Raw genomic sequence first — 60,948 nt, 5'->3', positions numbered from 1 at the left:
TCTGTTCGTCCTTGAGTGAACTATTATTTAACTGGGGATAGTAGAATAGTGAATTTTCTTGGATAGTGCTGGGGATTGAACCCAGGGCCTCACACATGCTAGGCAAGTGCTCTATTGCGGAGCTACATGCCCACCCTGTGACTTTTCTAATTATCAATCTTCTACATTTAACAATCTACACTTGTCTGTAAAAATCAAAAGTCAAAAAACTTTTTCTTGGGCTGGGGATATAGCTCAATTAGTAGAGTGCTTGCCTCCCATGCACTAAGGCCCTAGGTTCAGTTCCCTAGCACCACACACAAAAAACCAAAAACAAACCCAAAAAAAACTTTTCCTCATGAATTGTGAATGAACTACAATCCCTAAAAGGCAGGATAAATACTTTATCAATTTTAATAGTAATAAGTAGTGCAACAGTTACCTTAATGATGGCAAATTAACTTCTCTCTCTCTTTGAACCACTGTAGATTTATGAATTTTTATTTATTCAGTATTTTATAATTAATTGCAGTCAATATTCCTTTTGATATTTAGATTGTCCCAAATTTGACTTCTATGTCCCTTTGAATTCTCAGGTACATTTGAATATCAATCAAAACAAACTATATGCTGGGATTTTAGGCAATAAGTGGAAGAGATGTGGAGATAAAAAAGGGGTTTGTATAGGTAGACTATGATTACCAAGAAGATTGTCTAGGTCCCTGTTGACTGAGGAGTCTTCTTTTCCTTTACATTTGAGCCTCAGATGCACCAAAACTCTCATTGTTCTTCAGAATGTATTGGCAGTGGACCAAAATTACTAAATATTTTACTTGTTTGTGATTAAGAACTGTCTATGTATCTCTGTAAAAAGAGTGAGGGTAACTATGACCCAAATATAATTAATGAAAGGGAAAGAGTCACTAGTAGTAACATGGGATATTAAATGAGCAAAATGTGTGTGTGGGGGAGGGGTGTATATACACATACACACACACACAAACATAGAGATAGACAATAATGACATGAGACTTCTGACTGAGATGCAGGAGGGAACATACCCCCCACCACACAAGAAAAGTTGTCCTATTTTTGTTCACTCAAGTTCTTCTGATTTCCCATTGACAAATGCATCCCAGAACTGTAGGTTATCTAAGCACAGGGACATCTGCCTAAGGAAAATTTATTGTGACAATAACACGTTAACTCAAAGCAAACAGTTTAAAATGGTAGGAATTTGGGTCAAGACAAGTCAGTGGAGTAATTTGATTTTGGACAGAAGTTTTCAACAAATCACCCCATCATAGCTACTTCCTATTCTGCTATAGACAGATCTCTGGCCCTGCTGCAAACTAACAGCTCTATAGCTGTGAATGATTAGAAGGTAGAAATTAAGTTACACTGAGTGGCAGTTATGAAATCCCCTTTCAGGTAGAAGCAAGGACAAATGCTTTCATATTGCTGTGACTATTGTATGGTAATATTCAAAATGTGTTTGTTTAAATAGCACATTGTGAAGGTTTAAAGAATGAAAAAGATATTTAAGATTGCCAGTCTTTTCAATAACTTTCCAATCCCTTTTCATTCTATTTACTTAGATCCCTACTTAGATTTCACAATATTTTTTCTTTATTTCCTAATCTTAATTTTTTTTAATATATTTTCCTTTCTGCTGATTCATCTGGTCCTATTGCTATCATTGCCTTAGTTAATTTCCTGGATATGGTATTACTTTACCTCCCATCAATAACTTTCTTTTTAGTACTTAATTTTCCCTAAACAAGGAGGTTTGGGGTTTCTTTTTTTTTTAATTCAGCCTTTCCTGTAGACAAAAGTATGAAGGGACACAGCTAACCCTAGGCTCTATATAATGTTATATACAATATGAGAAGACAAATACCTTGTAAACGAATCAAGGATTTAGGCTTAACAGGTTTATATGTGGCTCAGGTCTTCCGTTGGATACATGGAGTCTTTCCCCATTTGAGGTTTCTTTTTATTTCAGAGCCCTGTTCACGTAACAGCGCCAGGCTGGTGTTGTAGTCCAATTGTATAGCACTTGCCTAGTACGCAGGAGGCATAGGTTCAGTTCCTGGCAAACCAACAAACAAAAAACAGTTCTCACTATAAAAACACTTTTAATATGAGCTACAAAAACCTTACTTCTTGCCCTCACATCATTAAATATAGATGGAAGATGCCATGTACCCAATAAAGTGGTTTTGTTTTTAATTATTCAGTTGAACAAACAAAATATGCTGGTTTCTATTGCAACATATATTAGAAACATCTTCTAATCTTCAAAAGCTTATATAAGAATTAGAAAATAACTTTTCTGCACAGCCGTGGAGAATGATAGGTGTCCTTTTGCCATGGTGGCTGGGTGGTGGTAGGGCTTGTGGGCCCATTGCTGGGTTCTTTTTTTAATTTTTTAAAACATTTTTATTTATTTATTTTTTAATATTTATTTTTTAGTTCTCAGCGGACACAACATCTTTGTTTGTATGTGATGCGAGGATCGAACCTGGGCCGCACGCATGCCAGGTGAGCGCGCTACCGCTTGAGCCACATCCCCAGCCCCCATTGCTGGGTTCTTCAAGGTGCAACATCCAGTGGGTTTTGACGATGAATGAAGGTCGTTGGAATAAATGCTTTTCAAAAACTTGTCATAGAAGATGACTGAAGAAAATTGCTAAGAACACATTTGACATGTAACATAGTACCATGGTAGCTGTCAATGAGTGCTCCAGTTCTTTGGCTGTGGTATTTAAAAATACATCCTTGCCTCAACCATGTGGCATGCAACATTGTGGGAGGAAAAAATGAAGAATTTATCAAGAAAACAAATAGAAACAAATTATGAAAATTTTATTTGATATTGATAAACAAATTATGTGGTAAAATACATGCTTGACTATTTTTAATTGCTCTGTGAAATAAATTGTTTTCTTATAACAAAAGAAATTACAAAATAACATAAAAATAAATAGGTATAGATTATTAAAAGGCTGTAGGGTAAGCATTATTCCCTCTATTCTACTATTAGACTTTTTTTCTGTCATTTAAAAATTATTTTGTGAAAAAATATAATATATAAAACAGTATATAATTTTAAGCATTTCTAAATGTACAGTTCAATGTCATTAGTTACATTCATAATGAAGTGGCACCCCCTTTCTCCACAGAAAAGCCCTCTTCACCATGGCTGATTTTAGGACTGTCAGCAAAAGAGTCCATTGTAGATAAACTTCCTATTTTCGTGTCACCCTGTTTACTTGGCCATTGGCTGAGAAGATACCAGCACTCCAGATGCTGGACACCCCCTTACTAATTTTTCACAAACGTATCCAGTATAGTACTTTGAAGAAATGTACAAACAAGGCCTCTGGCCTTGAGCTGGGCTTCACAGAGATGTTTACATTTTTAAGATAAGTTACAAATGGGCTCCATAGTAACAGCTGGTAGTGGGAGGATACTAAGAAGAGAAGAGGCTCTCCCCTTCTCAGGTGTTGTCCTTGAAGAGTTAACATGCCCAGAACAGTTAAAGAAAAAGCTGCTTTTATGTGAATTTCTGCAGACTGTGAACTTCTGAGCCCTTCCCTTACATGCTGGGTATAAAACTCTGAAACACCCTGAACTCAGGGTTCAGGGGGATTGATTGATTACAGCAAAGGCTGTACCCTCTGAACCTGGCTGCAGCCAAATAAAACTGTTTCCTGATATCTTCAGTGCCTTGCCTTGTTTGTCCCTACAACAATAATATTATGTAATAATCACTGCTATCTGTTACTAAAATTTTTTTCTATCAGCACGAACAAAACCTCTGTACCCACTAAACAGTATTGCCCCATCTCTCTTCCTCCCAGCGCTGGTAGTCTCTAATCTCCTTTTTTTTTTTTAAAAAAAAAGTCACGTTTTTGATATATTTTTTTAAAAAGTCATGTTTTTGATATATTTTTGAGTTGTAGGTGGACACAATACCTTTATTTTATCTTTATGTGGTTCTGAGGATCGAACTCAGTGCCTCATTCATGCTAAGCAAGTGCTCTACCACTGAGCCGCCAACCCAGCCCCTCTAATCTACTTTTTTTTGTGTGTATATGTGTGTGGTGCTGGGAATTGAACCCAGGGCCTTGTGCATTCAAGGCAAGCACTCTACCAACTGAGCCTTTGTCCCTAGCCCTTTAATCTACTTTTGATTTTTATGAATTTGTCATTTTAAAAAGATGAACTTAGGTGGCTAAATGAATGGGAAATAGCTTAAGGGATGCAAAGGAATGAGACCCAGCTCTTATCCTTCAGATGGCTGTAAAGAAGTGGGGCTGGGGACGTGGCTCAAGCGGTAGCGCGCTCGCCTGGCATGTATGCGGCCCAGGTTCAATCCTCAGCACCACATATAAAGATGTTGTGTCTGTTGATAACTTAAAAAATAAAATATTAAAATTCTCTCTCTCTCTTAAAAAAAAAGTAAGGTTTGAAAACATTTATGTGACATTCTCCTTTGCTTTTCACAGAACACAATCTACTCTCATTGATAGAGGTGTTGATATGTTAGCAAAAGTGGGAAATTTGGTTTTTAGATTGAAAGTATAAAAGAAAAAAGGCTATGTGCTATCAGCTTCTGAGATCATAGTCGTATTATGCATGAGTATCCTTGTAAGCAGAGTTTTTAACCTAAGGAAGAATTTTTCCAAATTCATTTTCTATTTTATCATGGGCCCAATTAGGAGGGGCCATAAGGTCCTCTGGTATAAAGAGGAGGCTCTTCTTTCTATGTTAGAAAAGCCACAAATCCTGCTGGTCAATAGACGAAAGGCGGGAGTAGTTAGGGTCAGTATGGCTACCAGTAACACAATTATTCCAGATAATAGAGCTTTAACAAGGTAGAAGTTTGTTTCCCTCTCATACTCCAGAAATCTTTTTGGTGCATGAAGTTGTCAGTACAACTCTAGGAATGACATGCCATTCCTATTTCTATCTTGCTGTCTGCTGTGCTTCATACCAGAGATTAAATCTACATTCCAGCCAGCAGAAGGGAGAATGTGGGAGAAGAGTATATCACCTCCTTTAAGAACACTTCTGTGGACTGATGAAATGGATCAGGTAGAACTGGTGGACTTTGATCCAAATCAGGAAAGACGGCGCCATTATAATGGAGAAGCATATGAGGATGATGAACATCATCCCAGAGGTGGTGTTCAGTGTCAAACCTCTTAATGGGGCCAGTGAATAACACTCACTGCAGGCATTTTATATGCAGTAGTGAATGAGTGAAGGACTATAATCATAATATGCTCACTACTTGCTATTGTTTTTGTTTTAATATTCAATTATAGTAGTGTTTTAAAAGTTAAATGAAGAATAAACGCAAATATAAAAGCTCTGACTTTGCCCTGTATGTATGATGACTTCAGTGTGCAAGAAGTTGTTTAATACCTATAAAGACTACTTTTAAAAAAGTTCCCCTAGCATCTGTTAGGCCATACCTTGTAATTGATTTCAGCTGTGTATGTGGACAAACTTAGACTGAAATACTAGGTATATATGTTGATTTCAGTGTATGACCCTTTATTGTTAAGCTATAAAATTAAAACTCTGTATTTAACTTGCAAAAAAAAAAAAAAAGAACACTTCTGTGAACTGGGCAAGCAATGTAGTAAATAAATAAATACATGTAGTAAATAAATAAACAAATGTAGTAAATAAAGCAAATAGTAAGGGGGAAAGATTTCTTTATGGGCTGGGGATGTGGCTCAAGCAGTAGCGCGCTCGCCTGGCATGCGTGTGGCCCCGGTTTGATCCTCAGCACCACATACAAACAAAGATGTTGTATCAGCCGAAAAGTAAAAAAATAAATAAATATTAAAATTCTAAAAAAAAAAAAAAGATTTCTTTATTCACCCATGGCTAGATTCATGGCCAATGCACCTAAGACAAAAGATAGATTAAAGAGAAAAGCATAAAAACTTAAGTTTTACATAATACATAAGACCTCATAAGGAAATAAACATCCAAAGAAACAAGTATACTCATGTATTTTATGTTTGATGAAAAATTATATATTCCTGGAGAAGTGTGATTGGACAAGAGGAACATGAGCTAATGGTAATAAAGTGTGGGGAATTTAGCAAGGCCCATTTGTTCAGATTCTTCAGAGATTCTGATGTTTCCTTCCTCCAAGTATAGGAAGGGTACTTCTCACATGAGGAGGACCTTATGACCTGCTTTAGAAGAGAAGGTGAGAGTATTGTCATTTCTGCAGTTTTCTCAAATACCAAAGGAATGACATCACTTGGGATAGTGTGTCCTGAACTCCATCAGTGTGTTTATATGCCATTGGGAAAAACTTGATCACATGCCCATAACTAACTTCAGGGAGACAGCAAATGGGACCTCTATCGTTATGGAAGAAGGGACTATACAGATATTGAAGAATAACTAGCACTTTTTGCCACAGGAAAAAAAATAGGTAGTTTAGAGAATGAGACTTTAAGAGGAAGAGCAAAATGACTTATTCCTTCATAAGATGAGTCCTAAGAGGGAAGGAACCTGATGGTTATCTCTTGTCATCATGTGACCTGAAAGTGTTAGATGTAGGGTTAAGGGGAGTCAAGAAAGGCTTTTTTTGTTTTGTTTTGTTTTTTGTTTTGTTTTTTTTTAAGAGAGAGGAGAGAGAGACAGAGAGAATTTTTAATATTTATTTTTTAGTTCTCGGCGGACACAACATCTTTGTTGGTATGTAGTGCTGAGGATTGAACCCTGGTCGCACACATGCCAGGCCAGCGCTCTACCGCTTGAGCCACATCCCCAGCCCAAGAAAGGCTTTAACAACACCTTCTAATATGGGCCTTGGACCTGTGTCCTGCTGAGGGATCTGCCTCTAGTGAGGAGCAGCAAGTTGAAGGGGGTGTACTTTGGGATGTACAAACTCTATCTTGTTTAAGCTCTATTACCAATACTGTGTCCTCAGTTTTAGAGAGGACTGCTTTGCTCTGGCCTTCAATTTATATTACACAGGTACAGGCACTACATAATAATATAATGAATGGTTAACAGTAAGGATTTAGCATCTAGACAGTGCACTTTGAACCTGTACTACCCCTTGCTAATAATTGAGAGAAGATAATAATATTAGTTTCTTTCTTGTGCCATTGGACTAAATTTATAAGCAAGACCAGACATTGTAAAGCTCAACATGGCTTGTCCTACCAAATGGACATTGTTAGCCTGGGCCTTACATCAATGACATATCTATGTATGTGTGTGTGTGTGTATGCATACAATTATATATATAATTCTATTTGCTTTGTCCCTATAGATCTATAACAGGAGTTCACTTGATGCTTTGACTATATTCCTTGTGGCTTTGAAACTTACATTTTTTTTCTTTTTCTCAATCTTCTTTCCCTAAACTTCTCCCTGAGTTTCTTTTCCCTAAACTTCTTCTTCCTGATCTCTCCTCCCTAATCTCATTTTCTCTGAATCACCTCTATAAAAAAAACCCTATTTCTGCTGATGGGCAGAATCACAGCCTTTGGGACTGTGTTTCTCCTTTTCTAGCAAAGCAATAAACTTTTCTCAAGATCTTGTCTTCGTTATTGGATTGGTGTCAAGGATGAAGACTGAGCTTTTGATTACAGATCTGTATATTGTATCTCTTAATTTGTCAGATTTCAACTGACTAGTTCTATTTTGGGTTATTTATTTATTTGGTACTTTTTTTTTTTTTAAGTTTTTAAAAGATCCTTATAAGGAATAAGTTACTTACAACATGACACAGTAAAATCTCAAAAAAATTTAGGCATGCTTTATTATTATTATTAATTCAGAATGAAATGGAGAAAATGGAACCATGTGGAGTCTACTTAGGCTCAGAAAATAGGAATTTAATGATTCTTTGTCCATGTGGATGTAGCATGATGTAAATGGTGATAACCTATAGTTCTTCCAAAAGATCATGGATGAATAAATATGCCTAGTTTTAGCTGTGTTTTCAGTTCATGCAATGGAATATCCTAAATCTACAGAAATGATGGATGCAAATGGGGAAGAGGCTGAGTGAAGTAATATTATTTTTTCGAATTTGGATTTTAATTATGTATATAAATAGTGACATGGGAACGAGGAGTTCTAAGGCTTTTACAATATCTTTATTTTTATTTATTTTTTTTTTAAAGAGAGAGTGAGAGAGAATTTTTAATATTTATTTTTTAGTTCTCGGCGGACACAACATCTTTGTTGGTATGTGGTGCTGAGGATCGAACCCGGGCCGCACTCATGCCAGGCGAGCGCGCTACCACTTGAGCCACATCCCCAGCCCTTACAATATCTTTAGATGAAAAGATTTTAGCTTAGTCTACTTGTAAAATGATATCACTTAAGATAATGAAAAGGCCTACTAGAGATTTTCCTGAAGAAAAGTCCAGTTTACTATATTCAATACTGACTTCTCTGCCATTTTTCTGTAGAAATTCTGATCTACTGTCTGGAGTTTCCACTGTTTACCTGCAACTGATTAAAATGGGCAGAATATGCAGTTTTCTACTTATTTCCAGGTGAATTCTTCACATTTCCTGGCTTATAAAGCAAAAGTGAGAGCTTCTGAAAGTTCTCCTTCTGCAAATCTTTTATGATTATGTAGCCTCATAAACCCCAGTCATAATTTCTCCCCAGTGACCTGGGCAAATGCAATGGCTTGTTGTGGGTAATAGATAGAGGCAGCTAATCCCATGAAACCAGGTGCATACATAAGCTTCTTTATTTTTGAACCTCTACTGAAAAGGAGTCCAACAAGGCCAGCAAAACCAATAACACCAAGTCTTGGAAAGAATCCAGGGGGTACATTTTGGAGATATTCATAGCTGTCTAGCCCCCATTGAATCAAACTTAACATTTGGGCTTAGTTTGGGAGTATGTTTCCTGACACCAACTTTATATGGCTTACAATGATGTTGAAGTTGTGAGATGCTTTCTTGAGTTGAGTCCTTGGCTCCTCCATATAATGTAAATACATGGACTCTTCAGAGCTGTATAGAATGAAAGCTCATCAACTTTTTTTTTTTTTAAAGAGTGTGAGAGAGATATAATTTTTTTTTTTTTAAAGAGAGAGTGAGAGAGGAGAGAGAGTGAGAGAGAATTTTTAATATTTATTTTTTAGTTCTCGGGGGACACAACGTCTTTGTTGGTATGTGGTGCTGAGGATCGAACCCGGGCCGCACGCACGCCAGGCGAGCGCGCTACCGCTTGAGCCACATCCCCAGCCCGAGAGAGAATTTTTAATATTTATTTTTAGTTCTCCGCGGACACAACATCTTTGTTGGTATGTGGTGCTGAGGATCGAACCTGGGCCGCATGCATGCCAGGCGAGCGCGCTACCGCTTGAGCCACATCCCCAGCCCCAAAGCTCATCAACTTTCATGGCATTTTTGTGAGGTACGTCCTTTTTGGTGCTGCATAGACTCTGAAGGTGAGCAGGCTCAGGCTGGCTGGCCCCAAGGACTTCCGAATTACCTGAGCCTGTGCTTTCAGACTATGTCCAGAGCTGCAGGGCAAAAATTTTTTTTCTTCTTTGCAATCTATTGTTCAACTTTTTGAACAAGTCTCTGCCGGTGACTCCCGCAGGGTGAGTCGAGTAATATTACATCCAAACAATGTTATTCTGTTGATCTGTGTTTTTAGTTAGTCTCTTGTAGCAATTACGACAATCTCAAAACTCACTTGAGGCTTTGGGTTGGATCCCCAGCATGGCAAAACACCAAACCAAACCAAACTAAAACATAAAGTGCAATTCAGATTGTTATTGGAAGTATACATAAGAAAACAAAATAGAATCACTGGTAAGAAATCTGACATAATAAGAGAGACAAAAAAAAAAAAAAAAAAGGATTGTGGCAGCCTTGTGTATGGTGCCCACTGTGATCCCAGCTATTTGGGATGCTGAGGCATGAGGATCTCAAAATCAAGGCCAGCCTGGGAAATTTAGCAAGACCACATATCAAAAGAAAAAGTTTAAAAGGGCTGGGGATGTAGCTCAGTAGTGAAGCACCCTTGGGTTTAGACCCCAGTATCTAAACAGACAGACAAACAGAGCTGGGGATGTGGCTCCAGCAGTAGCGCTCTCACCTGGCATGCGTGTGGCCCGGTTCGATCAGCACATACAAACAAAGATGTTGTGTCACTGAAAACTAAGAAGGAAATAAATACTAAACAAACAAACAAAACCCCAAAGGGGTTTTAGAGACAAAGTAAATAGCACTGTCTTTTTCTCTCTTTTTTTTCCTCGTTTTTTTAAAGATACAGGCAAACAATCTCCACTTGGCAGGATTAACCATGTTGAATTTAGAATGATAATACATTTTTGTCTTGTTTACATCCTGTATCTTATTCAGAGTATGCTAATATATGCTGTTGTTTACTTCAAGCTTATAATGTCAACTATGAATTCTGTTTAATTCAAATTCTACGATAGTATCTTCAACACTGTTTTTAGGTGTACTACGAAACTTAGGAAAATATTTAGAATTTTTCAAAAGGACCAAACACTCATTAAGAATCATATGAGTATTTTAGAGCTTTCTAGGCTATTTACCTCAATTCCATCCTTCTATGAAAGAGTACATAGAACCACAGATAAGGCAAGTAAGTGATAAAGTGATTAAAGTTCTTCCAGTTCACTGGGGATGAAGCTCAACTTCACTTCCTATCACTGGTTTTGTAAATTCACACAGTTCTAAAGAACACCATTTAGCAAATAGCCCACTTTAACAGAAGGGATATATAAAATGCAGTATGGTTATTTAAAGTGTTTTCTTTCTTGATATTTGACAATTTTTACAAATCTTTATTAGATTAACCTGCAACCTTGAGTGTGTTGTTAACTTTCTCTAGGAATCTCAGTTAATTTGAGTTACTATAACTCCTTTTACAATAATGAAGTTTTATGTAAATTCAAACCCATTCAAGAAGAATTATCTTCTTGGATTACTGGAAAGGATTCTATACCATCAATGTTTCAATTAATTCATTGTTGCTATGATGGTGTTTTTTTCCTTTATATATGAAATTGAATTATAGTTGAATTAAGAATATTAGATCTGAAAGAAACCTTAGAAAGTATGTAACTCGGGGCTGGGGATGTGGCTCAAGTGGTAGCGTGCTGGCCTGGCATGCTTGCGGCCCGGGTTCGATCCTCAGCACCACATACCAACAAAGATGTTGTGTCCACCGAGAACTAAAAAATAAATATTAAAAATTCTCTCTCTCTCTCACTCTCTCTTTAAAAAAAAAAAAAGTATGTAACTCAACTCCCTCATTAATTTATTTTAGGGGGCATACAGATGAGTATGGTGGGAACAACAAAGTTAAGAGAATAATTCTATGAATGGGCCCATTGTGCTGATTCCCACATGCTTTCTTTTCCAAGAAGCAATTTACCTGCAGCCCTGCATGGCCTAAGTGAACAGGATAGATCACACTGCTCAGCAAACTACCTGTTAATTGCAGTAGAAATGCAGGCTTGAGATAATGTTGATGGGAGGAACCCGGGAGACTTTTGTGGCTTGATCCTGAAAGTCTGGGAGATAAGGATAGTTCCTGTAACCATAAAATCTGTAAAAATGTATGGTTAAGAATCCAGTTAGGGGCTGGGGATGTGGCTCAAGCGGTAGCGTGCTCGCCTGCCATGCGTACGGCCCGGGTTAAAAATTCTCTCTCTCTCTCACTCTCTCTCCTCTCTCACTCTCTCTTAAAAAAAAGACTTATGGGCTGGGGATGTGGCTCAAGCGGTAGCGCGCTCGCCTGGCAGGCGTGCGGCCCGGGTTCGATCCTCAGCACCACATACCAACAAAGATGTTGTGTCCGCCGAGAACTAAAAAATATTAAAAATTCTCTCTCTCTCTCTCTCACTCTCTCTTAAAAAAAAAAAATATTAAAAAAAAAAAAAGAATCCAGTTAGAGCTGGGAGCCGTGGTGCACACCTGTAATCCCAGTGGCTCTGAAAGCTGAGGCAGAGGATCACGAGTTCAAAGCCAGCTTCATCAATTTAGTGAGGCCCTCAATAATTCAGTGAAACCCTCTCTCTAAAATATATATAATTATTATTTTTTTAAAGAGAGAGAGAGAGAGAGAGAGAGAGAGAGAGAGAGAGAAATTTTAATATTTATTTTTTAGTTCTCGGCGGACACAACATCTTTGTTGGTATGTGGTGCTGAGGATCGAACCCGGGCCGCACGCATGCCAGTCCAGCGCGCTACCGCTTGAGCCACATCCCCAGCCCTAAAATATATATAATTATGGGTGGGAATATAGCTCATTGTTTAAGTGTCCCTGGGTTCAATCCCTAGTACAAAAAAGAAAAAAAATACAATTAGAACTGGTCAGCATGGGCCAATGTGACCTAGAATTGCCATGACAATGAAAGTCTGATGCCATCTTGCTATTAGTCAAAAGTCAAGAGGTGGACCTGGGTTGGACTCTCTGGAAACTTCTCTGAGATTTCAAATAAATCTGGAGTGCAGGAGAGGCACATTGTCCCTCTCTTCACTGAAAGGACCCACTTTCTCCCTCAAGAATGTCCCCTCTCCCCTTTGCTGTCCCTTCAATAAACTCATTCCTGTTACTCTGAGTGACATGTCTGAAATCTTTCTGAGTTGGTTGCAAGAATCTGGATTTGAAGAAGAGTCTTTTTGTTGCCTCAGTTTCTCAGAAGGCCCCAGCTCTGTAACAATTTATACCACATTTTATTCATTGAATTATTGATATAACATAGTACTAAAGTTGCAAAAACAAAAACAAAAACAAAAAAAAGAAAGAGAGAAAAAGAAAGGAAGTAAAAGAAAAATCTGGGACTAACTAAGAAAAGAAATGAAATTCATCTTCATCAATTAATCTTTATTCATTTACACTATAATTATTACCTGATTTTTTTTTTTTTTTTTTTTTTTTTTTTTTTTTTTTGGCACTGGGGATTGAACTCAGGGGCACTTGACCACTGAGCCACATTCCAGCCCTATTTTGTATTTTATTTAGAGACAGGGTCTCACTGAATTGCTTTGTGCCTTGGTTTTGCTGAGGCTGGCTTTGAACCTTCAATTTTGCTGCCTCAGCCTTCCTAGCCACTGGGATTACAGGCATGCGCCACTGTGCCCAGCAATTACCTGAATATTTGTGCAAGAAATATTTTCACTACCTGAATAATAATATTCACAGATATAAAATAAGTAAATGTGACCATGTTTATGGTTTCTGACATAGCAAGCAAAACCATCTTGTAGATGACACTCCTACAGTCATGGTTTAGTAGAGCATCTATATTTATACATAGACATTAAATATATCATTGATGCTGAGATTTTCCTTTCATAGAAAGTCTTAGTTTTGTACTTTCTCTATTTTATTTGATAATTTTTTTTATTTTTATAATATATTCATTAAATAGTTCCAGTGCTCTCTTGAATAAGGAAATATCTCAGTTATTAGGAATATGTATTCTAAAATCCTCAAACTAATGTTTTGTGTCTAACACTTCAGTGTTCATATTTTAGTGACCACACACCTTTGAGAACTGAAAAAAGCTTTTCAGCATAGTGCTGTAAAGGAGAGAAACCATTCTATTTTTAGTTGCCAAGAACATCACATTCTAGCCAATACTTTTTTTACATGTACAAGTAAGACCCATGGTGTCATTAAAGCAGTCCTCTCTCTCTCTCTCTCTCTCTCTCTCTCTCTCTCTCCCTCCTTAGTTGTATATAGACACAATGCCTTTACTTCATTTATTTTTATGTGGTGTTGAGGATTGAACCCAGTGCCTCACAAGTGCTAGGCAAGAGCTCTACCACTGAGTTACAACTCTGGCCTCTAAAGTATTTTTTAATGTGTGGAGCAAAGAGTGTTTCTAAAAAAAGGTGTTTAAACTGGGTGTGGTGGTGCAATCCCAGCAGCTGGCAAGAATGAGAACAGAGGATCATAAGTTAAAAGCCAGCCTCGGGCTGGGGTTGTGGCTCAGAGGTAGAGTGGCTGCCTGGCATTCGTGAAGCACTGGGTTGATCCTCAGCACCACATAAAGTAAAATAAAGACATTGTGTCCAACTACACCTAAAAAGTAAGTATTAAAAAAAAAGCTAGCCTCAGCAAAAACAAGGAAGTAAACAACTCAGTGAGACCCCGTCTCTAAATAAAATACAAAATAGGGCTGGGGATGTGGCTCAGTGATCGAGTGCCCCTGAGTTCATTCCCTGGTACAAAAAAAAAAAAAAAAAAAAAGATAGATATCTAAAACTGAAAACAAAATTTCCTGCTCATTCCCTTGAGAACCTGTTTTGCTGGAGGCAAGTAATTCTCAGGGAAGATTAGAGCAGCCATCATCAGTTCCTGGCTCTCTGTCAATTCCAACATTAGACTCTTGGTTGTTTCCTGTCCTGTGAGTTTGAATTTCTAGGCAAAAAAAGCAACAAGGTAGGAAGGATGTAGCTTCCCATTTCCACTTATATTTAAAAGGTAGACACTTAAATTAGGAGCCTACTGGTTGTCATAGTATTTATATACATTATTTCAGTTAATCCTTTTATTTACCATAGATAGGTCTAGTATCTCCACCTAAGAGACCAGGACACCGAGTGAGAGAAGCTAAGTAATTTGCTTATGATAATATGGCTAATAAAAGACAAGAAGAGAACACTAGAAACAGAGATAGTGTGAGATAAAATCTCACTCTGTAAGCAACTTGCCCAGGTCTTTCTTCTCTGCCTTGCCACCCTGAATCGCAATAGCAGCAGCTTAGGGCACCCCTGGGCCTCTGCAGATGAAGGCAACAGTTTTCTGAAATGAAGGCAATAACTAGCCCAGTGCCCTTTGAGTAAAATGCTATAAAAAATTTAAGGTGGGGCTGGGGATGTGGCTCAAGCGGTAGCGCGCTCGCCTGGCATGCGTGAGACCCGGGTTCGATCCTCAGCACCACATACCAACAGGGATGTTGTGTCCGCCGAGAACTAAAAAATAAAATATTAAAAAAATTCCCTCTCTCTCTCTCTCTCTCTCTCTCTCTCTCTCTCTCTCTCTCTCTCTCTCTCTCCTCTCTCACTCTCTCTTAAAAAAATTTAAGGTGTAATATTGAATTCTTTCTTTTATTAGCAGTTTCATAACGAAATTCTCCATATGGGGTTGCTATAGTTTCAGAGGCAGGGCATTGCCGGGCATTTTACAGGGGCCATTTTCTCCTCAGGTGACCTTACAATCCTTACAGGCTTATAGTTGTGCTTCAAACCTTTCCCCATTTGGTTCTTCCTACTATTGGCAATTTGTTTCTTAAAATGCAGGACTGGCTTTCAGCAAATATTTTTTTTTCCTTTCCAAAATAGTGTGAAATTAATTGTGTTTTGCTCATCTAATTAGATGTGTGAGTTGAGGAGTATAAAATATATCACTGGTTACTTTCTCACAAGAGACAATAAATCTCTCAGATTAAAAAGCAACATGGCATAGATTGTAATCAAAATAATATATTTTTTATGCCAGGAGAATGAAATATTTTCAAGAGCTTTCCCTGAGAAATTAAGTTGGGTGATTGGCTAAATTTTCACATCTTCTCTTTCTGACAACCCCCTCCACCACCACCACCAGAAAAACAAAGCAGGTATTTCACAATACATAATTTAAAGTACAACTATAGCTGGGTGTGGTAGCACATGCCTATAATCCCAGTGACTTTGGAGGCTAAGGCAGGAGGACCAGAAGTTTAAGGACAGCTCCAGCAACTTAGGGAGGCCCTAAGCAACTTAGCAAGACCCTTTCCCAAATAAAAAATAAAAAGGACTGGGGATGTGGCTCAGTGGTTAAGTGCCTGCCCCTGGGTTCAATCCTTGGTACTACTGCTACTACTACTGATAATAATAAATAAAGTGAAGCTATAATTATCACCTAGTAATCTAGCAGCATATAATTCTCAACATATTTACCCTATTCCTCTTTGACATTTCTTTGCTCAAAATAAGCTTTGCAATCTAAGCTACTGAATGTCAATAATCAATTCCTTGGCTACATAATAGTATAATAAAACAAAATGCTATACAACAAAGACTTTGATCTCTCATAAGAAATCTATGTAATCATTTACTCCCAAATGCCCATATGTCATCTACAGGTGATAAGCAGTAATAAATAACTCCTAGAAACTCATGAAAGGAACAGAGCTGAGTCCATTGCTCTCAACTACTTACAACAAGATATACAATTTTGTGATTTTCTTAGGACAACTCTTCTTATAGATGGGACTCTGGTTTTCTGTGATCCCTGAATGCTTTGCCCAAATAGCCTGGAAAACACATCAGAGCCTGTCATATCCCTTCTCTATATCTGTCCTCCCTAAGGTGTACCATTCCTGGTAGTATATCCCTTAAGTAAACGGGCTGGAGTGTCCACACAAATATTCCAGAAGCCCCTCTGAGCAGAAGGTGGAAAGAGAAGTTTGGGGGCAGCCTTTAGTCAGGGCCCCAATTCACTTATGCTTTTATGTCTGGCAAATGTTACCTGTTTCCCTGGATGAGATTAGAATTGGCTTATTCCATTCTCAAAGGGACCTACAGTGAAAGTTGTCATTGAACAGAGAAACTGAAATGAATTGTTGTGATGGTTCTTTTAAGGAGATATTTGCCAATATTCCACTTGTGGAAGCTGCACATTTAATCATCGGATAAATGTATGTAATTGCCACAGAATATGTTATTTATTTAAGCCTTAGGTTATTTATATATCATGGATTACATGGGATAGAGAGAAGCTAGTTTTCATTGCTCATCCCTATAAGGCATAGCCAGCCAGAAGGGATTCCTTTTTTTTTTTTTTTTTTTTTTTTTAGGTGCTGGGGATTGAACCCAGGGACTTGTGCATGCCTTGTGCATGCAAGGCAAGCACTCTACCAACTGAGCTATATCCCCATCCTCTTTATCTCAGATATACTATAATGCAATTCCATTTAGGTGAACAAAGATTCTTGTTAAATGATCCTAGAACGAAAGCTGGCGAATAGTGGGGAGGCCTCCTCATTTGATTGCTATAGCAAATATATCATGCTGCCTTTGAGAATTCTGAGAAAGAATCCAGAGACAGTGGGGGATAGATGTTTATCCTGTCTTCTGAACCTTATGGTAGGCACTTATATATAATGGAGATGACTTATATACATCCTCAGATTTCCTCTGCCCTTCAGCCCTGGCTCAGTATGTTGGTTCCTCTTTGCTGCTTCTGTGCCAGTCACCCACTGGAGTTCCTAGCTCCTCTTATCACCTTGGGACTTTGATGAAACACGCTACCAAAGAGCACAGTATCCAGTTTCTCAAATGATTGCCAAAGTATCTGGATGATGCAATGCAAAAGACTGGGGTGTTAACTACACTGGAGCTGTACTTTGACTAGTAGAAATTGGAGTCAGAGGGAATGTGGCAAGTCAATCACCCTCTTTCCTCCTTCCTCATTGACTAGCTGCCCCTATAGCGATTTCTCCTGTAGCTTACCTGTGCATTGCTTCCTATCCTTTCTGCCACTCCTTCTTTTTTTTTTTTTTTCTTCCTCATTCTCCCTGTTCTGGGTTTACACCTACCATATAAAGCAAGAGCACTCAATCTCCCTTGGACTGTGTTTTTTAGTAAACTAGACTAAAAAGCCCATTGAGATGAACAAGAAAATATAAAGTCTGGAGGGTATATCAGGTCTTAGAGGTAACTAATCAAGACCTATTTTTATACCAGTATCTTCAAATGGAATGCATAATAAATAATTGTTTCAATATGGTTTTGAATATAATGCTTGGATATAAGTTTCACCTTGAGCTGTATGTTGTGGTACACACCTGTAATTCCAACAAATCTCGAGGCTTGCGATTTTGAGGCCAGCCTTAGCAGTTTAGCTAGACCTATCTCAAAATAGAATAAAAGGAGCTGGGGGTGTGATTCAGTAGTTGAGGATCTCTAGGTTCAATCCCCAGCACCACACACACACACACACACACACACACACACACAAACACACACAAGTAAACATTTGTGCTGGAAAGAAGACTTCTTGATAATCTAGATGAAAATCTAGGAGTGAATAAATCGACACATATTAAATTGAAAGTCATGCTATAATTTACACAAGAGTAAAAAACTGAGATAATTCACTTTAGAGTAATATTGAATTGAAATATCCTAGGAATAAGTGAATTAAGCACACAGGCAAAAGATAATCTGGGTCCTTATTTAACATTCATATATCTAACCTGTACATTTTTGTTGATCTAGGAATAAAATTAAAGAGTTTAGTTTTATTCAAGTATGGTTTATTGAGAACTCACTATCCAGTATAAAAAGTTCTGCTTGAATTTAAATAATTGAATTCTATAAAATCATGAAATTTAAAAGTAATGTATGAAGGGAAGGAAAATAGAAATTAAGAAAAATTTCTAAAGACTGAAAAAATATTATAAGTTTATATATCCAGATATTATAGGTTGTATATCCAAGTTGTTGGATGTAGGAAAATAAGAAACAGAGGTTTCAAGAGAGAGTTTACAGGAGTCAGCAACTGACTGAATAGAGGTAGAAGTTGAGATTTCTGCAATTGAGTGAATGATGACACCATTAACTCACAAGAGTGCAGAAATAAGAGGGGCAAGGAGGGTGAGGAGCTAGAATGTTTTGAGGCACTGGTTTGAGTTTAAGGCATTGGAAGGATATTCTGCTCATTCTGCCTATGTTTAAATGGTTTATGTTGAGATAAAAGGTCACAATCTTTTTTTTTTAAATTTTGTTTTAGTTGTAGATGTACATAATATCTTTTATTTATTTGTTTGTTTGTTTATTTAATGTGGTGCTGAGGATTGAACCCAGTGCTTCACACATGCTAGGCAAGTGCTCCACCACTGAGCTACAACCCTAGCCCAAAATGTCACAATCTTTTTGATCTGAACCATATGTTGATGTTTTCAGAGGAGGTGTCCTTCCTTTAAATGGGCTTGTCCACACAGTCTCTTGTGGGCAACCTTAGGAAGACTCAGGAGGCCTTGGCTAGCATCACCATGCTGAGAAAGCACTGTCATGTTTTCAGAAGTAAGAAATTTAATGTTTCTAGAGCTGAGAATATAGCTCAGTGATAGAGTACATGCTTAGCACGTTCAAGGCCCAGCACCAAAAAAAGAAGAAAGAAAAAGAAAAGAAATTAAATGTTCCAAGAAGAGGCTAAAGATCTCACCCACTCAACTTGGTTAATATACACTCTTCAGTTTTCTGTTCATAAAAATAATAAAAATTGTCCTTCAAAAAGCAAAAGAAGAAATGTAAACTTTCATTTACATTTAATTATAAAAGCAAAAATAAAACTTCTAAATCGTGACCGTGCTGATATTTAGTGACGCAGTGCTTCATAACTGTTTGTTATCATTTCCTCCCAAAGCAGTCAAAATTAATCTCCTCTTTGTCAGTTGAGTAATTTGACTAAAGTCTAATTGCTAAACATGGGCAAAGTCTAACTTAAAACTCCACATTTACATATCTTATCCCTTTTATCTTTTAAAAATCTTCACAGCAGTTATAAAACAATAAAAGCATTTTCATGAAAGCACTGGCCTTGTAGGGTATTGTTGAATTAGTGATTATCAGTGGAGGTCCTTGAAGGAGACCACTTCTGGCCCTTCCCATCCTACTTGTACTTTGTTTCAATAACAGAATATTTGTTTGTGCTTCTTATTTTCCTTCAGTTCATCAGTCTATCAGCTTACAGGTTAAAGAAAGACATATCAGTAGATTATTGTTATGTATCTATATATGTATCATGACTTCCTCTTCACTCCATTCCCAGACAAATTTCCAGCACTAACCAAGTATCTTTGCAGAGAAAGTTTTTTTTTTTTTTGTGAATATTTGACTTGTTATTACTAAGTAAAATATAACATTTGAGTTTTTAGATTAATTTCCTTTGATAGTTTTTTAAAGTAGTCTTCATTTAAAAAATAATAACAAAAAAAGAAAACAATTGGCAAACAATGGAGATGTAGCCTTTGATATAAAATGAGCATGCTCCCTTCTGTTTTAAGTTTTTATCAGTTTCCCACAAGCTACTTAAAGGGGTCACTCCAAAAATAAAGACAGTTCCCCACCCCCACTTTTGCATTTGTTTAGCTTTAAAAGTCTTCTCCTGAGACTGTTGGTGAAAAAGGTTATTTTAGTCAGCTTTTTTTTTTTTTCTTTCCTCTCTTTTGCCTAAAAGATGGATAAGAACAGTTTTAGAGGAGGAATAGTTTATTTAGGGTCTCAGTTTATTGGAGGTCTCAGTCCGTAGACAGCTGGCTCCATTCCGTGGGGCTTTAGGTGAGGCAGAACATCATGGTGGAGGAATGTGGTGGACAGAAGTGGCTCAGGACATGATCAGGAAGCAGAGAGAGACTCACTATATACAAAATATATACCCCAAGGGCACATCCCCAATCCCCTCTCATTCAGCCACACCCTACACACTTACCACTTAGTTAATCTCCATCAGGGGATTAATTCATTGATTGGGTTAAGGCTCTCATAACCCAATCATTTCACCTCTGAACATTCTTGCATTGTCTCACACATGAGCTTTTGGGGGACACCTAATATCTAAACCATAATAAGGGTTCAATAAAAACTGGGGTTAGATTCTTTGGGTTTGTGGACAATTCTGTTCTCAAACTTACTTTGAGATCTTATCATCTGATTTGCTACATGAAAGACCATAGAGAGAGAGATAGTTGGGAACCTGAATTAGGTTCCTGATTAATCTAGAATGAGCTAGTGCCATGGGAAACTGAAGGAAGATTATGAACTTTAACCAACACAGTGATTCTGCTCAACAGTAAACTTGGCCTAACTTGGGCTCAGAACAATCACTGACATTTATTTCCCTTTGGTGGCTGGGTTGGGTGCAAGCAAAAAGGGAAAGTAGGAGAGAGGCAGAGACCCCAACATTTCTGTACCTAGGGAAACAATATGGTAAGTAAGACAAAGGTAGAAGATTATAGATGACAGTATTGGAAATCAAGTGGAAATGACAAACCTGGATAGGGAGATTCTTGCACATCAGGAGAAGCCCCAGGAAGAGATCTCTGGCACAAGGGAGTGCTGAAGGCAAAAAAAGGGGCAGCAAAGACAAATATTACCTAGAATTTTATCTAGAATAGGTTCTGAAATGCTCATTGTTTGTGGCGTAAATAATAGTACCAATTAAGATCTGCTTTATTCCACTGACTTTTAAGTCACTTGTACACTTTAATTATAAAATATTCAGGAAACAAAATACAGTATGGATCAAATTACATTTTATTCTACTTGATGCATCTTTTTTTTTTTTAAGAGACAGGATACTGGGATGCTTGACTAAAAATTTATATATATATATATATATATATATATTTCTTTATTTATTTTTAGTTGTAGATGGATACAGTATCTTTACTATATTTTTATATGGTGCTGAGGATTGGACCCAGTACCACCCACATGCGAGGTGAGTGCTCTGCAACTGAGCTACAATCGCAGCCCTTGACTATAAACTTTTAAGGGAGCAATGTAAATGATTTGGGGGATAAAAGAACATTTTTGCATATGGGTCAACCAAACAAGTATTTATTGAATTCCTACTCTATGTTAAAAAGGTGGTTATATGGATTAGGCTCCACAGTAATTCTTGCCTCACTAATAACTCTAAGCTAATGTTCAATCTTTTTTTCTTTCTTTTTTTTTTTGTGAGTGCTCACAAATCATCTATATAACTAATTGCAACTGTTGACCTTTGCCCATGATTGGTATTAAAATCATAGATCTTTGGCATTGATCATTTTTAAATTTTGTTCTCTTCACACTCTTCTGATCTGTCTGCTTTTAATTTCTTTTTATTTAAAGATCTGATTTTAAAGCAATTGACAATGTCTTCTTTTCAAAACCACCTTGGAAGTTATCTATTGGTCCATTTTTCCTATTTTAATTTAGGAAAATTAGATTTATTACAAAACCGATATTATTTTGAAAGTGGAATGATATTGTTTGGAAAGTTGAGACTTTAATTTTGGAATTCTCTGATGAATAAAAATGTTCCTAGAAACATCTATGGTACTAACATAATTTTGAAAAAGTTAAGACATAATTTTTAGGCAATAAAATTTTTCATAAAATGAAGATGTGTAAAAGATTTACTAACTCGGTAATGAGGAACTCAGTAAGGTATTAAGATCAGTTCAAGCTGGGTATGGTGGCCCACACTTGTAATCCCAGTGGCTCAGGAGGCTGAGGCAGGAAGATTGCCACCTCAGCAATAGAGAGGCTCTAAGCAACTCAATGAAACCCTGTCTCTAAATAAAATACAAAATAGGGCTGTGGATGTGGCTCAGTGGTTGAGTGCCCCTGAGTTCAATCCCCAGTAACCAGCCCCCCTCCAAAAAAAAAAAAAAAATCAGGATTGTATTGACTAGTGTGTGTGTATATATATACATACACATATAAATACATACACACATACCTGTACAAAGATCAGGAATGCCAAAGTGAGTTTGTGAATAGATACAAAACTATTATCAAATAGATACAAAACTATTACCAATTGGGGCTGGGGATGTGGCTCAAGCGGTAGCGCGCTTGCCTGGCATGCGTGCGGCCCGGGTTCGATCCTCAGCACCACATACAAAACTATTACCAATAGATACAAAAATAGATACAATTCTTTAGGGCAATAAAATACCATGTTTTTCCCTAGGTTGTCTACCATGGTACTTCACTCAGATGCAACATCTCACAAGTAGACTCTCCTATGTGTGTTCCCCATTGCCTCCTCAACACGCCATAGGTGGAGCATATATCAGAAGAGCAGGGGCAAACACAGTTTGAGCAAAACCTCTCCCAAGGCTTCCTTTCTGTAGTCCCCAAACTAAGAGACACTCCACTGGGAGACTAACTTTCTTTTTTTTTTTTTCAAAATGTTAAGATTTTATTTACAAAGCTTTTTTTGTTGTACAGAAAGTAAAAATGCTGTTACAATCTCAGTGTGACTGGTAGCCACGGACAGTTGACTCACCAATCACAGCTATCCATGCTACAGCAAGAGTCTTACACAAAAAACCTAACAATGCTTACAATTTTGTTGGGGTAAAGTCCCCAAGCTTGGTGGTGGATTACCAAGAGGGACTAAAAGGAGGAAGGCGGAATGTCACAGGAACTATTCTTTGGCTCTTTGGTGGGTGGGCGTCCTGGGGTTTGTATCACAGCTACCTTTTTTTTTTTCTTTTTTAAACAGCTATCAAATCCATGAGCAGTCCAACCAATACTGAACAGTTCTGTTTTGCAGTGTATCTGGGGTCTTAATCATCTTCTCCTTCATCATCTGTTTCTCTCTTCCTCTTTTCACCTTTCCCGCTTTCTTCCTCCTCTTCATCCTCATCCTCATCCTCGTCTTCTTCATCTTCATCTACTTCTCCATCATGCCCAAATTCTTCTTCCTCCCCGCTGACCTCATCTTCATCTTCTTCCCCCTCTACATCTTCGTCTTCATCTTCATCTTCTTCTTCATCAAACTCTTCCTCCTCACCATCCTCATCCTCCTCATCTTCTTCATCTTCTCCTTCTTCATCCTCCTCCTCTTCATCCACACCATCCACCTCTGCATCTGAGTCGGGGGCTTCCCCGTCTTCTCGATCATAGCCATCCAGGTAGGTCAGCTGGGGCAGGAGCCTGAACACACTCTCTCGGTAATCATTCAGATTAGTGACTTCACAGTTAAATAGATCCAGGCTCTTCAGACAATCCAACTTTTTCAAAGGTTCCAAGGTGCTGATGTCTTTCAGTTTATTTCCACTTAAATTTAGATGTGTGAGATTTGGAAGTTTTTCTGCTAACATATCCAGACCTCCATAGATTCTATTGTCACTGAGCTCAAGCTTTTTCAATTTAGGTAGCTTGGGGAGATTTGAAACTGAAATCAAGCCTACATTTATTAAACTGAGGAACTCCAAGTTCACAAATTCAGCAGTTAAGCCCTCAATTTTTCCATCATTTGATTTGCAATTGTCCAAGACAAGTTCTCGAACAGCTGCTGGGGTCCTGTTCCTCAGCTCCAGGTGGATCCTCCTCTTCATGTCCATGTTTCCCTCGTCCCCCCTCTTCAAACTTAACTTTCCGCGGCGGGGCGGAGGGGGGAGAGGCGTCCCGGCCTGCGCGGCAAGGGCCGTCGAAGGGGGTCTGCTCGCGGCAGCGGCCAGCAGCGCAGCGCGGTCTCGTGCGGCGGGCGAGCGGGCGGGCGAGCGGAGCCCCCGGAGCCAAGTTACTCGCGGGAGCGGAGAGAAACCGTGGAGGGAAAAGGGGGCTGGAGCGCAGCGTTGGCCTCACTACCGCCGCCCCCGGCCGCAGCCCCGCACTGCGCTTAAACCGGCGACGCGGCGCGGCGGCTGCTCGGCTCCACTCGGCCCCGCGCGGCGCCGCTCCCTAACTTTCTTTATTCTTGACAATCACTAACTTCTATTCTGTCCCCTCAGAAAAATTTGTTTTTCTTTTCCCTTGTCCCATTTTGGCTGCATTTTATAAGAAGGCAGACTTGCTATTTTGATAAAATAAGGTCTCAATTAATATTACATTTCTTAGAAAACATACTGTTGGTTTATCAGGAGCCTTTGTTGCCCTGATCCAAAGAAGTTCAAAGATCAAGTAGAGGAATTTCAGACAAGATAGCATATGGTAAAGGAGCTAGGTTTTGACATTCATTTAACAAATGTTTTCTCAGCATCTGGTAGGTACAAGATCCTGTGTACCAGGTGCTGTGAAAGAAAGTTGCGAAAGACTTTGGTTTTTACTTTCACAATTTGGAAAGTGAAATCAAACATTTACACAGATACCTATAATGCAAAACATGTCCTCTTTTTACATGTTATTAATTTTTTTAAAGAGAGAGTGAGGGGGAGAGAGAGAGAGAGAGAGAGAGAGAGAGAGAGAGAGAGAGAGAAAGAAAGAATTTTAATATTTATTTTTTAGTTATCAGCGGACACAACATCTTTGTTTTGTATGTGGTGCTGAGGATCGAACCCGGGCCTCACGCATGCCAGGCGAGCGCGCTACCGCTTGAGCCACATCCCCAGCCCCATGTTATTAATTTTTTCATAATAAAAATGATGCATGATCAATAAAGAAAATTGTGAACAAGAGAAAAGAAAAAACATTATTAAGAATTTCAGCACCCAAACATAATCATTATTAATATTTTAGAGTAATTTTATTCAGTTCTTTTTTTTTCAGTCTTGGACATAAAATGATCAAACCAAGACTTTGCATGTATAAGCAAGTGTTCTATCACCAAGCTATACCCACACCCCTATTTTTTTTAATGTACACCTTTTACTTTTCTTTTTTAAGCATACTGTCATCCTAGCAAATAAGTAATTTTGCATATTTGAAAATAATGTAGTATTATATTTTAAGTCCTTTGCATTGACTTCGTATATAGCTATTCAGGACAGAGGCTGGGGATATAGCTCAGTGGCAGTACACTTGCTTAGAGTGCACAAGATCCTATGTTGGATCCCCAGCACTGCAACAAAGAAAAATAGAAAGAAAATAAATGTGAAGTGGTTAGGAAAAAAATGATTTCATCCAAGTAGGACTGTACCTGGTTTATCTCGAGCTAATATGAAACAGTCATGCACAGGGTCAGGTCCTAAAGCTCCACATACCACAGTATGGTTTTGTTTATTTATAGTTTACTGGGAAACTAGACAGGGAAAACTGACCAGGGTTACTTAGGGACAGTCATGGTGGTTATGACTGAAGATGCTTCAGCCACGTCAAGCTGAATCCATACATTTTACTCCTGCTAACCAGCTCTTAAAATCTCAGGGACCTCTCTCCCTACTACCCTAAGACCTGAGCCTGTGAAGGGTTTTAGCACTTTGTAGCATGGCAAGCCGTGAGACCATTTGTGGGACCTGTAAGAAAGTCTTTAGCTGCGGTAGAGGCCCCATGCATGGAAAAAGACAGAACAATTATGCAAATAATAAAAATCTTTGCTACTGGGAGACCCAGAAGTCTAACCAATGGCCTACTATGTTTACTATAGGAGAGACAGGATCAGATAAAGCATTAGTTTGGGTTTTTATATGCGACATAGACATATGACATCTGAGTTGTACATATAACATTTTGTCTTGATAACAGCGTGGGTTCTAGGAAAAATAGCAAACAAGAACAATAAAAATCCTGCAGCTACGGATGGAAAAATAAATGTTTAGTTGGGATTTTATTTTATTTTTTTTAGTTTTTATTTATTTATTTATTTATTTATTTATTTATTTATTTTAAGTTGGGATTTATAAAGGAAATTTGTATCATCCAGCTAAACAACACTGGTGGCATCATCCCTGTTAGACAACATGACAGTAGTTGGGGGCTGATGCCATGGAGCATATCACACAGGACAGGATCCATGAGTGATTCTAAAACCAATGGTGCTATGATATGCCAGACCAAGAAGCCACCTAGAGGTGTTTCCTTTAGCCCACTCAGGTCCTAAGTCATGGCCACTGGTACAGCGTCCAGCAGGATCAACAGGGGCCAATTTAGGAGGGCTGGACTAAACATTTTACTCCCAACTAAACATTTATTTTTCCATTCATTTCTCACATTGTAGTGAGGAACAACCAACCCATTGGGAGGGAACGAGCCACTTGAGCTCCCAGTGGAGCCTTTAGGGCTCACATCTTTTGCTATAATAAGTGGTGCTTTCTCCTCACCAATCTTGCTACCTGGTGGTTACATGGCAGATGAATGCTATGATAAAATATGTACTTAGACTCAATCCTAGAAGAGTGTACTGTGGAATGGGTGAATGTGCTGATGTAATGTACAGGTCAGTGTTAATCTGGCATGGGTACCCATACATCACACTTAACTCCTTAGGATCTTTTTTTTTTTTTTTTAATTTTTAATATTTATTTTCTAGTTTTCAGCGGACACAACATCTTTGTTTGTATGTGGTGCTGAGGACCAAACCCGGGCCGCACGCATGCCAGGCGAGCGTGCTACTGCTTGAGCCACATCCCCAGCCCCTCTTAGGATCTTTAATGGTGGGAGTTTCATTAGCTCTCTCTTGCTAGGAAAGGCTTGTGTAATGCTAGTAGACCATTATCTCTCTTGCCGTTGTGCCATATACAAAGTAAATCCTCAGAAGACTGCTCAATTGTCAATACAAACAACCAGCAGCCTTGAACTCCTACTAGCCATACCGCTGTCATTCTGCCCTCCAGCCACTCTGGTTTTCTGCCTCAAACGAGATAGTATCAGTGGTGGAGGCAGCTCTGGTTTTCCGCCTTAAACCAGATTCTATCTGTGGTGGATTGTACTGCAGCAGCTGTCCAGACACTCGAGCTCCCCCTGCTGGGCCAATTTGGGTACTAAACATTTTCAGATTTAGGACCACCAATCTTGCCCTGAGAGAGAGGCGCTGGGGTAAACACAGAACGTGGTGAGACCGTTTCATAGGTAACTGGGTCTAGCACCATCCACAGCTTGGGAGTCAATAAGTTATTGAAAAGGACGTTGCATTATTGTAAATAAGCATGTCACTTACTTAGAGTAGGGGTCTCTGCTACAGTAATTGAAGTCAATGAAATAGGCCATCCACCAATCCTCATAGTTTGGCCGATTTGCACTGTGATGAGTAAAGTCTTGGTCAGTGATTCCACCTGGAGCAGGACATTGTATGCTGCTAGAAACTTTTGTTCTAAAGGGGTGTATCTAGTTTCTGCTCCCTTCCAGTGCCTTGACCAAAAACCTAGAAGTACCTTTTGTCCTTGTTTTTGCCAGAGAGCCCAACTCATGCCATGTGCTGTACTGGTGAAATCTAACTGCATCACATGCCTAGAAAGGAGGTGCCCAGAGCCTGCACATAGGCTATCAAATTCTTTGCTGTATGGGGATGGATATCTGGGCACATATGTCTTGCACTGAGTGCAGAATCAAAAAGGTCTTACTGAATCCCATCAAAACCTACGAACCTCATGGATGGTCCAAGGCCATGAATCTTGCTGGGGTTGACATCCCCATCTCCTCATGCATAGATGAATGCACAGTCACTTTACTGTGTTCTGTAAGAAAGTATGATTTTCACCAGTTAGCATGATATCATTGCTATAATAGAGCCAGAGGATATCGGTGGGGAATTATCTACTGCCTTCTATCCTAAGTGAAGACAAACTTGTTCTATGAGTCTGCATTCTCCAAGTTGTATCTGGTTATTGACCAACCAGACTGGTTACTGAAGGCTCTATGGGAAAATCGAAATATCCTAATCTGCTCTAATGCTTTTATGGTTGCACCAATTCCAGCACCTCCACCTGGAGCTTGTACTACCTGCTATTTATCACCCATCTAGTGGTGGAAAGTCTAGCAGACTCTTGCAGTGCTTTCCATCCTCACACTTACCAGGTAAGTCAAAATTTCTTCCACAGAGGTCTGTACTGCCTCTTCTAATAAAATATCAAGGGGCTGGAGTTGTGGCTCAGCGGTAGAGCACTTGCCTAGCATGTGTGAGGCCCTGGGTTTGATTCTCAGCACCACATAAAATAAAATAAAGATATTGTGTTCATCTACAACTAAAAAATAAATATATAAAAAATATTAATTCCTAAAATGTTTTCAGGAACTGTGGAAATTAGTACCAAATAAGGAGTGGCAAGGGGCACTTTCCCAATTCCTAGATATAACAGTAACTGTTTTACCCTGATGGTTTCACCTCCATACCTATCAATAACTGTGCAGGACCCCCAGAAAATATTTTGGGTTGCTGTGGATTAGTGTAGACTCAGACCCATATCTACCAAGGTGATAATCCTCTCCTCTTTCTTGGAGGACCAGTGAATAGTGAGTTTCATGTGAGTCCTCTGGTTCCCCCTATACTTCTCATTCTGGGTTAACCTTGGCCCCACTCCTAATCTCAAGGAGGAAAGGAAATCCATCCTGCATAACTGGCCATGCAGGAGTGGAGAAATTCCACTTCTTCCCCTATAGGGGGAGCACAGGGGAAAGTTTAGAAATTGTTGGGACTTAAGTTCCTCCCCTGATGCTACCAAAATTGCACACCATTGTTTATCTAGCTTTTCTCCAGCGGTGCCAGCACAAAGCAAGTTGTGTCATATCTGCTTTCTTGTTAATCTCACTCAGAACCCTGTTTTCTTTTCTCCTGTTTTTATTTATCCTTTTTTCTTGTCAGGTTTTGTGACAAGGGACACACTTTCTTGACCACATCAGCCTCTCCCCAGTTGGTAATAGCTTTGCCCACATCATAAACATCTGATGACTGGGCTAAGGAAGGAGAGAAAAGGGCTGATTCATTCTCAAGGGGCTTCTGTAATAGTTTATTTCTCATTCCAACTTAAAAATGGTTTTATCAAGTCCTTGGAACACCTAAGTGTAAATGGCCTATTGCATGCTCAATCTTGCAGAATTCCCTGTTTTTTTTCCTACACTTTTCCATGGAGGTACCTATTTTGGCAGATCCTTTTCATTTGGCCAAACTCTTCTCAGGCCCAAGATTATCCAATATATAAGGGAATTATTTACTTGGGTTTGGGGGCCATTAAGTAGACACTGCCCAAAGGCCAGATGAATAGTAATATTACTCATTTTCTCATCTTTATTCCTGCCAGAGAAATGCCATCCCATCTGTGTCCCAGATTCTTGGTACCCAGGCAGTCAGACCCTTGTGGGATAGTTATTTAAAACTTTTTGCAACAAACTACCAATTCTACAGCAGTATAATCCCAAACAGTCAAAGTTTGTGCATGGTAGGGTTCCCCTCTTGCATCTTGAATGGGAGGGTCCCCCTCTTGCATCTGCATATGCTGAACTTTTGTCTTATATTGCATTAATGGTTGAGCAATAAAACAAGGCTCATCGGCAGGGGATCCCCATCCTCTCTCATTTCAGTACCAGGTTCTTCCTCATTCCTGTCCTCCTGGTGAATCGAATTCTTTGCCTCCCAATCTGATCTTGAGATGATAGCTCACACTTGTTCCTTCTTTTAGTTCTTTCACTCTCAGCTGCACAAAATAGCAAGCAAGGGTTTGTAAGCGGTGTCCTGGTCTTTCACTTCCTCTGCCAGGTCAGAGGCTGAGAGGTTGAGAGATGGAACATCTCTTTCAAGTTATAACTCTTCTTCTAACTTCTTTATCTTCCCATCTGCTGTCAGCTGTGCACTGATGGCTAGTTGAACTGCCCACAGCTATGTCTATGCCACTGTCTTAGCAAGATGCCTCTTTTCTTACCACAGTGGGATAAGCAGCATTCAGCACATAGCTGCTCCAAACCAAGAGGTGATTTGGGGGCATCCTTGTACTCATGTGGTGGGCACTAATTATTTAACATAAGTCCCACCTCTTTCCCAGGTTAGCTGGCTAACCCAGGATTTGCTTCCTTCCCCTTGCTCAGCTTCTTGGTGTCCTGGCAGACTTTTCAGTTGTTCAGGACTGAGCTGGTTCTAGTGAATGAAAACCTGCCCCAGTTGCTATGAAATGGAAGAGGCAAGAGGACCCAGGATTCCTAATTTGCTGGGGAACTTACTAATAGAAACATGGCCCTGGGTGATAGCAAGACTAAGTAGACCACTGAGATTTAGTTCAGAAAGGCTAAAACTTACAAAGTGGTTATGACAAAAATGATTTTATCTAAACTGGTTGTACTAGTTTATCTTAAGCTAATATAAAAAAAATTAGGCATAGGGTCTGGCCACAAAGGTCCACATGGTTTGTTTATTTAATGTTTATTGAATAAAACTCTAATGGTTTTGTTTATTTATAGTTTGTTGGGAACATATGCAGGGAGAACTGAACAGGGTTACTCAGGGGCAATCATGATGGCCAAGACTCTGGCTGGCTGCAGTCAGGTCAAGCTGAATCCATACAATGTCTGTTAGTTTTGTTTGTTTCATAGCCTATACTTTGAAAATTGTCTTTCCTTTACTCTAAATGATTATGGATGGGCAATCCCAGTGTCTCAGTTCTCTGGAAATAGAGATTGGTGAAGAACAGACTCTTGACCTAAATGACTAACCAGTTTTTTTTTTTTTTTGTTTAGATAGTCATGCCTTTTAATACGTATTAGAAAAATACATAATTAGCACATCAAACCAGTGACTTCATGGATATCACTACTTAGAATGAAACTGATGTAGATAACAATGTTAGACCTCAGATCACCTCAGGAAAAATACTTAGTAAATAGTATAGGAGGGCAATTTGGAAATATCTATCAGACGACTAACCAGTTTTAAGAGATTAATATGTATGTTTGAGACACTAAGAGATCTCTGAACAGCATGGGGCTAAACATGCAGAAATGCAAAAAATATGCCTAAGAATAAAGCTAAGTAAGAAAAGGAGGGGAGCTAGGCATGGTGGTACATACCTGAAATTCCAGCTTCTAGGGAGGCTGAAGCAGGAGGATCACAAGTTTGAGGTCAGTCTGGGCAACTTAGTGACCCTGTTACCCTGTTTCAAAATTAAAAAAATAAAAAGGACTGGAAATGTATCTTAGGGGTAAAAAAGCCCCTGGATTCAATCTCCAGTTACTCCAAATATATATATTTGGAGAGAGAGAGAGAGAGAGAGAGAGAGAGAGAGAGAGAGAGAGAGAGAGAGGGAAAAGAAGAAGAAGAAGGAGGAGGAGGAGGAGGAGGAGAAGGAGAGAGAAAAAGAGAAAGAGAGTGGGAGGAGAAAGTATGTCTGAGGACCCTGTATGCACATCTGAATGCAGCTATACTAGAACCAGCTCAGAACTGGAACTGTGCATACATAGTTTTGTGAGCAAAAGCCAATTTCTTGATTTGCTTAAAAAAATGGAGTGGAGTTTCTGTCACTTGCAACTAAGAGTACTGACAATATACATAGGATTGCATAGTCTTAATAATCATCATTTTAAAATCATTTTGTTTCTATGCAGATACCTTATTTGTAGCAAGGGTGAGAAATTTGGTAGAAAACACTAAAAAAGTTTCCATGCTAGAATCTGTGAAATACTCTTTTATTCACTTTCTATAATATAGTCTCCCTCCTTCCTGCTTTTTATTCTCCTTCCATGTGTTCTCATTAAACAAATGTTTATTCATGGGTTATTTACTATGTGTTAGTCACCAGTGTTAAGTTCTGGGCATACAATTGTGAGTAAAACAGACTTGGGCCCTGTTTTGTGGATCTTATGATCTCACTGACTTCCCTTTCCTGAATTATACAGTACTGCATTGGTGGTGTAGAGTTCTTTTATGTTCTATTTTGAGTCATAAATGGAAATGATTTTTCAAACAGCAGATCACATTAATATACCAACACTCTTAAAAAATCTTTTATGATCTCGGGATAATTACAATAATGACTATATAGGCAATTACCAAACAGTGTAAGTCAAATAACTAGAAGCCTTTAAAATTGATGAATACTATAAATATTTACGATATTATATAACCTGTTGACTTTTTTGCTTTCAAAATATACATGTCTTATATTCCTCTCCTTTCATTGGTGTCTCCTTGACACCAAATTCATTTTCCATATGTTAATCAGTATGACAGTAATAAAATCAGTGTGCAGAGAAACACTACAAGTATAGTGCTCCTGGTGAAGGTACATAAATAAAGAGGACATTACTTATGGAAGATTTTCCCATGTTTTTTTGCATTCATCCTTAGAACAATGTATAAACATCTTAACATGTATTGACCAAAATAAAATAAAAGGTATTAACCTTTCTTGATGAAAAATGTGTGGAATGTTTTTAGAATGCAATACAAAAGTGTATGGGTAAGGTGACAACTATGTTTGAAAGGAGCAAGCCTTGGAACAGAAAGCTATTATAGCAAATTTCTTTTCTTAGACCCTCAGGCAGTCTGCTTCTCCTTTCCTACTAGAGTGCAGGAGACTTCAGAACAAGCTTGAATTTCCTTCCAGGAGGATGGCCCTCCAATGAGTTCCAGGTTTGGCTCTGCAGGGCAAGAGAAGTGCACTGGCTAGGTATCTTCTTGCCTCAGCTGGTTTGGAAGAAATGGCCTGAAGGGTGCCCTCTAATGGGATTAATGGGACATAGTCCACTCCCTTAACCAAGGTGGTCAAGGATTCTGAGATGGGCCTGTCCAGTTACAACTAACATACCATTTTTTTTAATAGAGAAAAGCAATCACATCATTTGTATCTAGCATTAATGATGCTTTTCAGCCTTGACTATACATTGGAACAGCTAGGTAGATTTTAAATGTTCTAATGTCCAGGCTGCACCCCAGACCACTTAGACGAGAACCTTTGGGGATGGAACCCTGACATCAATGTTTTTGAAAGCTCTCTAGTTGATTTCAAAAAGCAGCCCAAGTTGAGAAATCCTGCATTTGAATCTTGCTGCAGGTAGCTGTGTTGGAGTCAGATTGTGACACTTAAACTTTCTTTTTTAAGCCTATAGGCTATAATTTCTTAGGGAATGTTTTGGTGATCGAAGAAATAGTCTTATTACAGATTTTTTTTGTTTGTTTGTTTGTTTTTTGGTGGTGCTGGGGATTGAACCCAGGGCCTTGTGCATGTGAGGCAAGCACTCTACCAACTGAGCTGTATCCCCAACCCAAAGCCTTATTACAAAGTGGCACTTGGAGGATTTCAGATAAGGTCATCATGGGGGATTCTTATAAGAGCTGATTATAGAATTTCAGTTCCTCTTTTCTTGTTTGAATTTGTTCTGAATTTGTTACTTTTCATTATTCTTGGGGCATATTTACACATGGTCACTGGATCACAGTGTGTGTGTGTGTGTGTGTGTGTGTGTGTGTGTGTGAGAGAGAGAGAGAGAGAGAGAGAGAGAGAGAGAGAGAGAGAGAGAGAGAGAGAACCAATCCGTTTTGAGGATTGTTTCTCCAGAAACACCATGGATCACTTCATATTTCTTCCAAAACAGGTATGGAAATAGGAAATTCTCAACTTGAAGTGATCCAGGTTTTTAAATCAACTCTTGAGAAAAGAGTCTATTTGGATCAATTTTCCAGTTGTGAGCTTTTAAACAGAGATGCAGGTCAGGCGTGATGGCACATGCCTGTAATCCTGGCTGCTTGGGAGGCTGAGGCAAGTTCACCAGGATCGAAGGTTCAAAGCCAGCCTCAGCAACTTAGTGAGGTCCAAAGCAACTTGGTGAGAACTTGTCTCAAAATAAAAAAAATAAAAAGGGCTGAGTTTGTGGCTCAGTGGTTAAACACCTCTCGGTTCAATCCCTGATACAAAAAAAAAAAAAAAAAAAAAAAAAAAAACCCAAAAAACAAAAAAAACAAAAAACAACCAAATACATAAAAAATAAACAGAGATGCACAGTTGGTCAAAGGTTTTACCAAGTGGACTTTATGCCAGACCCCTCAATACTAGGTGAAGAATTAGCTAAAGATCTCTAACACACCTTAACTCATCATGTGCCATCATTCTATATTATAGAGCACCTATAAAAACTGAAATTGAACAATTTTATAGGCATTCTATAAATTTTTATAGGTTTTTATAAGTGTGCTGCATATAGGACAATGGGACATAATGGGTTAAGGCTGCTCTGGGAAGATCTTCACTTTTAAAAAAATTCCTCAGAGAAGGAGTTATTTTGGGGGTAGAGTTCAGTAGTAGAGCATGTATAGGCCCTGAGTTAAAAAAAAGAGCTATTTAAAGGCAAAATATTTTTATCATTAAGCTAAACACATTTCTTTTAAAACCTCATCTTTAGAACTACCAGGGAATCCAGTATTTCCCTGCTCCCAATCCAGCCCTTGTTTAATACATGTGGGTTTATCCGTGAAAAGTCACATATTCATGCTATAAAAATTATACTTATGATTTAGAAGGCCCATGGAGCTTTAGTTAACTATCACTGACACTCATTCTTTTCACAGGACTTGTATTTCAAGGCAGAACCCTGGATTTGCATATCATAGGGAAATAGATTTAAATCTCTGCCACTTTTTTTCTCAGTGACAGTGGATAATCTATTTACTTTTTGATAACTAAATTTCTTCATTTAAAAATAGGTAGAAAACAATAAAGTCTTCTCCATTTTGTTGACTTTAGAGTTAAAAACTAAGTAATATACATCATATTAGAACACAGGGATTGCTGGAAGAGTATCACAATTGTAGGGGCATTTGAAATTTTTGGTATATCATGGACAATCAGTAATTGATAGTGTTTAACATTTTTTTTTTAAAGAGAGAGAGAGAGAGAGAGAGAGAGAGAGAGAGAGAGAGAGAATTCTTAATATTTATTTATTTTTTTTAGTTTTCGGCAGACACAACATCTTTGTTTGTATGTGGTGCTGAGGATCGAACCTGGGCCGCACGCATGCCAGGCGAGCGCGCTACCGCTTGAGCCACATCCCCAGCCCAATGTTTAACATTTTTTAACATTAAAGTTTTAATATATATGTCTTTAAACCTGTGGGTTTTTCTTCATCTGCTTTAGTAATAATCCATGACCACTGAGTTCCCACTTGATTATAAACTCCCTGATAGCAGGAATTCCTATTAGCTAGCCCAGTTCCTGCAATTTGGGAGGTGATCAGTAAATATTTGCCAAATGAAATTAGGTGTCTGTTGTATAATGTGCTCAAAATATGTCATGTGAACAAATATCTTTACAGTGATATTTCAGGACACATTCTACTTAGAGATGAAGTAAATTGTAAGACTCCAACCTTATGCTACTCATTGAAAAACATTAACTTGTTCATCCCAGTTTTGTCTGTTCTGTGGGTTATGCAACAGCACAGTGATAAGACCTCTGAGATTATATTACCTGGCTTTGGAATCCAGACTATGTTACTCACAAGCTTCACAGAAATAAATTAACCATTCTGTTTCTCAGTGTTCCTACTGTAATAATATCAGCCACTGCATGGAGCTATTGCTGAGGGTTAAATGAGATAACATACAAAGTACTTAGGATAGTGTCTTGCACACAACATGCACGTTAACTCTTCTAGCTCCTTCCCTGAGCCTATCTTTCCTGGTTATTCCATCATCCTTCTATTCCTAGGTTTAGGATGAATTGTCTCCCACACAATTCCTGGAGAGCTAGGCTTTCCCCTGACTTTGCTCTAGTTCACCAGATTCATCTTCCAGTATTGACACAGCTTTTCCGCCCCCCAGCATATCCTGATCTCCAGCTGCTGGAACTTCTTCCTGTCTTTTCCTATCCTTACTCCTCCTTTCTCGCCTATCCTATTTTAGATCCTCTCTTATGGTTTCTCTTCAGTGTCTTTTTGGACCTTCACAATTCCCTCTCCCTGAGTTCTCAGCAAGCCTCACCTGACCCAGAGGACACATTCTGCTTCCTCTATTCCCTGCCTGCCCTTCTAGGAGTAGTTTCCCCCTTCCTCTCCCAGGCAGGAGAGTCTCAGATTAGTCCTTGTGAGGAATGAGAGGTATTTCAATATTGCCTGGAATGGAAATAAGGAAAAACACAAATAAAACCTCTAGTTTCACTGGCTTTTATCACCAATTTTAGAGGTCACGTAGCTAAGCAATACAATTGGCTTTGCTACAGATAACACCTCTGACATAGGGTCATGAAGGTAATGATTGCTCAAGTTGTTTTTTAGGAACTTGGAGGTAGTTCAAACCAGTTGAAACCAACTGACCCTTCACTGGGGCCTGTGCAAGTGTCCAGTGGGTGACCTTTTGAATGTCAGAGGGCCCAAACTCCACCTTCAGAGGATATTAATACTGTCCCTTTTCTGAACATGTGTCTTATGAAGAAACTTGAAGTCTAGTTATGCACTTACAGAACAAATAACAATTTTCCTTACCTGTAATCACTTTTCTCAGGTCTCAGACCACCCTTCTTCTTGATCCAGTTAGTGCCACTAGACTCTATCCTTGGGAGGTGGATTTGAGGCTAGCTCTCTCCACTCTACACACTTGGCAGCCTTGTGAATAAAATCATTCTCTTTTGGGAAACAGGTCATTTCAGTGATTGGTTATACTGTACAGTGGGCAAAATATGCTTGGTTCAGTAACAAATGGACCACCCAGCCCTCTGCCACACAAAAGCAAACAAAAAATTTTAATAAATTGAGGGTAAATTGGGGCTCTTGGATGGAAGAACTAATTTCTAGACCATGGTGCCTGGCACACAGTCAGTGCTCTATACATGTGTGTCGTAACTGGCGCAGGTCTCAGTTGGGTGGAGTTCTAGGAAAGACAGCCAACTGGGGCTCTGGTCTCAACTCTTTTCTTTTGATTTGCTCATGGAAAGACCTGCAAATATTTTGTTGTTGATTCCTAGCATATGTAAGAAAATGATTATTTATTGTTCCCTGAAAACATAACCTACAGTGTATGTATATATATATGTATGTGTGTGTGTTGCGTGTGTGTATCTGTATCTATATCTATATCTATATCTAGATATATGTGTGTGGCTACAGAGAGCCATGAAAGGAAGAAAGAAATGGAGTGGTTATTTACTAACAAGAAAACAAACACATAAAAAGAGGGGAGATATTGCCAAGAAGTGACAAAAGCTTGGATGCCTCATCAGTCCTTCATCTTTCTGAAGATCATTACCATAAGAGCCTGCCTTGTTTTTGGTGGGCAGCAATGCTCTAACTGGCATTTGGCTGTCATGTGACTATAGCAGACACTTAGACCTCCTGGGTCTTCTCAGAAACACAAGAGGGAGGGAATTTGCTTTGACCTTATCCCTAGACTCTTTCAAATCACAAGTCCCACATCTTTCCATTCTATGTTGGGGATGGTAAGGCTTGCAATTCCTTAGCTTCTGTACAAATTCCTCATCAAGCTAAATTTGTGATCTCCAAATTTATAGTAACTTTTGGAGGGAGACAATGAAGGAAAGGGAGGGAGGGAGGAAAAGAGAGATTGAGAGAGTTTAAAAGGAGAGAGAAAAAAGTAGGGAAAGGAATAAGGTAACATCTTGGGCTGGGGATGTGGCTCAAGCGGTAGCGCACTCGCCTGGCGTGCGTGCGACCCGGGTTCGATCCTCAGCACCACATACCAACAAAGATGTTGTGTCCGCTGAGAACTAAAAAATAAATATCAAAAATTCTCTCTCTCTCTCTCTCTCTCTCTCCTCTCTCACTCTCTCTTTAAAAAAAAAAAAAAGGTAACGTCTCATAATTTTACGAGTAAATTTTTAAGAATTAATTTGCACACCTCTTTAAAGTTCCATATAACACTAAATTTGAGGAGAAAATATATCTGAAATATATATATTAGGGATTATGGAATGAAGATTAAAGTTTATTTCAATGAGTGGGAGAAATTGTCTACTGCTGGTTACTAAATTCCTCCTGTATATTTTATAAAATTTCTCATTGAATCCTAAGCTAAGCCTATGAAAATAGGATTTCTAGATAAACAACAATTTATCAATTTTAGAGATAACCATCAAAGAGTGTCCCTGTACAAGGATATCATACTTGTAAATTTTCAAACGATATCTCTAGGGATATGAGCAAGAAGGAAAGGGTTCTGGGTCTGGGCTGAGTGGTTTCAGAGGCCTGCAGCTTGCAAAATCAGATGGTGCACGTCTTTTCCCAACACCGCAGTGAGGGTGACCATGGTGGGAGCATTTATGCTGGGGAAAGCAGCAAACTTCAAACTCTACTCCTTTCAGAGAGCTCCTTGTTAAGCATTTACCAGCACACCTCTGGAGCAGATCTGCTTTCCTTGTATTTAAAGGAAATATTTGTGAGAAAGGCTTTATAACTACAAAGAAGTGTGAAAATAATGCTTCAATAAGATATTTCCTTTCCAAGTAGAATACATAGTGAATATTATAATTTAAGAATAACTCATTTAATATCACTCTTTGTTTTTAGAAACAATCTATTTACTAAAACAATCTATTTACTAAAATATTACATACCATTAGCTTTCTAATAAATCTATACTGAATGCCAGTTTAAAGTACTTTTAAAATGTTTTAGATATATCAAAAGAAGGAAAAATTCTTGGTTGCCAGCTTGAAGTTTAGTAAATTTAGCTTATTGAATTAATCTCTTAAGTCATTACACAAATGGATGTGTTCCAGAAAAATGCCACTCCTCTATGTTTTATGGAACAGAAAGCAGTGTTAATATTTAAATTCTTAACATTTTTTTTTGGGTTATGGTATTGGAATAATGTATTGATTTATCCCGCATTTTTGTCCCCCAATATTTTTATTTAATTGCTTGCCCTTTTACCTCCTTATAATCACACTTGGAGAACTATATAATCGAGTATCTGGTCATGCAGCATTAACAGTTTAAACATTAGATCACTCTTCTTAGGTTTCCACCCTGTTCCCTTCCCTGCTCCTTTTTAGGCTTGGGGCCAGCCAATTTGGGTCTGTGGTGAGGGCTGTCTTCCTGTTGTGCAGTCATTCAACTACCTCTCACTGTTTCCTGAATGTAATGGGGAGTGAGAGGAAGAAAACTCTTGTGCCTCTTCCATAAGGGCACTAATTGTATCAAGGCCCCACCCTAGTGATCTGATCTAAATCTAATTATTTCTGTCAAAAGACAAAGTTACAACAAATTCAGTATAAAGATGTAATTGTCTTTTATTAGCAATTCACAAATCTGTGGACATCTCATCTAAAGATTTAGAAAATCTTTAGGTTTGTAGGTTGGGGCTGCATCTCAGTAGTAGAGTGTTTGCCTAGCATGTGTGAGGCCCTATGTTTAATCCTAACATTGAAATAAAGAAAAACAAAACAAAATTCTCCTGGGCATGGCAGACAATTTTTTTTGGCAGTGTGGGAACAAAATAATAATAATAATAATAATAATAATAATAATAATAATAATAATAGATTGCATCATGTTACTTGGGTTACTTTCTTCAGAAGGGTTAAAGCAGAAGGGAGGGAGGGAGTCTTTAATGTGTACAAAGGCGCACTGCAGGCTTGTTTTTTGACCTGATAACAAATTCTATCTGAGCCTCTAACAGTGATGATCTCATTAGGTACACAGATTCTGACACTGGGTCCCAATTTCCCAGGACCAAAAAGTTATCATAAGAATTATTTTGAGGGTGGGGCTGGGGATGTGGCTCAAGCGGTGGCGCGCTCGTCTGGCGTGCGTGCGGCCCGGGTTCGATCCTCAGCACCACATACAAAGATGTTGTGTCTGCCAGTAACTAAAAAATAAATACTAAAAAAAAAATTTTCAAAAAAAAAAAAAAAAGAGAAAAAAAAAAAAGAGAATTATTTTGAGGGAAGAAACTAAATCAGTCTCTAACTCCTGCAACTAAGGCTCTCCTTTTTTGAGAGCAAGTTTTCTCTGTAGAGAGGCTTTTCCGCATGCCACACATATTCCAGTTCTACTTTCTACTAATTTTCCAGACTTGTCTGGATGTGTTTGAATTTAAATAGCAGACCCAATTGAATCCATTGCCAGGGGCCCTCAGGCCTCTGTGAAAGCCTGCCCCACCAGTTCCACACACCTGCCCAGGCAGGCTTCAACCTCAGCAATGGACACCAAGTTTCTAACTATTTAAATAAAGGGAGGAAGCAGGAAAAGAAGAGGTTAAAAAAAAAGTAAAAGGACAGAGGCTTACTATATCATTGCCTCTCTTGAGTCCTCTTTTTTGATCTTCATTTTTTTTTAAGAAAGAGTGAGAGAGAGAGAGAAATTTTTTTTTTTTTTTTTTTTTTAGTATTTGGCGGACACAACATCTTCGTTTGTATGTGGTGCTGAGGATCGAACCCCGGGCCGCACGCATGGCAGGCGAGCGCGCTACCGCTTGGGCCACATCCCCAGCCCTGCCTTTCTTCTCTCTACATCTTGAATTGTCAGTATTCTGTGGGTCAAACTCTATTCCTTTCCTGGTCTGAATGTAGTGCTCACTAATAAAGCTTAAAGGCGCACACACACACACACACACACACACACACACACACACACACAACATAAAGAATGGTGACCAAAAATGAATTTAGATGGGCTTTTCACTCTGCTTTGAACCAAGTAAACTATGAAAAGAACAGATTGATTTCTGCAGAGAAACAAGAGTTCTGTGACCAGTTTCAGCCCATCTCTTCAAGACTGGAATTGATCACATTGATCTATTTGTAATTCTGGTCTTTGCAAGAAACAATGAGTATACAGCCAAACTCACTGGAATGTAATCCCTAGATTAGGCCAATATTTCTATCACTATATCTTATATTTCTTATATTATATCCCTGTCTCTTATATTGAGATGTAGCAAATAATATAAATTAGATTTTTTGTGGTCTATTTATTTATTTATTTCCATGCTGGGAATCAATCCCAGGGTCTCATACATGCTAGACAAACACTGTGCTCTTGAGCTACAGCCCCAGTCCTTTTGTGGCATTCCTTTAAAAGAAGCCAGACAAACAAGTACATGGAATGAATATAGAGTACCATTTCAAATCATGTTGAAGGTTATACTGAGGACTGTTGTCTCATAATCTTTTACTGAAACCAAGGCAAAACTTGGATAAACTCTCTAGCTTCACCTGCTTTTAGTTACTTGTTTTTCTCACCAATTTTAGAGGTCACGTAGTTAAGCAATACTTTCCCATTGGCTCTGCTACAGATAACACCTTTGACATAGGGGTCATGAAGGTAATGATTGTCCAAGTTGTTTTCAAGGAACTTGGAGGAAGCTTAAACCAGTTGAAACTACTGACCCTTCACTGGGGCCTGTGCAAGTGTCCAAGGGTGACCTTTTGAATGTCAGAGGGCCCAAATTCCATCCTGAAGGCATGAAAATACCTCCATTTTCTGAACACATGTCCTATGAAAATTCTTGAAATCTGATTCTGCATGCACAGACCACAGATTACTTCAGTTTCCTTATCTCCATTCACCTTTCCAAGGCCTCAGACCATCCTACTTCTTTATTCGATAAATACCCTTGGACTCTATCCTGGGGGATGTGGATTTGAGCTCTCCTGTCTCTAATAGGCTTGACTGCTTTGTGAATAAATTCTGTCTTTTCATTTCAGTGATTGGGCTGGGTGCAGTGACACACGCCTGTAATCCCAGCAACTGGGGAGGCTGAGGCAGGAGGATTGAGTTCAAAGCCAGCCTCAGCAGATTAGTGAGGTATTTAGCAACTCAATGAGACCCTGTCTCTAAATAAAACATAAAAAAGGGCTGGGGACATGGCTCAGTGGTTAAGCACCCCTGGGTTCAATCCTTGGTACCAAAAAAAAAAAAAATCATTTCAGTGATTGGCATATTACATGATGGGCAAAGTGGGCCTAGTTCAGTAACATTGTCATGGAGATATTGGGGAAGAAAAAGAGTCCCTCCCTAACAACAAAATGTGTTAATTGACCTCAAACTCTTCTCATCCATATTGGTCAATATGCTAAGTACCTCTGTAGTTTTATGAAAAATGGGGTGGGGAAGTGCTGTCCTATCCCTACCATGTTTGTGGGAGCAGTCCTTGAAAGATAAGAGTGGTGGTCCCCTTTTCTCTTTCTCCTCTGAGGTTGTGAAACAGCCCCAACTTTTGGCTGGCCTTGCCTAGTCTTCATTAGCTCTTTCTCCCTTTCAATTCCAGGTGTAACCATGAACCTAAGTTCTGGTCACAGGTGTCCAGGTGGAAGAGAGACAGCATCTGGGAGCCTTCCTTAAGAGGCACCAAGCCCTCTGCTTCTACATCCACTCCAGCTTGGGCATCAGTGCTATAATTATGGATCAGAAGCATGTGGCCATGCATGGCTAAACAGCAAGACAGAGGAGCTTGGATTTCTAACGCCATGGATCTGTCCTGGTCTTTCTACCCAGACTTTCACGTGAGAAAGAAATTTAATCTGTGTCCTAACATAACAAAAGTTTATTTCTTGGTCACATCACACTTCCAATGCTGGTCAGCAGGGAACTCTGCTCATTGTGGGGACTCAGAGACCCAGGCTAACAGCATTTCAAGTTAACCAAACTTCCACCATAGCTGAGACAGGCAAAGGGAATGTAGTGAATTGTACATTCCCTGTTAGATGGGTCCAGAAAGTATACAAAAATGACACGTTTTACTTTGCTGATGCATGAAAGGCACATGACCTAACTTTAGAAGGGGTATAATCAAATTATGTATTCCAAAGGGAGGGAACCAATTAAGTGTATGGTCCTAATACCTAGTACAATTTCTATCTTGTGTAAGCCACTGTTACTTTGTTTTCTAGCCACTTGCACCTGCACTGAATCCCATTACTGTAAGAATGGTCACATCAATGCTGTGGTAAGTAGGTTCAAACCAAGACTTATGAGGAAGGCTGTTTCTGGGTGTATATGCCTTATCCTCTGCAGGATTTGCAGGCTCACTTCTACCAGGTGCTTTTGTGGAAGGAAGAAACCACATTTTTCTTAAAGATTCCCAGCCCCTTCCCCTTTACATTCATCTTTGAATTTCTGGGATCTAGTACATTGGAGATAAATCTCTAAGAATTCCCTTTCCTATAATTTATGTTATTACCTCTACTTCCTTCTAAGTCTTGGATATGTTCCCTATTCTCTTGAAAAAACAACTTTAGTTTTGCTCCCACATTCAAACTTGAGTCCTTGAGATCTGTCATTTTTCTTAGTGGCTCTAAATATGGCCTTACCTTGCTCAGTTCAATAAACATACTCATTTGACCTGATAGCATCTTCCAAATACATAGAAAGATGTGCAGTTCCATACCTAGTGTCTTTATTTCCCCCTCGTTCTCCTTTTCTGAAACCCCCATGATGAGGCTTCTGTTCCTACTTCTCCAATGAAATTGCCTAAAAACCCATTCATGTCCTTTATCAAGAACCATTTGTTGAAACTCTGAAATTCCCTAGGAATATGCTTTCATATAGTTTATATAGCAGGATAGCAATGGAAGATAAAAAAGAAAACAGTCATAGATTTAGTAAAACTAGGTAGAACTTTATTTGGCATTTGAGTATTATAGGAATGTATTCTGATTTGCAATAGGTAAAATCATGTCTGTCTGCTCTTGTCCCCAAACACAGAAACCATCAGCAGTAGAAGGCTAACATATTTATTTCTTTAAACCAGGCACCTTCTGCAACACATGCATTAGCCCTGTAATCAGAGTGTTTATTTATGGGAGGTAGGTGTGACCTAGAAGCAGGCACCATTTATTAAAAAACAAAACCTTCAAAACCTTTTACAGGGTTAGTCTCATGGATAAAAACTGTATAGATTATTGACCAAGAAAGTCTTTATTGTTACTGGAGAGCCAGACCATACACAGCATGGACTGTGCTTGCCCTTCTGCAATCTCATCCTAAGAATAACAGGAAAGAGGAGCCGATTCAGACTTGAATATGAAGGACAAAAGCAGTTCTGAAGATACCAAGCAATAGCCTGTGCTACAGGTTTAACACACTCATTTAATTTCATTGGAAAAAATAATGATACTGGTGAAAAGTATTTATGGAACCAGAGGAGAGCATATTTTGCTGGTTTTACTTTATGTTTGAAGTTTTGGGTATAGCTCTGCCCATAAATACTGAAATGCCTAGCATAAAGAACGCAGCCTGGGGCATACTCCATAAAACTTACAGTGCAATTAAATGAGCAATTTCCACTGGAAATAAAATGGGCTATGTTGAGTGGAATATGAATTAAACTGCATACGACTCAGGCCTGCACTAGGCTTTGGAGAGGGACCTGCTGGTTTCAGTAGTACCTAATGCAGTCCATCTAGAGGTCAAGGCCAGTAAGTAACAAAAGATAACTGCAGTTAGCATGAAGACCATTCCAAATTGTGGTTAATGTAGTTCCCCTGTCATTATGTCTCCTGAAAAGGCCCAGCAAAATTACGACTGATAGCAAAGGATTAGCTCCGACCTTTCACTATGTGGCAGACATATTGAGCTTCCGCATTGTGTTCCTATGCAGAATTTTGACACTTTCTTCAAACTTCATTTTCACTTTCTGAATGTTCTTTACTACATCAAAGCCACCCAGTTGTCATTTAAAAGGGTTCATAAAAGAGATTTCAACCAGAAAAGTCAAACTACAAATTCTTTTTGAAATTATGGTACTTCACTGTAGTTTTGTCTGAATTCATTGCTTTTTGCCAAAATAATCAGTATCTGTCCCTTTTCTAATGACATTTTCACAAATAAAAAATTTTCCTTGGCAGCATACACTTTGAATTTTTCTCATGAGATTTTGTTCTATCCATCCTAAACTCAGAACATCTTATTCATCCAGGGATAACATTGTGAATCAGACCCACTATTTCCTAAACCTTGGTCCCGGTCCTGGGACTGACTTTCCCTATCATGAACATTGCATTTGGATGGCTGACCAGCTCCTTCTCTGCAGCCATGGAAGAGTCTGGAAGGGAAGTGTTCTGCTTGTACAAGAAGAGGGGAGGGTAGGATGAGAAAACCAAAAGCTGGGCTCTTGGAATACATGTGAAACTGGTTAGGAGGAAGAAGCATAGAGAGTGAATTAGGAGTTCACGCAGTAAAGTCTTTCTCTGTGTGACCCTGGTGTGTCTGACATTTCTGTCTTAGACTAAAGGGATAATAAAAAAGGCGCTTTATTTAGGTTAACAGAGCATTATATAACCAGAAAATTTTTTACAGTTTTATATGTATAGTGAATAGTTTGTGGAGGAAAAAATGACTTCCCCTCGGTTTATTATTTGGATAAGATAAAAAATAAATTAAAAACCCCAATGCATTTTTAAGGATGTATTTCCTTTTATTTTTTTTCTTTGAAGACAAAAGCTTGGAGGCGTAAATGGGGTTATTTTCATTGGAATGGCAGCCTTTTTGCTGTTGCTGCTGCTGCTACATGTTCATAGTTAAAATCATTTCGTGTTTTGTTGGAAAACTATGATCAGTTTGAAAACAGTTTTGTTAATTAGCAAGCGATGACGCAATATATCGTTGTATCTTTAGAGTTCTGGCGCCAGCTAGTGGTAGCAAAGGGGAGCTGCATTGTTGGGCTCAAATCTGAGAAGGCGTCAGTCGGCCTCCTCCTCTTACCTTTTATCCTCCTTATTTTTTTCCCCATCAACAGAATGGGGGAATCATTGCAGTGTGGACAGAGAGGAACACACGGGATTATAGATGAAAGTAGAGAAAAAATGGTATGCGGGGGCAGAAAGAGGGAAGACCAGACAAATGCAATCGTTTCTCTGAAGGATTTGAGATCATGTATTTGAAATATTCCTGCCATGTTGATGGAGATCAATTTATGCCAGTGAAATTTTTAGCTTTTTGTTTTTAACCTGTAGATATATTTGCATATACGAATAGGACATGTATAACTATGGAACTTCACCACAAACAGTCCTGAGGCATGCTGTAAGTGTAAATTTGTGTTCTCGGTTAAGTAGCAAAGATTTTTACTGTGCATGGACTACCTCCTCACTGGAACAACTCTAAGATGAATAACTCAAATGGTTAATAAAGTAGAAACATCTTAAGATGTTCTTTGTAGCTGGTACACTGTGAAAAAATATAAAAATTCCAGGCAAAAGAGACTTTATTTGGGATATATGAAGCAAATTTAGTCTTGGAGCCCAATCTATTTCAAATAGAAATAGGTTATGATGGTTTGCAGGAAAAAATAAAAATATACAGTATTTATTTTAAGAACAAAGAATCTTTGGCAGGCCATTTCTCTCATTTAATTAAGCCATAACTGCTCTTACTAGGGTTATGGAGGGACTTCAAATGCTAATAAATAAAACCTGAAGCAGAGACATTTCTTTCATTAAATAGCAGGAGCTGTTTATAACTCTATTACTTATTGCTAAAATCAATTACTAGTACTAATATTCTAAGTGGAATTTATTATGAAAACACCTGAAGGTGGTAAAGAACTTTTCTTTTAAAATGTCATACATATTTCCATATCTGTGTCAGTTACAGAGAACAAGGATCATCCAAACTGAAACTTCTTGTTATGATATTTTTGGAAACTATATCTAATCTAAGAGGAGGTTTCAGGAAAAAAAAATTGCCAGTCTTACTTTACAGTCCAATTTATGTTACTGTGCTATTGGACAAATAATATTTAAAATATTTACCTGAGACATCAGGTGGTAAAATAGCTGGCCATGGTGTTGCTGTGTGAAATTCATAAACTATATTTTAAATTTTTGCTAAAAATTGCATATTTAATATAAAAAATTCACCCAGCCTTATTACTAACCAGGTCAAAATGTTGCCATTGTCCTTTGGTTTTAATAAGCAACTGGTAACTTTTGGTATTTAATATGGCTCCAGTTAAAAAAATCTTAAAATCTTCAGTTGACCAGCTCTTCTCTGTGTCTTTTATTTTTTTATTTTTTTTTTTAAAGAGAGAGTGAGAGAGGAGAGAGAGAGAGAATTTTTAATATTTATTTTTTAGTTCTCGGTGGACACAATATCTTTGTTGGTATGTGGTGCTGAGGATCGAACCCGGGCCGCACGCCTGCCAGGCGAGCGCGCTACCGCTTGAGCCACATCCGCAGCCCAATTCTCTGTGTCTTTTAAATCTTTACATAGAAGCTGCACTTATATAATGAAATAAATTTCAAATAAGAACCTGAAAAAGAGTACTATTTTTAATGTTTTTGTTAAAGGATAATTTATTTTAATAAGGCTCTATCAATGACAGTGGATTAATTGAAATGAAAGTGAATGATAGATTGAATTGTCATAAAATTTTAAGAATTACAGCAAAATAAAATAATCTGTGCTCTTTTAAAACAGCTTTGTATAATGTGAATACTTACTTTGAATGTTGAGTTTGTCATTAGGTCTATCTTTAAAACTGTTTAATGGTTGCCTTAAAAAATTCTGATGTCAGCTGTAATCCTTATATAATTTCCCATATGCTGCCAAATAAATGCTTCAAAATGTCATTTTGTCTTAATTTGAAATTTACTCATAAAGATTTTAAGATTTATCATTTGAGTTTACTTTCTTCTTACTTTTTGAAATTATAAAATCAGAAATTAACTCAACATTTCAAATGAACACATCTGAAGGAAGAAAAATCTGAGCATATTCATATTTTTTTCTTTAGAGATTATTTTGTGACTTTGAAATAGTGATAGCAGTAAATGAAGCTCATTCAATGCAAATTTTTCTTTCATTCGAGGTAGTCTAATTTTTTTTTTTAAACAAAAGAAACAAACATAGGCTGTAGTTTTTACTCTTGGGGGTAGATGTCCCCGAATGTGACAACGAAAAGACAAACTTACAAATAAATACATACACTCACATTCATTCTAACATTGACATTTGACAAGACAAGGCATACTAAGGTGCATATATAGGAATAATTAAATATTTGGCTTCTACATTACATGGTTGTGAAATTACGCAGTCTTCCCCCACAGTGATACTGAAACCCTCTGAAGACCTTCCCATTAAGAGACGTTGGCACAGGATGAGGGGACACAGCTGCCAGCAAAGTACTACAGATGGTTCCCCTCATTAGCCTACGGAACTCCATGCAGCCATCACGAAGGGGGCTTGGGATTTCACTTGGACAAGATGTTAAGTTAGCCTCCTGTTCAATGTCATTACCATTTCTCCAAAACAATCCCCTTAGTGTGCCCTGTTGTGCTCAGGCTGGCCTAGTCGCACTTTCAGAGATTAGAGATGGTGGCATCGTGCCTAATTTGCCAAAGGGCATCGGACGATTTTCAGACTTGACAAAGTTCTGCAGCTAGCCCGACCTGCAAAACTTCTTAAACTATAAGCAGCGGCAGGGCAGCCGGACCTTCGGCTCCCTGCCAACGCATGCGCGTAGGCGTGTGCAGCCAGGCGGTCCTCACCTTCAAGCTCACGTTCATGCTCCCCGACTGCAAAAATGAATAGGCATTCTCGTTCACTCTTTTCCCCTTGACCCGTTGATTTATTGACGATGGTATTTTAATTTTGTTTTGTTTACCCTTTGTTTATGAATCAGCCTTAAAATCAGGGCACCAAGCCCTGGCAACCGGAAATGTTAGTTAAGTTTAGCAGTAGAAACAGCAGGGGGAGCCCATACTGTTTTACGGTTTGCTATTTCTCTGGCTGGATTGCTATTATAATAATTATTATAGTTGCTGTTGTTTTACATTTGTAACATAGATGTTTACAATATGTGTACATGTATAACATAGATGTTTAGAACATAATCACTATGTGCTAGATTATTGCAATTTTAAGTCATTAGAGGGTCCATTTTTATTCTTTAATTATGTCAAGTTACAGGAATACCACTAAGCATAACTGATAGGCAAGGATTTGCCAGTAAGAGTTTTCTTCCCAGTCTTTTAATCCAGGGAAAAAATCTTGTTTCAGATTTTGTTATTTCTCGAAAAATGAAATCAGCTGATTTTATTTCCTGGCACTTCTAGCTATAAATCCACCTGCAACTGAAATAAAAGAGAAATTAAAATACACTGATATATTTTTTTGATTGTGATAGTGAGGACAGGTCTTCCAGCAATCTCTGTGTTCTGATATGACACACACTATTTAGTTTTTAACTCTAAAGTCAACAAAATGGAGAAGCCTTTATTATTTTCTGATGTTTGATGGAAGTTCACTGGTTACTAGTTTTTTACTATGGTAAAACAATTCAGAATATATGAATTACTTTTCACTCACCAAACCATTTATAATGTCCATGGGCATACATTTTACATATTGTAGCTCATCTTATTTTGCCCCAGAGTGATAATCACATGCCCAAATTGGAGAATTTGCCTGCAATGTCATCTCACAATGTGATTCATGACTATGTTAGGAAGAGTTTAAGCATCAACTTTACACTGACAAGAATATCAAATGTTGGTGCAAAACAGACAATCAAAAAATTAAGAGTAATTATCTCTCTTTCTTTTACCCCGGAACAGTGTAACCCTTAGAATTCTATGATGAATCAACAATTTTGTGGATCAACATTTCTGGTTCTTTTCATGTTGAGAAAAAAATGTAACCTCATGTAATCAGAAACTTTTGGGGAGATAAATATTTGAGGAAGACTTGAAGATTGAAAATAACTTTATGGGGATAGTGCTGGGGTGGGGTGTGTAGTGTTGAGAGGGGCAGATGCTTCAGGCAGAAAGGAGATTATAAGCAAAGAACAACATTGGAAAGGGCTCCAGTTACACAAGGATACAGGCACTGGGTGCTTGCAGAGGAGCTGTCTCTGACTATCTGATGTGCGGCGAACATTTAGGACTTTATTCTGGTTACAACAACGGGAACTAGGGAGAGTTTTAGAGAGAGGCATAATTGGAATTTTACTCCAGGGACATAGTTTTGGTGACATGGTACAGGATCCTTGAAGATTTAATCAAATTGATTTAGCATCAGCATTAGAAAGTCAAATAAAAAGTTATAATTTAAAAGTCACTGTTCACATAATTTTAGAGTATGATGTAAAGTATTTTTATATCATCTCCCTTGATTACTATAGTCAATGCTACAATCCAGTAGAACTAATCTGAATAGAGCTATGTGTGGTTATTTTCTTTCCATGACTGTCAATAATAACATTTTATATTTGGGGAATATATTTTGTTATTCTATTTTTTTAAAGAGAGAGGGAGAGAGAGAGAATTTTAGTATTTATTTTTTAGTTTTCGTCGGACACAACATCTCTGTTTGTATGTGGTGCTGAGGACTGAACCTGGGCCACACGCATGCCAGGTGAGTGTGCTAGTGCTTGAGCCACATCCCCAGCCCTATTTTGTTATTCTAAATGCTAACACATTATTTTGTTTTGTTCTTCCATTAGCCTGGTAAGGTTAACAAATGCTTAAAATAAAGGTATTATAATCCCCTCCCCAGCTATGATCTCCTTTTGATTACATATGTAAAAATAGATTTATAGATAAGGTCAAAAGCTTGTGGCTGTTGCAGCGTTTCTGTGAGAAGCTGAGATTATCATTATGTGGCTACTTGTTTTATTTATTTATTTTACAGTATTGGAGATTGAATGCAGGGCCTCACAGATACTAGGCAGGTGCTCCACCACTGAGCTACATTCCCAGTTCTATTACTTATATGGAAGAAGCATTGAATTTCATTTTGTAGGGGTCTTACACTTGATATCATAGTTGATTCAGTTTTATACTCATAGTTTTATACTCATATACTCAGAGTTGATTCAGTTATATGAAAAACACATTTTGGAGGGGAAATAGAGTGGCATCCAGTTGTATATAAGTATTGTTCAGTGACGTCTTCCTTTGTGTAAAGATATTTGCAATTTACAGACATGATATATTAACAGAGTATTCTGCTTGATCTAGAGAGAAAGAGAAAAGGTGAAATGATATGAGAAAAACAAAAGCGGGTCCTAATTAATCTCAGACAGAAGAGAGATTTAAAAAAATTTAGGAAACTATGATACTTTAAAAATATTTGAAGAAAATAGAGTTTACAATACATTTAAAAGCCTTATACTATGCTTTTAAAATATATTGGGGATGAGAAGGAAGTCCAATAAGACAATAATTTTTTTTTAAAAACTATTCGACAAAAAAGTAGAACAGTTAGCTGCTCAGTGTTAAAATTCTTTGAAAGCAGTACTTGTGTTTATCTATGAACCAGTAGTGCTATGATACTAAAGCAACTCATCATTTCTGGCTTATGTGGCCATAATTGTCATCTTTGACTTCCATGTCAATGCGTGCTCCCATCTAACTTTATATAAATATATAGTGCTCTTTAGACTCTGTGTTTGGCATTATCACAATTTTTGCTGGGCTCAGACAGGGCAGGTTGATTATCATTAAAGTATTATTTATTTCTATTTTATTAAGCCCCTTTTACATTCATGTTACAGGTTAATTTATACTTTTATTTCATGCACTACTTGGCTTTACTGATTAATATGCCCCATGGCATTCAATAAAGTCAGGCAGTGGAGGAAATAAGAGTGGTATTAATTTCTAACATTGCTATAAATTTGCCTTAATAAAACTAGCTCAATAACATTACAGAAGTAATACAATGGATGCTTCCAAATTGTTAACAAAGATGCAACTAAACAATTTTCCTTCCTGAATTTAACATAATTATATTGCCTTTTCTCTGAAATGTTGCAATGAAACAATCCTGTCATATATTTTTTCCCCCTCTTTAAAAGGTAATCTAATGGTTGGTGTAATACTGTAGTACACAGTTCTCCATTTGACTTGTTCCAAAATGCCTTATTCAGACTTTAGGTTACAAACTATGCAAATTAACATAGACTCACAGTCTCCTGGGTTGGGGGAAACTTTATTTATGTAAGAATTTTTATGAAGATTAAAATTATGTCTCCAGCATCAGTTATTTGTCCTTTTTTATTGTGTGAATGTTCAATTCCAGTAATAGGGCCAGTGAAAGTCTATGTGCTAGAATTATTTTTTGTCAGTTAATCCACCACTCCCACTCCAATTGCTCAACTAAATAAGGTTAGAATTAGGATTTACAGGAACTTATAAAGACAAGGACACACTACCACCCACTGAATTTTGGGTAACAAAATTTTGATAATAAAGAATGTACTCCATTATTCAGCAACCAAATTCATGTATTAGGAGAGATTTCTCTCCTCTTCATTTATTAGACTGTAGCCAGGCTGGCCAAAAAAAATAGTTACAAATCAGAAATTTACTGTCATTTTCATTTTCATTATTCCATAAGAATAAGTGCACTTTACCCTGAAGTTCTCCCTTTCCTAGCTTTTCATTAATTTGAGTTCTTACATATAGGGACTGGAAAGAGATTTGATAGAAACAAAAAACAAACAACATTTTAAAATCCCACGCTGCATAAAAATGTCAGGAAATGTGTTCATTCAACAGATATTTATTGATCAGCCTTTGTGCTAGGCTGGGGTAGAACTGTGGGACAGTTATGGCTTCCGTCCCCTTAGAACATGTAGACTTGCTCTTTTATTTATTTTAATAGAATGATGAAATTCACTTATTAGTAAAGAAGATATTTGGGAACAGAAAAAAAAATTCTGTTTGCTTTTGAATGGATGAGGAAGTTCTTCATTCCTTATGTCCCAGCCACACCTCCCCATCACACCAAAGTGACATGCCCTTGTGCCCACAAAACAGTTCAAGAAATAGTGTGTGTGTGTGTGGGGGGGGGGGGGAGGCTGGGGATGTGGCTCAAGCGGTAGCGCGCTCGCCTGGCATGCGAGCAGCCCAGGTTCGATCCTCAGCACCAGCGGTAGCGCGCTCGCCTGGCATGCGAGCAGCCCAGGTTCGATCCTCAGCACCACGTACAAACAAAGATGTTGTGTCCGCCGAGAACTAAAAAAAAGCTCTGGGTCAGTTTTGGGATGTTTGTTAAATCAACTTAGTGGAGTAATTGTCCCCACACTGGCTCAAATGAGCCTAAATTTGCTAGATCATTGATTTGCTGTTTCCATGTTCAGCTTTTGGTTAATTTCAGATAATTCACATAAAAAGATGTGCGTTTTCATGTTAATGTATTTAAGCAACCTCCAGCTTTATGAAAAATTAAAATTCCATCATTGCTCTTTCTGATACCAAGCCCTAACTAATCCTCTTTGCTCATAAAAATGAGACTTGAATAAGTATTTCTAAATTGCTCCTCAAACCAATTTTTAGTGAAAAATTATCTTCAAGGGAATAGTCTACATTTCAGATCCTGAGAATGCTGATTCAATAAATAGCAAAGAAACCATTTTAGAGACTTTGGAGTCTCATCTTAGAAAGTTAGTTTTAGCAAGTAAAGAGCCATTTTTTTTAGAGACTTCTTTATATCCTGATCCTGGAAAATAAGGGGCTTCCATTGGGTTCAAAACCTTCATGTAACCATGCACTTATAAGTGTACCAATGACAGTGAATTAAATCAATCTATTCAGGCAGTCATTCATAATAGCAATTATTTGCTTCAGGAAATCTATTTATTTTAGAAAAAGAGTTTAGAATATTTGACTAAAACTCTTGTTAATTTCCATGTGTTTTGATATATTTTATGAGGTGGACAAACAAAATGTAGTTTATTGTACTTTAGGATGGATTCAATAATGGCTTTGATTTATTTACCTAATAGCTGGCTAATGCACAAAGGAACTTAAACACACATACCTCAACTTTTTAGGTAAAAGTTTTGCATTGTTATCATATGAGGATATTTTATTTAGGTAAAAAATGGAAAAGTCATGAGATGAGTTAGGCAGTGAATTGAAGCAGGATATAAGGTTCTGTATTTTTAATAGGAAACAAAAATATACTGTTGGTAACCTTTCAGAACTTGGAATCCATGCACAATTACCTTTCTTAAATTTTCTCAGCCTCCACAATACCATCCAATCCAAAGTCATTGCAAACAAAATAAAATACAAACATGTTTCTATGGTAGATCTCTGTTTTATAAATAAATCTAAAATCTTTAGGAGTCTGAAAAAAATGTATTATTTTCATAAGTCATTCTCTGCAGAGCTTTCTGGAGTACAGTGCTTTGCAGAATCAATCAATTGCAAAAATATGATAGTTTTGCAAAAGCTGGTGTGAAAATAAATAATGTATATATAAATCAAAGACAACTTATCTGGTGCGATTTACAGTTTCATATAGTCTCAACTTAAATCTTGAGTGAAAAATATTAATTTTTCAAGTGATCAGCATTAAGTAAAATATATGTGAATATTAGACAAAAGGTACCAAGATTTTCTCACCTCCTGTATTAAAAAAAAATAAAAAAGCCACCATGCTAAAGAATACTACCTTTTGAGGATAGGATATTATTTTCTTTTCGAAAGGAAATATTGTACTCTATAGTGACTTGTACTGTCTTTTGTGTCATTATTAATACATTTCCTGTTTAAGGAAATGACTTTTTTTTTAACATGATAGTTTAAACTTCAAAATAAGTGCTATTGACTTTTAGAATGTCTTATCTTACCAATGTCATTCTGGGCATGAAGAATAAAGTATGGAAAATGCTTGTCATAATAATTCTATTGTCATGAGAGTCTCTTTTTTGAATAAAGTAGCTAGTGTTTTTTTTTTTCTTTTTTTTGGGAAGCAAGTGGAAGAGGGAAAGTGAGTTTTATAGATAAACAGACCCTTCTTTTTTAGATTAGTGAAGAATATGGTGAATTTTTTAAAAAATTGAAATGTAATCTGTATGTATAATATAAATTCCAATGATCTGTTCTCATATTTACAAGGGCCATATGAATATCCTCATATAGTTCTAGCTAATATAGTCTGTTTTCTTTCATTTCTACTTTTCTCATTGCATTATTCAAAACCACCATTTTAAATTTAACAAGATTTATGTTGAAGTATTAAGCTCAAGAATTAGGAAGAGCAAAAGTTAAGTTAGTGAAGTCAGATTTTTCATGTTATGTATTAAAGCATGTTTTGCCAATAAACAACATACATAACTAACATGCTTTTAATAACAGACATAGATTGCACTGTGAGACTGCTAGCAGTTACTAAGTTAAATCTCTACTTTCAATTAATCTACTCTTGTTCAGAATTTTTCAGTTCAGAAATAAGGTAGTTATCACTATCTATTTCTCTCTATATTTCCACATAATGCAAATAAATGCCTTAGAATTTGGGGAAAAATAGAGTTATTCAGGCCTTACTTTAAATCCAAGGTGACTCCCAGTTTTGAAAAGGACAGAGCACTGTAATGAATAATTAACAATATAGTGCAAAGTAACTGTCCCAATTGTGCATTAATAACAATAGTATTTGTTGCACACTTACTTGTGCTAGGAAATCTGCTAGGTGCTTAATGTATATTAGTAGATTTAGCCTCACAAGAAAGCCATGGGTTAGTTATTTTTACTCTCATTTTACAAATGAGAAAACTTGGGGTTGAATAATTTAATCAGGCTAGTATGTGGTAGTTAGAATTTGAACCCATGGCTGTCCAATTACATATAACATATATGAATGAGGTCAGAGAGATTTAATTTACCTCTACAGTTTTTGATTTGTTAAATATGGGGAAAATACAATAATCATGACAAAACCAAAAAATGTTAGAAGACGGGGTTTAAGAGACAAGGATGTGATACATGATTCTTTTCCTTTCAATAGAAGGAGTGAGGGATTTATATACAGTAGAGAAGATAGCAATGGCAGTCTTGTAAAACTGTGGAGTATGCATTGATGATTTGCTTTGTTCATTAATTTACTTAACTGGGTTTTTCTTGGTCCTGTTTTGATTGGTAGTATACAATTATAAGAAAGGTGCCTATCTGTAAGGAGTTTGGACAATTAGTGCAGGTGTTTAAGGATGATCACAGATGATACCCATTACAAAGGAAGGTATGTTATTAAAAAGGGTTGGGTGGTGGGTGGTGGGTAGAAGAGGACTGGTCCTGAGTTTTAACATTTTACAAGGGAGGCAGGTGATATGGCGAGGAGTGGGATCTTCCAGATGAAGAGGGGAGATGGTTGAAAGGCAAGAAGGTCCAGATGGAATGCACGTGGGTTGGTGTAGCTATAGAAACTACTACCAGATCATCTAGCACCAAAGAGAATAGAGGTTCTTGGGCTGGGGATGTGGCTCAAGCGGTAGCGCGCTCGCCTGGCAGGCGTGCGGCCCGGGTTCGATCCTCAGCACCACATACCAACAAAGATGTTGTGTCCGCCGAGAACTAAAAAATAAATATTAAAAATTGTCTCTCTCTTTCTCCTCTCTCACTCTCTCTTAAAAAAAAAAAAAAAAGAGAATAGAGGTTCATGTGAACAATCTGGGAATGATGCGACTGTGGCTACATTGTGGGGGACAGGATGGAAGAGAGGCCATCCCAGAGAAGACCAATTAGGAAGCTGTTGCAGGAGTGGAGGGAAGTGGCCAGAACCTGACTGCAGGCAGTGGTGAGGTTTTGGTAAGAAGGGTCAACTCAGGGTATCAAAGAAAATAAGAGAGAAAAGTTCTAAGGATGAAGCCATCAACAGTGTCAAAAGAGGTAGAGAAAAGAGGTTCCAGAAGGTCCCTGGTGACTCTTGGTAGAGAAGTCTCAGGTGAGTGGTTCAGGAAGAAGCTAGTGGGGTTGAGCATCGACCCATGGAAAAATGGAAAGGAAATCCATTAAATACAATCTCTGAAGTTTTCTCCTTTTCTGCTCTTGGTAGTGATTTCCTCCTCCATTTACAATCTCAGGCCAAAAAACAACCCTTACTGGATAATGATGAAAACCAGTATGTGCTATAAGTCTCAAAATGGTCCTGGGATGCACGACCTACTGTGGTTTTTGTTTTATAGGTGGAGAGCAGAAGATTAGAGAGGTTACACACCAGCCCAAGGCCCTCTGCTGGCAGGGAGCAAGACTTTAGTTCAGATCCAGAGCTGGCCATCTGGCCACTATCCTCTTTTTGAAGTGAGTCTTCATGCTTACTCTTTTTTCCTCTCCTTCTATGGCTGCAATCATGGAGCTCAAAATTTATCCTCACTCAAACATAATCAGGTACAAGCCTATTATATATTTTTTCCTGATACATTTTTTGAAATAATCATTGGATGTGCTTATTTTGCATTTTTACTATGAAATATGACATAAGAACAGAAAGTGAACACAGCCCGAGGGATGGATTGGAAGAAGCATGGCCAGACTTCCAGAAGTGACCCATCTCCTTCCCTGCCTTGATGTCCTGCCTCTCAGAGGCAACCAGCTTTTGTGGCATCATTTCTTTGCATTTCTCTGTAGTTTTCCCATCTGAGTTTCCTCCTCCTCCTCCTCCTCCTCCTCCTCCTCCTCCTCCTCCTCCTCCTCCTCCTCCATCTTCTTCATCTTCTTCTTCATTGGTGCATTAGAATTATCCATAGCAGTGGGACCTATTATGCCACATTTGTATATGCACATAACATAATGTAATCAATTTCACTCCTGAGTTATATACTTCTAAACAAGATATTAGTTTTGCCACTTTTAGCACTATATGTAAGAGGAATTTTTGTGTATTCTGTGTTTTGCTTCTTTTGCTCAGATTGTATTTTGAGATTTTTCTATGTTGAGGTTTTTTTTTTTTCTTTACTTTTTTTTTTGGCCGGGATTTTATCCAGGGCTTCATGCATTATAAGCAAAGACTCTACTGCTGAGCTATAGCCCCAGCTCAAGATTTATGCACATTGAGTGTCTCATTAGTACATTTGTTTTCAATGCAAATAGTATTTCATTGTATGAATTTATCATGTTACTTATCTATTTTATTGCTTAGGGATTTATGGGTTATTTCCAGGGTTGAGCAATTATATCAATGTTGTCCCTGTTTTTGAAAAGTCCCTTTTTTGATTCAAGGAGCTCTAGGGATGCAATTTTAAATATCTTTAAATGTTTTTAGGGGGCTGGGAGTCCTTTCCAGTCCCCTTCAATTGAAACCCACAGGTGGTTCCTGTGGGGTTGCTGCTTTGCTTACTCACGAGGCCAAGCCTGAGGAGTATGAGGAGCATTTCTAAATTAAAATGTTTAAAGAGGTCAGGTGAACTGAAAAAACAAAGAAACAGTTATTACCAGATCTCCCATTTCCCCTGGCTCTTCCACTTCATTGTTGCAATCTTAGCTAAATGCAGTCAGCTTGCATATTTTCCTACATCAGTCCTTTGATCAGTAAAGTAATTTCTTTTCCTTCCTCTGTACAAATCTTTTGATTATAGTAAGCTCATTCTTTGAAGAACAAACATGGTCAAAAATATTAACAACTTGAATAATTTTAGTAACTATTTAAAATAACTGATTTTTTTTTCCAGGGGATAAAATTATAACTAATTTTTATAAAGTGAATTATTGAAATATAATACCACCAATAATGAGATTATATAGTGTATTATATATTTAATTGCAACATATAAAATAGACACAGTGTAATACAGTGATTCAAAATATAGGCTCTGGAGTCAGAAAGATCGGCTTCATATTTGAGCTCTGCCTCTGAATCGCTGATGATTTTCTTAACCTTTCATGTTCAGCTTTCTTTAACTACAAAATAAGGACAGTATCACAACTGTCCTTGTTTCACAGGACGGTTGTGAGCACCCAATAAATGATTAACATTGACCCTGCTTTAATAAAGCTCAATAAATGTTCATTATTACTGATATATTTACCTCACTAAAAGGACAGGATAATGGGAGAATTTATTAACAGATTTTGACAGAAACAGTCATTTACTTATATCACTGCTATTTATTCAACATCTTAGGTTTTTTTTTTTTTTCCTGACGTAGAAGCTTTGGATCAGACACAAGTACTACTTGTGGAGATGAGACCATTAGGAAATCATAAACAAGTGGCAACTTAAATATGTTTGGAAACATAAAGTTAGGAAATGATTGCAGATCAGAGATACAACTTTCCAGTAGTTGTATTTTGAATTTGATCTTAAATTGAGTGATAGACAAAACTTGGTCGAGAAGAAAATTGAAGTTCTTTCTTCCAGAAAATATATGTGTGCAAAGAATAGAGCTGGAAATGAGTAAGAACTTTTTCTGGGGCATGATAGGAATGGGAATTGTTGGGGTGAGGAAGGGAGAAATAATTGATGAAGTATTTTATAAGCAGCATCTTTAAGACTCATGTATTTATAAGATGATAGAAAAAATAAGAATCCAATTCCATTTGGATTGCTGAATCATAAGCTATTAAGGCATAACTATACAATATTCAATTTGTCAGATTATAGAAAAATAGTAATATTTTAGCAAATTGAACTTTCCATATATTTTCTTTTCATTTTTTGGTACCAAAGTTGAACTTAGGGGCACTCTTCCACTGTTCCATATCCCCAGCCCTTTTTAATATTTTATTTAGAGACAGGGTCTCACTGAGTTGCTTAGCGTCTTGCGCTTCCTGAGGCTGGCTTTGAACTTGTGATCTTCCTGCCTCAGCCTCCTCAGCTAGTGGGATTACAGGTGTGTACCACCATGTCAGCTTTTTCTTAATAAAGATAAAAATAATATAGTACTTCGACAGTGCAAATACTTAAAATGTATATTAAAAAAAAACAGTCTTGGGATTTTTTTTGGCAGGGTGGTGGGGGGTGGTGGGGGTTGCACATGCTGCGCTCCAAATCAGGATCCTCCTGCCTCAGCCTCCCTACCGACTGGGATTGCAGGTGTGTGTCAGTCTTGAAATTTTTGTGAGAGTTATTTTACTCATTTGCTTGTTCTGTCATTTTCTTCTTTATTTTTTAATTTACTAATTTATCTTTTAGATAAGCCTCATCCCCACCGCAGCATGAAGAAAATCGTTTTTTACACATCAGTTGTGGGGATTGTGTGCAGAATCTTGCAGAATCTTACATAAACCCCAGATGTCCTTAAGGCACCCACCCCGGGGTCAACAGGATCCACTAGGTGGCGCCCACGTCTACTGCGGCTTGTGACCTTCGACGAGCGCGGGTCTTGAACAGTTGTGGATTTTCTGAGCGGCTGGAGAGCTCAGTGTGATACGTAGGATGTAGCTTCCCTAACGTCTGTCCCCAAATGCTGTAAGCTTGGGGTTCCTTTAAACTGTTACTGTAATAGAACCCTCAAATATGGACAATTATGGTGTGGTTTTAGTATGAGAAAACCTGCAGTTTTGCTGTTTGACACTAAGAGGAGCAGGCCCACCTGCTTCCAACCGTGCCACCTGCGAGTAGCAGTCTGGCCACTGACAAGTCCTCTAGAAGCTACTGCTTAGTGTCAAAATATTGACTTAGGCAAGGACACTGCTACTTACCGGAAAGTTAAAAGAGACAAGAGGAAGGTATCAAAAAGAGAAAGGTTATTTTGATAATTGACTTTCATGCAGGAATAATTCTCTCATTTTTGACAGACAGTTGAACAGGGAGGGCTTGATATGCAAAATGAAGGATATAGATTTCAAAGAGCAGAAAATAAAGGTATTTTGTTTTTGTTTTGAATACCACTGGACAATTTCCTTTATACGAAATGCTAAAGGCTTTGTACTATTATTTAATACTTTATTACTATTCTTCTAAAAGGGGACAGATCTCATGACTTGGCAGCATTTTC

At 38.0% G+C, this 60,948-nt stretch overlaps 1 protein-coding gene and 1 pseudogene across 2 annotated transcripts; both read right to left on the bottom strand.

Moving 5' to 3' along the window:
- Positions 1-8,520: 8,520 nt before the first annotated feature.
- LOC308630917 (MICOS complex subunit MIC26-like) lies at positions 8,521-11,426 on the bottom strand (annotated as a pseudogene). Its single transcript has 3 exons — positions 11,413-11,426; positions 9,355-9,520; positions 8,521-8,997 (listed from the first exon to the last, which is right to left on the bottom strand). The product of its transcript is annotated as an MICOS complex subunit MIC26-like (transcript).
- An 11,887-nt stretch (positions 11,427-23,313) lies between these two features.
- On the bottom strand, positions 23,314-24,335 carry LOC308631091 (acidic leucine-rich nuclear phosphoprotein 32 family member D-like). The gene has a single exon (XM_081262020.1). It carries the CDS (start codon positions 24,098-24,100, stop codon positions 23,321-23,323), a length of 780 nt encoding a protein of 259 aa, XP_081118146.1. The 5' UTR covers positions 24,101-24,335; the 3' UTR covers positions 23,314-23,320.
- Positions 24,336-60,948: the final 36,613 nt, after the last annotated feature.

The sequence above is a fragment of the Spermophilus citellus genome, assembly GCF_964194105.1.
Source record: "Spermophilus citellus genome assembly, chromosome: 11".
Classification (NCBI taxonomy): Eukaryota; Metazoa; Chordata; class Mammalia; order Rodentia; family Sciuridae; genus Spermophilus; species Spermophilus citellus.
The sequence above is the reverse complement of the archived record's forward strand: the minus strand, read 5'-3'. Positions and strand labels throughout refer to the sequence as shown.

Excerpts from the sequence above, each read along its gene's own strand:
- LOC308631091 (XM_081262020.1), bottom strand. The coding sequence starts at position 24,100 with ATGGACATGAAGAGGAGGATCCACCTGGAGCTGAGGAACAGGACCCCA.